This window comes from Quercus suber, unplaced genomic scaffold (assembly GCF_002906115.3).
Source record: "Quercus suber isolate HL8 unplaced genomic scaffold, Cork oak 2.0 scaffold_366, whole genome shotgun sequence".
Taxonomy (NCBI): Eukaryota; Viridiplantae; Streptophyta; class Magnoliopsida; order Fagales; family Fagaceae; genus Quercus; species Quercus suber.
In genome coordinates this window covers 109,808-180,257 of record NW_027069818.1, presented here as the reverse complement: position 1 = coordinate 180,257, position 70,450 = coordinate 109,808, and the positions used below count along the sequence as shown (strand labels likewise).

General features: G+C 37.1%; 3 protein-coding genes and 2 pseudogenes across 4 annotated transcripts; 4 read left to right on the top strand and 1 right to left on the bottom strand.

The window, feature by feature from the left end:
* The first annotated feature begins 11,120 nt into the window (after nucleotides 1–11,120).
* On the top strand, nucleotides 11,121–21,749 carry LOC112024574 (low affinity inorganic phosphate transporter 4-like; annotated as a pseudogene).
* A 21,555-nt stretch (nucleotides 21,750–43,304) lies between these two features.
* On the top strand, nucleotides 43,305–43,967 carry LOC112024575 (low affinity inorganic phosphate transporter 4-like; annotated as a pseudogene).
* A 12,867-nt stretch (nucleotides 43,968–56,834) lies between these two features.
* On the top strand, nucleotides 56,835–62,274 carry LOC111993925 (NAC domain-containing protein 60). The gene is given in 5 exon segments (XM_024025764.2): nucleotides 56,835–57,349; nucleotides 60,391–60,644; nucleotides 61,594–61,612; nucleotides 61,615–61,865; nucleotides 61,966–62,274. Coding segments are annotated over 5 exon segments (1,059 nt in total). The 5' UTR covers nucleotides 56,835–57,123.
* On the top strand, nucleotides 57,612–58,588 carry LOC136061949 (NAC domain-containing protein 60-like). The gene is made up of 3 exons (XM_065760424.1): nucleotides 57,612–57,636; nucleotides 57,764–57,915; nucleotides 58,016–58,588. Exons 1-3 carry the CDS (start codon nucleotides 57,612–57,614, stop codon nucleotides 58,514–58,516), a joined length of 678 nt encoding a protein of 225 aa, XP_065616496.1. The 3' UTR covers nucleotides 58,517–58,588.
* Nucleotides 62,275–65,878: 3,604 nt separating the features above from the next.
* Nucleotides 65,879–70,240, bottom strand: LOC136061945 (uncharacterized). Of its 2 annotated transcripts, none has more exons than XM_065760420.1 (7): nucleotides 70,093–70,240; nucleotides 69,944–69,994; nucleotides 68,984–69,185; nucleotides 68,625–68,818; nucleotides 67,456–67,540; nucleotides 66,316–66,381; nucleotides 65,879–66,223 (listed from the first exon to the last, which is right to left on the bottom strand). In XM_065760420.1, the coding sequence occupies exons 3-7, from the start codon at nucleotides 69,065–69,067 to the stop codon at nucleotides 66,131–66,133; spliced, it is 522 nt and encodes a 173-aa protein (XP_065616492.1). In that variant the 5' UTR covers nucleotides 69,068–69,185; nucleotides 69,944–69,994; nucleotides 70,093–70,240; the 3' UTR covers nucleotides 65,879–66,130. The 2 variants fall into 2 exon arrangements, with proteins under 2 accessions (XP_065616492.1, XP_065616491.1); XM_065760419.1 differs by having other exon boundaries at nucleotides 70,105–70,240.
* Nucleotides 70,241–70,450: the final 210 nt, after the last annotated feature.

Here is a 70,450-nt window from a genome sequence, read left to right as displayed (position 1 = left end):
TTTTTTTTTTTTTTTTTTCTTCGATGAATTGGCCATGGAGGTGGAAGAGCTGTAGAGTAGATAAAGAGAGAAATGTTCAAAGAGAAAGAGTGAGAGACATGGAGTGGAGAGAGAAAGAATCAGCCGTATAAAGTTTTTTTGGTTTAGAAATAAGTATAGATTGTACTAAATAAGGGATAATAAATGAGATAAATTAGAATATTAGCATTAATGAAGGTCTTTTTTTATTGTTGGATCTACTTAAATTTAATGGTTTAAAAATGTGTAACTTGAACCCATCTCTCTCTCTCTCTCTCTCTCTCTCTCTCTCTCTCTCTCTCTCTCTCTATATATATATATATATATATATTAAAGCTATGAAATTTGTCACATAAAGAAAAATGAGATTGGTAGATAAAACCATAATGCTTAATTATCTAGGAAGATCAAAACCAACCCAAATATAATAAAAGACCATATAAAAAGTAACGTATATGAGGAACAATTTGTGGATAACTTGATATTGGACTTCCTACACGTAGATGACTTTTGTCATCTGTCCAACCTGAGTGAAGAAAGACTTAATTTTTTGCCCTTTCCTCTTGGTGATTTCTTGTGTTGGACCTCCCACCCATAGGTAACTATGGTCATCCGTTCATCCCATAGGTAGGAAGACTTAGTTTTTTGTCATTCACTCTTGGTGATGATTTAGATATAACACCCGTCCACTTGATAATGACTTTGGTTGTTCATCCATCCCGTAGGTAGGAAAACTTAGTTTTTTGTCATTCCCTTTTGGGGATGACCTAGATATAAGACCTATCCACTTGATAGTGACTTTGGGTCATATGATTCCTTTTTATCTAACACATTATAAAATGAAGAAAGTGCTTTCATTGAAATGGAAGGTTCATAGGAAAACAAGCTAAGTACCAAATGAGAAATAACATCAAACCAAAAGTTAAGTGCCAAAACAAGACATTGATAAGTACTGAAGGGAACATAAATAAAGACTTGAGTCAAAGTTATAGGAATTGAACTACTGGAAGTAATTTCTCAAGTGATTGTTCTTCCAAGGATGTAGCGTCCGAGCTTTCTATCATCTTTTCGGTTTGACGGTTAAGTTGTCTTTCACTATCTGTCTGTATGATGGTCGTCAGCTTCATTCTTCTTCTTCTTCTTGGGCTGTCATTGTGTCTACAACATTAATGTACTTCATGGCCTTAAATAGCATGTTAGTAATAGTTTTTGGGTCATTTTTTATGACGGAGAAAAGGATTTCTCATTTACAGAGCCCATTTGAAAAGCTATTACAAGGACCATTTCATCTACCTCGTATATCAAGAGAGCTTCTTTGTAGAACTAGGCTACATATGACCTCAAACTTTCGTCTTCCTGTTTCTTAATTTGCATCAAGGCATGTGTTGAGTGCTTGTGCCTTTGTCCTCTAATGAAATTAGTGACGAAGTAATTACTCTACTCTTTAAAGGTTGATATGGATTCTAAGCCATACTCTAGCTAGTCCCTTTAAAGTGGTAGGGAATGCTCGACATATTATCTCGTTAGGCATGCCTTGAAAGTTCATAAGAATCTTTAAGGACTTGAGATGATCAAGTAGGTCTTTCATTCTGTCATAAATTTCTAAAGATAACATTTGAAACTTAGGGGCTAGAGGACAAGAAATGACTTGCACGGTAAAGGGAGAGTCAGTACGATGGAACAAGTCGTTAAGTGTAGCTGTTTGTCCCTTCATGGCATTCATCACAAGATCCAACCTATCCTTCATTGCCCCCATCTCTACTTCCCATTGTACGTTATCAACTTCAAGCTCACGAGGCTGCTCGTCTTCCCTTTTGGTTCACTTACTAGGAGCATTGTTATCGATTGGACAAAATTGCTATTTGCCCTTTTTGGACAAATTATATAACCTTATGCCCCCATTTTCAAACTAATTAGGAAAATGCACATATTTTAAAATTCGATTTACTATAAATCGAGTTAAGCTTTATAGTAGCGTTTTTAAGGAGCTTATAGTAACGTTTTAAGGATCGCCATGAAATCGAGTTATAGGTAAAAAAATTGCTTATAACTCGATTTTATGGAGGTCGAGTTAAAAAACACCACTATAGGTTCTTAAAATGTCACTATATGCTCCTTAAAACGCCACTATAGGGCTCCACACACACACACACACACATATATATATATATATTTTTTTTTAACTTGATCTGTAGTAAATCAAGTTTTAAAAGATGGGCATTTTCCTAATTAGTTTGGAAAGGGGGTATAAGCCTATATAATTTTCCTGAAAAGGGCAAAGGGCAATTTTGTCCCTCTCGACCTCATATTCTCCTTAATAATGGTCACCTCTTGAAGGGTAACGATTGTCACATTCATGATGATTTACTTCTTCAAGTCGTTGCTCTTGCAGTTGGTTGACTCGTTGCTTAAAGGTCTGATATTGCTATGCAAGGGTTTGGTTTTGCTGGGAAAGTCATTCAACTGCAGCTAAGAATGTTTGTAGCTGTCTCTCCATGGTATTAAGAGGATTTCCTACTTTAGGGTTGACTAATGTCATCAATCGAGTCTAGATCATATGACTATTTGTCTTAGGAGCAAGGTGATGGCTTGTTAGATGTCCATACTAGCAATCATCAAAAAACTTGAAGATTGAAAATATTTTTAGAGTGCACCAATGAGGTGCTGGCTAAAGACCTTTCAAAGGTTAAGTAAAAAAATCCTAGTGATTTCTATGAACTCAAAGAAGTTAAGAGTTTGAGAGTTGTGTTTTCATGTACCTTGAGATTGTGGTATCTTATTGTTTAAATAGGGATCTGGAGTAATCACTTTCATTGAATTATAGGGGTCTAAAGTAATCACTTTTACTAAATTGTAGGCATTAGCATAGTGGAGATCAAGGGCTAATGGTACCGAGATTATTACATTTAGTATTCCCATACTTGTTGGTTGAAAAAACGTAGGAGGGTCTTGTGCAATGTTTTTTACACTTAAGCATTAGCTTTTGAGATGCCCTTACTCTTCTGTCTTTAGAGATGACAGAAGAGTGGTGAAGTCGTACTACTTAATTAGATGGTTTCAACTGAAGTGGAGTAGATGAACGAGTTAACCAATTCAGAGAGGTTAACCTTGCCGGCTTGTGGTTTTAGCTCTCTGTAGCTGACTGACAAATAAAGTTGACTAATGAAAATATGATGTAGAATAGAAGTAACTATTTAATTTTTTTAATTTATTAATTTTGATATTTAATTTGTAATTTTTGTTATTTTAGGTTTAGGGTTATTATTTTCTTATTTTTATGTGTTTTTAATGCCTTTTAGTTCAAATTTGGTTCCTATTATGGTTAGGTATTAATTAAGATTTATTTTAGAATATATGTTTTTTGTCTATCAAGTTTTATAGAGCCCTCAAATAGGAGAAATTATAGAGTCCTCTGGTGGACAAGTGATGTGGTCCACTATTCTACTAAAAACCTTCCATTTGTTTAAAATTGCTGAGTAAATAATTAATTTCTGTTTAAAAAAATTTTCTAACTAACAATTTTAAACAGGTGAAAGTTTTTTTTAGTGGAATAGTGGACCACATCACTTTTTCACTATGTGGACTTTATAATTTCTCCTCAAATAAGCCTCCAAATATGTAAATGTTTTTTTGAACAATTATTCAATCAAGAAAATTCATACTTTCTGTCTCCCTATTTTCTGTTGAATTCCAGCTCCTTTCTCCTTGTGGATTCAAAGTTATTTCATAATTAAACATGTTATGTTTCTTGTTTTCTACAAGTAGAAGTGTTTTACTTCATGACATTGCCGCATCCCGCACCAAAATATTTCCCATCAATTAATAAATTAGATGACGAATAAGCATATAGTAGACGAGTACTTGTAGAAATATTCCTTATAGAACTATAACGGGTCCGTTTGGATACAACTTATTATTGCTGAAAGCTGCTGAAAATTGATTGTTGCTGAAAACACTGTAGCAAAATAATTTTTAAATGTATGAATAGTATTGCGGGACCCATTTTTAATATATATTTTTTTGAATAAAGTGGCTGTGGGTCCCATAAACAGTGCGTAAACAGTATCAAAACAGTACGTGAACAGTATTTTTTCTCATAAACAGTAACTGCACAGTAACTTCTGTCTCTGACCCACGTGAAAGCAAAAAAAAAAAAAGGGAAGAAACGTGCCGCAGGATTCAGCAAAAAACGCTGAATCCAAACGCTCACAACATGCATCAAAATTAGATAACACAATATCATAATATTCTAATAGTGTTGCAAAATACAGTAATGGTGCTTTTTTAGGGGAAAAAAAAAATCTAGTGGCATAAAAAATGACAAATGTAATCAAAAGAATCTCCTAGGGACAATCGCCTATTGCATTAGAAGTCAATGCTAACTAACTCCTCTATGGACAAAGTTCTCAACTTCAAGTTCCCTTCGTAACTTCTATCAAAATGAAATATTAGGTACAACTTTTATCACTTTAAATGATAAAAATGAACTAAAAGAAAAAAAAAAAAAAAAACACGAATACCAACTAGGCATTTATGGCAATTACCCACTTCAAACTTCCCTTAAAAAAAAAAAAAAAAAAAAAAAAAAAAAAAAAAAAAGAAGAAGGCTCAAGAGATAAAAATGAGATATACCGAACGAATGAACAAATATTTGCTTCTTTTTTTTCTAACATTAGATTCTTGTATTGTTGCAAAGTACTAGATAACACTAAATTAACTGACCGCAATCTTTGCAGGTAGAAGCTTATCCATTGAACTTCAAATTGCTAAACCCTATTTTTGGGAATTTGGGATGCTAAAAATATAACGAGGTCATATAATTAACCAAAATGACTTCCAATTAAGAATCATAATTTCAGAACAGCTTTTCTACCTACTATGATCATGAAAAGAGTACGTATGGTATAGTAAAGATATTCAAAAGGGGCAAATAGAATAAGAAGCTGGGTGGGTTCTATTACAGAGAAAAATCAAAGAAAAAACAAAAATAGAGAAGAACATGGCGGTGGTGGGCTTTCGGAGAAGTTGCACTCAAATTATATATATATTTTTGATAAGTTACACTACATATATGTCAAATCAATGGTTTACGTCAATTTAGTTGTAAATTTTCTGTGAGTTGAAACTAGACTGTGTTTGGCTCTATGTAAAATGTTTTTCAAGTGTAAAATATTTTCAGGTGAAAATATTTTACGTAAAGGAAAACATTTTTTGTTGTTTGTCTATGTTGTGGAAATTATGCCAGAAAATTATTTCTTGTGTTTGGTTTACATGTAAAAAACCTATTTTTAGAAAAGGTTAATGCAAGTCAGCCACCAGCCACCACCAACAAGGACAAGTACAATCCACCACCAACCATCCAAAATCCAGATCGGGAAGAGGAAAATAACTGCAACCACTGCTTCGTTGCCACCACAATCCACCAAAAGACCACCACTCACACCACCACAACAACAACAAAATCATAAATCAAAGAAAAAGAAAATCAAACACAAAAATAAGTGGGGGGGTTTGGTTCAGGTTAGAGAGAAAAAGTAAGATAAGAAGGAGAAGACCACTATGGAGTGGTGTCACTTGGGTTTTGCTGTGGAGGAGTCATGGAGGCTCCACCTTGCTAGATCGAAGAGAAGAAGAGAGGGAGGGTGAGATCAATCCAGATCGAGAGTGCCATGAGTGAGAGTGGAAGAGAGGGTGTGGTTCTTGAGTGAAACACTAGATCAGTGACATGCAGTGTCCAATCTGGCCTTGGTTGGTCAGAGGGAAAGAGAGAGAAACAAAGAAAGATGAGGAAGACAGATGAAAGAGAGGAGGAGGAGTTTACCTTCACCGGCGAACACAAGGGACGGCAAATGGAGCTTGCAGAAGGATAGTGGTTGGAGTGATGGAGGAAGCTTCTGGTGCTCTCTCTCGCTCTCTCTCTCTTCGGGTAGTTGAAGTTGTGAGAGAGATGGAAATTGATTGAAGGTAAAATGAACATGTAAAACATTTTACACTCTAGAAAGCTCTATTTTACGATCAACTGAAATATATTTTCAATTTGACCGAATTTTCATGTATACCCAAACATCCTTTAGGGTGTAAAATGTTTTCCCAATTTCATTTACACCCAAAACAAATAGAGCCTAGTTCAAAAAGCCCTAAATCTATTACTTTCTAAATAATAGGGTGGATTATTGCCCATTGAAAGCCATCTTCAAAGTGGTTGGAGGATATAGAAAGGATGACTTGACCCATATGCTAGTCACTTCTAGGTGCATTCATTAATATTTGTTGTTGGAAATTTACTTTATTTTGTTAAGAGCATTCACATTGGGTTTTGTAAATGCCATATGTTGACAATATTTAGCATTAGTGCCCTAAAACCCCCTATTACCCGATCCTGCAAAGTCTTGGAATTGCAAAAAAAATTGCAAATGTGCTACAATGCCATTCTATTTTTATGATGACACTGTAGATCAATTGTAAAAATAAGATATTCAAATTTATTCCTCATCCATTCTTTTAATCCTTTTATTCTTTCTTTCTCCTCTATCTTTCTCTTTCTCTTTCTCTGGTCTCAGGCCATTTCTTTCTCACTCTCTATTTCCTCAAATCTCTGGTGGTTGGGCCTCCACATTGACGAAGCAGAGATCAAAGCATCTCCACCGATCTACTGGCTGAAGGGTATTATGAGTTAGATCTGGTGGTGGAGATGTGGTGGGATGTGGGTTTAGGTCGTGGTGGGTCGAGGCATGGTTTTAGGTTTGGGTTGTGGTGGGTCTAGGTCATGGTGGATCTGTGGTGGGTGAGGCGTGGTGGGGTGTGGTGAGTCGTGGTGGTGCAGTGGTGGCATGGGGTTATGGGTTGAGGGTTTTGTTTGGTTGTTGTGTGTGTTTGTTTGTTTGGTTTGGTGATTTTTTTTTTCTCTTGGTGGTGGTGTGGTTTTTGTGGCTGGTGTCTAGTGGTTTTTGGCTGTTTGTGTGTGTGTGTGTGTGTTTTTGTTGGTGGTTCTTGTGGTTCTTGCTGGTGGGTTTGGTCGTTTTTTTAATGGGTTTGCAAGTTGGCATGGTGGTGGCGTGGTGGTTGCTGGCTGGTGTCTGGTGGTTAAATGGGATGTAAGAGGCGGTTTTTTAATGGGTTTTGCAGGTGCTGGTTGCCTGGAGGAAGAGAGAGAGAGAGAGAGGAAGAGGAAGAGAAAGAAACAGTAAAAAAAAAGAATAAAAAAGAATATTTAAATAAAGTGACAAAAGAAATAGAGTTTGAAATGTTGGGTGTGTTGTAAAATGATATAGTATAATAAATAAAGTAATTTTTAAGATGGTAAAATAGAATATTTTTTACATGCTAGATGTGAATGTTATAAAGAAGTACATCCCTAAACCCTAATCTTTTATAGCTTATATTTATTCTAGTATGTAACACGTGTATTCTAGAATCTTACTGGACAAACACTTCACAAATATCATATGGATTTACTAATTAATTGATCATATTTTATACAGTCCAGGGAGAAAAAGTAAATGCATATTAAAATGAATTGAGATTTGGTTCGTGAACAACTTGATTGTAAATTAAATACTATTGGAATCTAATTTGAGAGAGACATAGATGAATCAATGTTTCTTTGAAACCAACGAGATCCATCTCTGAACAACCGGATTATATGTTATCAGACAATTTTGTTGTCACATGCACGAAATCCAACTAGATTACATACACTAAGTCATTTCAAGTGTTTCCAGCATAAGTCTAAATTGATTCAATTTCATCAGAAAACTTATTTTATTTGTACCACAGCATGCAAAGTTGTGAAACGAGTGAATGAGTCGTGAAGATAAACCAAGTAATTACGACAGATTTTATTTGTAAAAAAAAAAAAAAAAAATGCGGTTGAATTTTGCTTCAGTTCTTTCTTTCTTAACGTTACTGGCACTGGATTACTCATTTATTGTTTAAACTTGATATTTCTTACATAAGCAGATGTCACAGAACGCTCCCATGGACGAAATCCAATTAGATTATATCCACTTAATCATTTCAAGGTTCGAACCAGCATATGTCTAAATTGATTCAATTTCATCAGAAAACTTATTTTATTTGTACCTCAGCATGCTAAATTGCGAAAAGAGTGAAACGGTAAATTTTGCAGAGCTCCCTCGGAAGTAAATTCGATGCCTCCCATTAGGTAAGCTATGCCATTAGCAGCCATGAAACATATTAAAATTAAAGTAGTCCACATATATAAACCTCAAATATGCGTTCAATAAACCAGCTAAACAACATATGATTCCCATAGTTTCAGAAATACATTATGGGCTTATTGTTTAACATAAAATCTAAAAGAAAATTGGCACTGATTTATTACATTACATATAGCCTAATATCTGTCAAAACACCAGCTCTAAGAGTTGAAAATATCACTCCGTTAACAAGAAAACGTGTTGTTGTCCATGTCCGCCACCATGCTGACCATGTGGATGATGTCCTCCGCCATGACCATGAGGGTGATGTCCTCTGCCACCACGATGAGCATGCGGGTGATGTACTCCGCCGTGACCAGGATGAGCATGTGGGTGATGTCCTCCGCCATGAGCATGATGAGCATGTGGTTGATGTCCTCCTCCTCCATGCTGATGCCCTCCTCCTACATGAGGACCATGACCATGACCGGCGCGATGCCCACCGCCACCATGACAATGTCCTCTTCTTCCGCCATGTCCACCGTGATGTCCTACGCCATAACCAAGTCCATGTCCATGTCATCCATGATGTCCCTCACCGTGGGGCGGAGTATGATGATGATTTCCGTGGTGAGACATTTTCTTAAGTATTGCTCAAATCAAAGCTCAGAATATTGGAAGTGAGTTTAGTGAGGATGTTGCTATGGGTGTTCGTGTATTTATAATTTCATAAATCGTAATGTGAAGACAAAACCTAAAAGTCAACCTTGCTGTTACTTGGAGTGGAAGTTTAGCTGATTAAACCGCGTACCTCCATAACCGCACGATTATAATTCGGTCATGATTTTTTTATCACAATGCGAACGGTCCGTGTGTGTGAAGTTGTGAAATAGAAGTAGATACTTTTCTTCCTAGTTAAGTTAAATGCATGGTCGGCTATACCGAGTTCATAGATGATTTGTTGTATAAAAATTTAAAATATTTTAAAGGGTCAGCTGCAAGTTCACCTCACTCATTATCAGTAACATGCGCAAGTCTTTCACGTATAATCAAAGTACTTGATTGGGGCTATCAGTTTTTCTTGTTGAGAGCAATAATTGATTCAAGAAGTATCTAGTATCAGTAACAATGTAACATGCGCAAGTATTATACGTCATCCTTATCCTTAACTTAACAACACATAAACATCATCATTCGGCAAAAAAAGAAAAAATCATCAAGTTGATCTGGTAAATGCAAAAGAATTTAGGTTGCCTTCTCCCCGGTGGGGCCACCTAACCCAATAAAAAGAGAGGCCATGGAAGTCACCAGCCCATTAAAGCCCAAAGGGTAGGTAACAAGGTAGATCTGGGCTTAGGAGTTGAGAAGCAATTGAAAGGAAAGGGCCTATGGAAAAAAATTGCTGCGGAAAAGGACCAACCCAAAACTCAAAGATGAAAGTCCAGGCTAATGTTTTGGGGCTTAAACGTATGGGAAAATTAGATTTTTCAGAGGATGATGAAATAGCGGCTCAGAAAAGAAGAAAGAATGTAAACTCAGCAGCCAAACAACACCGTTTCAAGTGAAAATAAAAGAAGAATTTAAAAAACGCAGATGAAAAAAAAATAAACGTACCAAGCTTTAGAGAAGAGTAAAAGTCCTCAACAATATCAACAAAATAAACCAATGCTATTCCTATGAAATTTGGAAGTTGTCATCAATATTAGAGCACTTGTAGCAGTGGAGCTAAATAATTATATAACTATTTTAGCTTCACCAAAATACCAAAAATAGCCATGCAGCAGTGGAACTAAACCTTTTTTTTTTTTTTTTTAGCTTCATTGCTACAGTGCACATCTATTTATAGATGTGCACTATAGCTTGGAGCTAAAAAAAAATAGTTTTTTATTCCAGCCCGAGTGGGTGTGGGCTTGGTTGATTTTTTTTTTTTCTTTTTTATAGGCTGTAGTGGTGGTGGTGGTGGTTGTTGTTGTTGTTGTTGTGGTTGTGTGTGTGGTTGTGATTGATATTTATTATAAAGGATATATTATTTTATTGTAGTGGATATATTATTTTATTGTGATGTTTATATTATTTTATTATGTTGAAAGCTAAAATAGATCCACTGCTATAGCATGTGTGTAGGTAAAATAGATAAAATAACTTTTTGTGGTGCCAAATAGCTAAATTTTTAGCACAACTGCTGTGAATGCTCTTAAACTGAACATACAAAAACATATTTCATCAATTGTGGTGACCATACTTTTGGGTATGAGGTTTTGTGATAAACATAGTCAAGCCATGCTTTGAAATTTGCTAACTCATTATCTGCATCTTCTACAATAAAAGAAAAATGAAGTCCACATGAAGCATGCTTAAAACAATTGTAAATATGAGCCTCAAACCCCACGTATAGTATACTACCCAAACCCTGATATTTATCAAAAGAGAAATGATATGTCCACAACATTTTTATAATATTTTTACAACAAATTCTAAATGGCAAGTTATTACTGATTGTTATTGTTGGGTTAAAAAAGTAATCTCAGTACTAAATTCAAATTTGAACTAATAACAACTAATCACCCATGATTTGTTGTGAAAATGTTGTGGATGTAGCATTTATCTTATCAAAATTCATCATCTACCACTATAAATTGAACTAGGAAGGTCACTCCTAAAAATAAATGGGTTTTTACAACATAACATAATGAAAATGATAAATGCAAGAGACAATAGGATAACACATAAGAATGTGTCCTAATCATTTTTTAATAAAGAATATCTTTTATTGTATCCATGTGAATAGAATATCCGGTAAATGCTGTTAATTTATTGTCCATTCCTCCAAAATTAACCTTGGATTATACGTTGGCCTATTCATTATCTTTTCCCTTCATAGATCAACTATATAAAAGGAGCAAAAGTACACACAAACCTCATCAAATAAAGCAGCCTACAAAAATGGCCTTAGAAGTGCTTGAAGCCCTTGACTCTGTTCGCACTCAATTGAACCACATCACAGCCATTATCATTGCAAGAATGGGGTTTTTCACTGATGCATACACCATTTTCTGCATCTCAACAATCTCAAAACTCTTGGGCCGTCTATACTACACTATAACTGGTGTTGCCCTAATTGGTACTCTTATAGGCCACCTATTCTTCGGTTGGATTGGTGACAAACTTAGCCGTAAAAAGGCTTATAGCGTCAACTCTCACCATCATTTTTGCCATATGCTCCGGCTTGTCCTTAGATGCAAGCAAAGAAACTGTTGTCAAAACACTTTGTTTCTTCAGGTTCTGGCTAGGGCTTGGTATCGGTGGAGACTATCCCATCTCGGCCGTAATCGTGTCCGAGTACTCCAACAAAAACACCCTTGGGGCACTCATCATAGCCGTGTATGCAATGCAAGGTCTACGAATTATATTCGCAGGGCTAGTTCCTAAGATGCTTTCATGAATCTTTCTTCACTTCTACCCCGCTGCTTTATTCAAAGATGATCCTGTAATTTCCACACAACCAGAGGCAAATTATCTTTGGAGGATTGTGATTATGCTTGGAGTGTTGGCATTTTTTATGCTGTGGGCTAGCATAGTCCTGATTGTTTTATCTATTTAATAAAACATGGATTAGTTGTAGTATATTTTAATGAGTATTTGTTAGACGTAATAGTTTTTTTTTTTTTTTACAAGATAGAATTTCTACTTTGACCTAATCTAAGTGTATATGTGTGGGAAGCTCTCTCCTGAAGACTTGAATCTTAGCTTTTGCCCCCCACACTCCACAAGTATTTATACTTATGGAGTGACCACCGCACCAAGGGTGCGCGGTGGTTACGTAATAGTAGATAGTGATAACCACATAATGTTAATAATAGGTCATTTAGTATACCTTATAATTAATAGTATGATTTTTTTTTTTTTTTTGTGTGTATTTATTTAGTTTTAGGCAGCATTTAATTGGATGAGCTTGGATTTGAGACTCACATGTTGGAAAGGTCCCTACCATCTACTTGGTAAAGTTTTGGTTTGGCCAATTAAAACCAAGACAATATGTTGCTCTCCCAATCATATATATGATTAGTGTCTAGTTGGCAAGCAGGTATATTGTGTACCAGGCATATATGCTGGGTACATAATATAATTTTTGCTAGTTGGCGGGTTTAGTCGAATATGGGAGAGGGTTGCAAGGAAGAGGTGTACCTAATTTTCCTCTCTCACACACACACTCCATTGTCAATGTTGCTGGAACTTGTGGACTTCGTGTCTCTTATTCTAATTCCTCATCAAGTGTATTTTAATAATCTACTCTTTCATTAAGGTGTCAAATGTACGCTAATGATTCGAAAGTGTTAAAGATCCTTTGCTCATTTGATTTTATGAATCTTGAATGAAGTTATTCTATCATGGAGTTTGTTAGAGTGAAAACTCACATTCAATTAGGTAGTTCATCCAATTATGTCGACGGAAGATATTTTCAAAGAAGTGGCAATGGAATGTGTAGGGACTGGGTTTGAGCACCACTACTGTTGGTCGAATGGAATCAAGCCCAGCTAGCCCAATACAATGAATTTGTAGAGAATGAGTTGAAGAACTAGGCCTTAGTGAGGAGTGCAACAGCAAGAAGGGGTGATGAACACGATCATACATAGGTGAAATGAGGTCGTCTAAGAAAACCTGTCCTCGGCACAGTCCGAGGAGTTCTTTCCTATTTGTTGCTACCAGCCCCCCTTCTAATCTGTTTTACCCTCTTATATATTCCTTCTCCCACAGTCTCCTTCTTCCACCTGTTCATCATCTATGCCTCATCCTGATTGCTTGTCTTATTAGCCACTTTACCAACCCTATTGTGAGTTGTTGCAACTAAGGTCGTACTGTTTAGAGGTCACTTATCCATTAATGCAGCCAGTGGGTTAGGTGTGAGCATTTAATGTGGAGGTGACAGTTTCACTTTAAGCTGTTCTCCCTCCATGCTTTTGTGGCCGACACCTTGCACTTGCTCCTTCTCTGGGGATGCGCTGGGAGGCTATCTTTGATGGCCCGCTGCTTCCTCTTCCCATGATCTTGACTGGCTGGGGACAAGATTGTCCTCGACGATATCCTTGGGCAATTTGCGCTTTCTTCCATCATCCTCGTGTGTCCTTCCTCCTTGGCATGGTCCTTGGGCTTGGTATAAAGTGGGCCGGGGTTGTTAGATTCCTTTTGGGCCCCGCAATAGCCCCTCAAAGTCTTGCTGCCCGGTACCTCGGGCGGGGAGGGGGATTTTGATGTCCCCAGGCCTCTGATATGGTTTGTCTGTACTGTCCCTATGTCAGCGTTGGAGTCTTTTCGACTGCCCAGTGCGCATTTCTGATGCTTCGATGTACGATGTGCACCCCTTTTAAATTTTGGCAGCTCTACGCCCCCCACGTTCGACGGTGTGATGGTAATCTAACAGTGGGGATTCTTTGCCATTATGGGTGGGAAACCCCGCACAGTTACTCTTGATTGGGGGTATAAATATCCGTTTGAACCGATTTGACTCTTTACTTTAGCATTCAAGAGTTCTTGCACGCGTGCCCTGAACCCGGTCAAGCCCTCGATTTAACTCACATCTTTTCGCAGCACAAAAAGCCTATCCTGGGAGCCATCCTTATTTCTGTAAGTCTTCTCCTCACTCCATTTTGTGTGCTCTTATTTCTGGTTTTCTTTCCCCTTTGTTCCTCCCTTTCTTTCGTCTTTTCTTGAGTTCTTTGGCTGCTCTTTAGAATGGGTTGATTTAGGAAGTTGGTTGAGTCTGATGAGGTGATAGAGGATTTCATCGCCAAGCATAGGATACCCAGCAATGTGGGCTTGAGGTACTGTGAGGAGGGGGATTGGCACATCATGAGGAATGTCGGTGAGGTAGTGATTCCCATAATCGCCTTCCTCGAAGGTGGTATAAGAATCCCCATGTGGCTAGTGATGAGGGGCTACCTTAGGCACTTCTGATTAGCCCCTACCCAATGCGCCGCTAATGTGTTCAGGATCCTGGGTTGTGTGGATGCCTTGAACAAGAAAATGGGATTGAGGTTAACCCTCCATGACGTAAACTGGTGCTACAACCTCCAACACCTGATGGGTAAAATCTATTACATGAAGACTAGGGATGATAGAGTCAGGCTCATCCAGTGTCTCCTTGAGTTTAACCAGCGGTTGAATGAGGACTTTCTTATCGTGTCAGGGGAGTGGCACGACAACCTCCATTGCTTGACAGTAGAAGGGGAGCCAGGTGGGGTGCTTGAAGTAGGGGAGGGTTGATCTGCTGTGTTTTATAGTTTCCTTTGTCCGGTTACTAATAAGAACAAGATTTTTCCTTTGTAGATCCTCGCGCCTTTGAACGGCACTTCCATTTGGTCAACAAGGCAAACTTGGAAACTGTCCTTAGAGCAGAGATCTTTGTGAACAAGGCCGACAATTAAGTTAGGGTTACTCACAAGATCCTCGAATATAAGCAGATCTAGAAGCCTTCCTCGGCTCCTAGATACGTGATCAGAGCCAGCAATCCTAGGCTTTGTAGGATCATCGTGGTAGAGTCGGAGTTCCTGTTCTCTAAAGAGTCTCCGGTACCAATAAGCATTCTGCTAGTGGGCCCTTCTTCTTCTCATCAAGCCATAGGGGCCAAGGAAGGGAGCTTAGGAGGGAAAGAAGAAGTCATCAATTTGAGTTCGTCCGAGGACGAATTTGAAGTTTCAGAAATGGTCCATTTGCTCGAGGAGCCCTCCGATGGCCTAGGTGGTCCCACCTTAACTGAAGCGAATACCTCGCCGACAGGGATCTCCTCCCAGGCTGAGATGGGTTTTAAGAAGGCACCCCAAACTAGTCTATTCGACTTGATCGAGGGTCAGCCGGGGAAGGATGCTCCAGGGAAGTAGCAACCCCAGCTACCTCCTTCTCTACACAAGCTTCCTCCTCCCCCACCCAAGTCTTTGCCCTCACAGGCTAGGTCGTCCTCAGTGAAGTCGACCCCGGACCCTCAACCCAAGCCCACTGATCCGAAGAAGAAGTGGCCCTCCAAAGGCAAGGACCTAGTGGACAGAGGAAGATCTCACCCTTCCCAAGAGGAAGATGAAAACCGCCGACCCTTCAAGCAGTCGAGCATCACGGCAGGGAAAAGGAGACCGCCCGGGAGTCAGAGCCCCAGGCCTGGCTACCCGTTGCCACGCTTCGTGGGGAATGCCTGGATAACACATCCCTTAGGAACTTCCGAGAGGGCGAGGGCACCTATGTGGCCGATGCCTTTGAGAGGTCTCTGCTACTCCCCACTGACATGGTCGAACTGAGGGGTCAGAGGAGGCAGGAGGTGGTCCTTAATCTCAAGAGGTACCTGGGCATGGTAAGATTTCTACTACCTATGCCTTTGTCGAATTTTGTTGCTTAGTTCCTAACTTACTGTGTGCGTGTTTCGACTAGCAGGCCATCCAGGCCACCTTTAGGCTAGAGGAGGAGGCCAATAGCCAGAGTAGGGCCCTAGACCAGGAACACAACAAGTACTTGGATGCCGTGGACACCCTTAAGCACTTCGAGGGTGACCTTAAGAAGGCGAGGGAGGAGCCAAAGGAAGCAAAGAGGGCCAGGGACAGCGAAGAGTCTGGCCTAGCTAGCCCTAAAAAGCAGGCCGAGGATTAGACAGGGTGCTTGTGGGAAGTTAAGAGTCAGTTGCAGATTGCCAACGAGGATATTGCCAACCTGAAGAAGAAACTAGTTGATGGAGAGGGAGTTAAGGGCATTGCCGAGTATGCTAGGGACGAGACTGTGAGGGCTAAAGTTGAGGCTAAATTTGCAAGGACAGAGGCTGAGAGCTCTAGGGAACAGGTGGAGGAGGAGGCCTTTGCTAAGGGGGTGGCTAAGACCAAGGCTAGTCTCAAGGCCCAAGTCCCCGGGGTGTGCAGACACTACTGCCTTTAAACTTGGAATGAGGATCTCAACCAAGATGGGATTAAGGACTCGTCTAAGCTAAGAAGGGCCTAGAGGGTGTACTACCCCCCTGCCATTCGTGAGGTCGTCCCAGCCGACTCTGATGCCGGTACCTCCTCTAAAGCGATGGATGAAGGCCAAGTTGGTGTCACCGATGACCCAATCCCAATTGACAAGTCCACTGAGGAGGCTGAGTGCTAAGGGGCTTTGGAGAGGGAAGAAACTAGTAACCCAGAAGTGCCCCAAGATATGGTAGAGCCCCTTGCTAATTCCCAAGCCCCACCTGCTAGCTCCCAAGTTCCTCCCGCTGTGAGGGTGTCCTCCGAAGTTGCCCCTCTAAGCTAGGATCTTGAGAAATCAGCTGAAGCTTCTCCATAGACCCACATGGATGAGATGCCTAACAAGTTGAAGGAATAGGCTATCTTGAAGGGCTATCCTATTTTGTTGACTGGGTCCATCATGGCCTTCTTTTCCTCTTGTTTTGCACTTTTGTTATGGCGATTCTGTAATAAGACCATTCTTTTGTGTAATATATCTAATTGTTTGCATTTATTCCTTCGAACGATGCATCCCTTCATTTATCTTACTTTAATGCTTTGCTCAATACTTGGTTAATCCTAGCAATGCGTCAGTGGTGCTTGGATAATTGAAAACGACTGGTTCATGATGTCAATTTCACCTTAGGCTTTGATCGAAGACTGAACAGTCTCTATAATGCAATTTGTTTCCTCTTTTGGATAAGTCACAAAAGGGATTCCGGTTTACATGATAGACTTTACACAAACACAAGCCTTTCATAAACCTACTCGGTCGGATAGGATGCTTCAACATTCGAAGCACTTCCGATGGTGCCCATGGGCTTGCTTTCGTTTTGTACCTTTATCCAAGTAGGCTAGGGGAAGTTAGGTGAATACTCATGGTCCTCTTCGTCGGAAGTAACTAGTTTCCCATAGGTTTGAGCTCGTGGACCATGCAAGACCTAGGTTCAGTCTAGTACTTAGCTTTGAGAAGTAACTAGTTTCCCCATAAGTTTGAGTTCGAGGTCCATGCAAGACCTTGGTTCAGTCTAGTACTTAGCCTTGAGAAGCAACTAGTTTCCTTATAGATTTGAGTTCGAGGACCATGCAAGACCTTGATTCAGTCTAGTACATAGTCTTGAGAAGCAACTAGTTTCCCCAGAGGTTTCAGTCCGAAGACCATGCAAGACCTTGGTTCAACCTAGTACTTAGTCTCGAGAAGTAGCTAGTTTCCCCAAAGGTTTGAGTCCGAGGACCATGCAAGACCTTGGTTCAGCCTAGTACTTAGTCTCGAGAAGTAGCTAGTTTCCCCATAGGTTTGAGTCCGAGGACCATGCAAGACCTTGGTTTAGCTTAGTACTTAGTCTTGAGAAGTAGCTAGTTTCCCTATAGGTTTGAGTCTGAGGACCATGCAAGACCTTGGTTCAGTCTAGCACTTAGTCTTGAGAAGTAGCTAGTTTCCCTATAGGTTTGAGTCCGAGGACCATACAAGACCTTGGTTCAACTTAGTACTTAGTCTTGAGAAGTAGATAGTTTCCCCATAGGTTTGAGTCCGAGGTCCATGCAAGACCTTGGTTCAGCCTAGTACTTAGTCTTGAGAAGTAGCTAGTTTCCCCATATGTTTAAGTTCGAGGACCATGCAATACCTTGGTTCAGCCTAGTACTTAGTCTTGAGAAGTAGCTAGTTTCCCTATAGGTTTGAGTCCGAGGACCATGCAAGACCTTGGTTCAGTTTAGTACTTAGTCTTGAGAAGTAGCTAGTTTCCCTATAGGTTTGAGTCCGTGGACCATGCAAGATCTTGGTTCAATCTAGTATTTAGTCTTGAGAAGTAGCTAGTTTCCCTATAGGTTTGAGTCTGAGGACCATGCAAGACCATGGTTCAGCCTAGTACTTAGTCTTGAGAAGTAGCTAGTTTCCCCATAGGTTTAAGTCCAAGGACCATGCAAGACCTTGGTTCAGTCTAGTACTTAGTCTTGAGAAGCAGTTAGTTTCTACATAGGTTTGAGTCTGTGGACCATGCAAGACCTTGGTTTAGTCTAGCACTTAGTCTTGAGAAGTACCTAGTTTCCCTATAGGTTTGAGTCCGAGGACCATGCAAGACTTTGGTTCAACCTAGTAATTAGTCTTGAGAAGTAGATAGTTTCCCCATAGGTTTGAGTTCGAGGATTATGCAAGACCTTGGTTCAGCCTAGTACTTAGTCTTGAGAAGTAGCTAGTTTCCCCATATGTTTGAGTTCGAGGACCATGCAAGACCTTGGTTCAGCCTAGTACTTAGTCTTGAGAAGTAGCTAGTTTCCCCATAGGTTTGAGTCTGAGGACCATGCAAGACCTTGGTTCAGTCTAGTACTTAGTCTTGAGAAGCAGCTAGTTTCCTTATATGTTTGAGTCTGTGGACCATGCAAGACCTTGGTTCAACCTAGTATTTAGTCTTGAGAAGTAGCTAGTTTCCCCATAGGTTTGAGTCTGAGGACCATGCAAGACCATGGTTCAGCCTAGTACTTAGTCTTGAGAAGTAGCTAGTTTTCCCATAGGTTTGAGTCCAAGGACCATGCAAGACCGTGGTTCAGTCTAGTACTTAGTCTTGAGAAGCAGCTAGTTTCCCCATAGGTTTGAGTCTGTGGACCATGCAAGACCTTATTTCAGTCTAGTACTTAGTCTTGAAAAGTAGCTAGTTTCCCCATAGGTTTGAGTCCGATGACCATGCAAAACCTTGGTTCAGCCTAGTACTTAGTCTTGAGAAGTAGCTAGTTTTCCCATAGGTTTGAGTCCGAGGACCATGCAAGACCTTGGTTCAGCCTTGTACTTAGTTTTTATGGCCCGGCACGAAGGGACTTGTCCTTAGTGGTGGAAAATCGACTTTTGAAGTGATAACAACTTTAGCTTGGCCTTGCCAAGGAGGAGTTCTCTCACGCACTGGGTCCTTGGTCCAATATTGGGTTGGGCTAGGGCAGCTTGGCCTTCTACCTTCACTTGTGGTGTCAGCCCTATCGTGCCAATTTTTGCCACTGCAGGTTACGAGGCGCTTCTTGACTGTTCAAGTTGCGTATCTGACGTTTCGATATGCGAGGCACGCCCTCATTAATGTCCTTGGGAATTAGCACAAGTCCAGCGGTTAGTGGCCCATTCGAAATCTGTGCGAATTAATTCCCACCAGCCTTCACCTCCTATATAAGGCGCCTTAGGGGAATTATCTTCTCACATTCTACAAATCCCTGAGTTCAAAAAGAATTTTGAATTCTCAGTCGTCCAGATATTCCTTAGGATTTCGCATAGGCTATGATCAAAGCTTAGGGCGATGGGATGGCCCCGGACGGTGGCAAGGGTAAGGCCAGGTCCCTTCCGGGAACCAAAAATGCTGCCCAGGTCCTGGACAATGCAGTTGGGGCAAAGGAAGTGGGTGCCGAGGATGTTCCTTCCTCCTGACCGAGCAAGGAAGAAAACCCACCCTCTTTAATGGAGGGTCGGAGCAGGGGTGAGTCGCATCAGATTTTTGGTGTGACCAAGTTCAAATCTAACCTCGATGGTAGGACACTCGATAGAGGTTTACAAGGTTGTGAGGCTGTCTATGCCCAGGTACTACCGCCTCCAATGCTTAATTATCATGAAGCTAGGAGAGAACTAAGATCATTAGGCACTCCTACTTCTTCTTCTTTCTCATTGTCGATACCATCAGACGGGCGCTTAGGGGCTGTTGGTAGCTTTAAAACAAGCCTGCCTCAGCCTTTCAAGCCTGCCTCAGCCTCTCTTTTGTAAATAGTTTTCGGACAAGCCGGCTACGGCCTCTCTTTTGTAATTAGCTTTAGGAAAAGCCATCTAATGTACGATGTACCTTTCCTCTATTTAATAAAGGGATTGTGTGTTTTTTTTTTTGCTTTACTTTCCAAATCTTTCATTCCTTTGCAGTAACCATTTCATGCATGAGTGCATTGTTGTTTCTTTTTTTTTTTCAATGGGACTTGGAGTTGGTGTTGTTGATGGTTATGAAAGAGTGGTTTCCTTCATTTTAATGAAATCGATGGTGGCATTCAGCCGCTAACTTTGGACAGGTTAACAACATAGCAACGCTCAGTATCGCAACCACATGCTCCGTGTCGCTGGTTGCGCGATCATCAAAAAGTGTCATCGAGGCATCGATCCCACCATTACCTTAATCGTCGCACCCACGCACAAGTTCTCCCCACAGACGACCCCAATTGTAGGGACTGGGTTTAAGCACTACTACTGTTGGTGGAATGGACTCAAGCCCAGCTAGCCCAATACAATGAATTTGTAGAGAATAAGTTCAAGAACTAGGCCTTAGTGAGGAGTGCAATAGCAAGAAGGGGTGATCAACACGATCATACATAAGTGAAATGAGGTCGTCTAAGAAAACTGGTCCTCGGCACAGTTCGAGGAGTTCTTTCCTATTTGTTGCTACCACCCCCCCTTTTAATTTGTTTTACCCTCTTATATATTTCTTCTCCCACGGTCTCCTTCTTCCACCTGTTCATCATCTATGCCTCCTCCTGACTGTCTATCTTATCAGCCACTTTACCAACCCTATTATGAGTTGTTGCAACCAAAGCTATACTGTTCAGAGGTCATTTCTCCATTAATGCGGCTAGTGGGTTAGGTGTGAGTATTTAATGTGGAGGTGACAGTTTCACTTTGAGCTGTTCTCCCTCTATGCTTCCGTGGCCGACACCTTGCACTTGCTCCTTCTCTGGGTATACGCTAGGAGGCTATCTTTGATCGTCAGTTGCTTCCTCTTCCCATGATCTTGACTGGTCGAGGACAAGATTGTCCTCGGCGATATCCTTAGGCAATTTGCGCTTTCTTCCATCGTCCTCAGGTGTCCTTCCTTCTTGGCATGGGCCTTGGGCTTGGTATAAAGTGGGCCGAGGTTGTCAGATTCCTTCTGGGCCCCATAAAATGTCTAACATGCCTGCAAGAAAGAAATGGTTTATCGGAGGGGACACTGGTGTGGCACCAGCCTAAAGGTCTATGATGTTTATATCAAAACTCCAAAGATCTAATATGGTAGTTTAGAGAGTGAAAAGCAATCTATGTCTCAAGGAGCATGTACCTCTATCTGTGGAGATTTGTTACCTTTTTATAGTCATATCTTCCAACTATTGCTTATTTGTCAATTAATGTTGTGTATTTATATTATTGAAATAACGTTTGACCTATTTAATTAGGCAACGACTATTTGTCTATTACTTGGAGTAATTGTAGACAATTATTCTTCTATAAATGCTGGCTCTGGAGGATACTTTTTGCACTTATCAATTATTGCTCTGATTGAAGTGTCCTCTAATTTAATGGGCATGTAGTTGTTGGGTAATGGTCATCTGTTACATTATTAATTGCCCTCGACACTTTTCATTCATTGTTGGACAGTTGGTGGTAGAAGATGATACTCTTGTATGAAAGACCTTCTGTATAGAACATCTTTACTTGATTTTTTATGTATTAACATACTATTGGAGAATGAGAATGCTTGAAAGAAATAGGTACATAGCCATAATCAATGGGAATGCCAAACAAGAAAAAAATTTCCCATTATTCTCTCATGCACGCTCATCCATTGGAACTGGCCCTGTGATCTTGCACTATTATCAATACTCATTTGTGTTGAGCTTGTTGGAAAAATAGCATGGAGTGAATAAGAAATTGATGTTTTCTATGTTCACTTGAAGATGTTATTAAAAGTGGTAAAAATCTTGAGTCCTACATAGGAAAGAGAATAGATTATATATAAGTATATATGCTTATGAGTTCGACATTGGGTTGGGCTTTTGGCATATGTGAATTGGGTCTACTTGTCCAAATAATAAAATTTTATTATTTTTAATTTTTTTAGTCAGTTAGTCTGTAAACATCAGTTATTACTAAAACAGAGTGCCTGTTTAGTAATGTATAATTTTCATAGTCCTTCATTCATAAGAAAACTACTTTTTAGAAAACTCTCCCAATGAGAATATTTTGTGCATTTCATTTTGTGTCAAAGAGAGAGAAAGAGACATTGAGTAGTTTGCAAGAGCATGACCTTATGTGCTTCATTTTTGTGCTGTAAATTATTTTATCTTGGGAGGCAGACGTCCATGAATCTCAAAGCACCACAGTGATTGTGTGAGAGGCAAAATATGCTTTAAAGAGATTGTGTCAAACACAAAACTTTCTCTAAATCATTCATTCTTCACGCATTTGGTCTATGAGTTTTTAATTATTTGCAGTTTTCTTCTTATATATACCATATCTATTTATTGTTTTGTCTATCACATTTATTTGTGTTATTTCTTATATTTAGATCTGTATATTGTTCTTTTTACTTAATCACAAAAGTAAATTGTAGTCTTAAAGCAGATCTTCCATTTCATAATTTATTCTTATGATTTATGTATAAGGGTATTTCTGAGAATTTCAAGTATACCAATTTCTATTATATTTTTGTGAATAATTTTTCTTTTGGTAATTTATCTTTCTTGCACTCCGGCAGACATTTTTTTTTTTTTTTTGCTGAATAAACATTTAATTGCTCAAAAAACTCAACCCAATATAGGGGAGACATAAAAAGATCGGGCCTGGACCCATCTCTAACAAAAGCCTTAGATACATGAGAAGGCATATTGGAGATGGGAACCGGCACAGACCAATTTACAAGAGTTGCCCACTGAGCTAGCAAATGAGCAGATACATTACCCTTTCTATGAACAAAAGAAAATTCAATATTTGAAAAACTATTAACAAAGAACAAAATATCTTCTAGAATAGACCTGATACTCCAATGCAGTTACATCTGACTTTTTTAGCGGCTCAATGACATTCCAGGCATCACCCTCCAAGATTATATTCTGAAATCCTTCATTCACAGCACATCTCATGGCATACCAAGCTGCTCTTGCTTCCCCAAGTAGGGAATTTCCACTCTCAAATTGCTCTGACCTTGCCAACAAAAGGTTGCTAGCTGAATCTCTTCCCACAACTGCAACAGTGATTTTCTCTTCCCGGATTGCAGCATCAAAATTTAACTTGATCCAGCTCTTTGGAGGAGGAGACCAGACCACATCTTTTAATGGTTTCTCATTTTACTCCTTCCAAGCTTCTTTGTGCTCCATGTAGACTCTAAAAATTTGCCTGGACAGATCAATTGGATCACTTTTGGAACCCTCCACTCTAGCCTTATTTCTAGCCATCCATAACTGATCACAGAGAATGGAAGCATAAAGTTGGAAGTCTTTGACCGATTCTTCATTCAACCCTAACATGGATTTTGGATTTAAAATAACCTTAATCCAATCCAAAATAGATAGAGAGGATAATTTACTCATATATATAGGCCATGGGGCTAGTAACCAAAGCTGCGCAGCCTAATCACACTGCATAAACAAATGCTCAATGGTTTCAGGGGCATTATTACACAAAAAGCAATTTAAAGAAGCAATTTTAAATCAACTGTTAAGAACAGAACAAGTTGGAAGGATGTTCCAGCACATTTTCCATAAAAGGTTTTTAAGTCTGGCATTTACTTTTAGCTTCCATAAATCCTTCCAATCTTTACTGAGCATGTGGGGGTGGCTTTAAAGATTCGGTCCTCTAATAGCATTATAAGCAGATTTCACTAAAAACTCACCTGAAGGATATTAATGTGTTTAATCCCAATATCTGATTTGTAATATTTCTTTGGATGAAATATATGTTACATGCCTTAGTTGACATGCTTAAGTTGTCTAATGTTTTGAAATGCACAAGAATCTGTTATGAGCGCTTGCTAAATAGCAAGGATGAGGCATTAGAGATGTTCATTTATTATAAGAATGAAGTTGAGAAATAACTCAATGAATACAATAAATTCTTGATTATCATAGAACTTGTGGGGGGAAGCTATTATTTCCATTATTATTTTTTCATTGAGATGCCTTAAAAGAAAACCACTAAGACACCTTCTGAGTTATAGAAAGAGTGATTGTCTTTCTATAAATTCTTTAAATGTGAGGGTGTTTGAAGAAGGTGGTGGTTCCTATTCCTAAAGGATAAAGAACCATTGATTGTGTTTTCATTGGTTATGGTCATAACAATAGTGCATAGTGCTTTTTAATTTATGAATCTATTATTTTTATCTGCATGACAATTAATTAGAATATATTTCAAGTGTTAAACTTTTTTAAAGAAAGTTTGAGTTTATGTTTAGTATCTCTCATGATTAAGAGTTGATGGAAGAGAGGTTAAACCTAAGTCTAGTAAAAAGACAAACGTCATGGTTGTTTGGTCCAAATTTTCTAATTTATATATTAGAAGATGAACTTCAAGCTTCAAAGAAGCAAAATCCTAAAGTGCCTTCTTAGAAAAGACACTATCAATAGTGCAATAAATCCATCTTTGAAATCTATGCATAGTAATTGGTGGATCTGCCACCTACGAGTTTGAGAGTTGATGGAATTATTGACTATTACAAGAAAAGACTTGTTGTAGAAGGCTATAAAGAAAAGGAAGATCCTATCAAAAAAAGAAAAAAGAAAAAAGGAAGATATGAGTTTTCTTGATACACAATAAACCAAAGGGGTTTATGGTCCTTGTACAAGGAAACAAAGTGTGTAGGCTTGTTAAATCTTTGTATGGATTGAAACAAGTTTCAATGCAATGACATGAAAATTTTGACAATGAGATGATGTCTAATGAGTTTAGATTTAATGCGACTAGTGTGTAATGTGAAATATATCACAAGGGGCTATGTCGTTGTCAGATATTCTCATGTAAGTGTTGTAGATGTGATTCAAGTAATTAAATTTTCTAATACATCTGATGGACTTTTCTTATCTCAATCACATGAGAGATGTGAAGATAGTCTAGTGAGAACACCTTATATTAAGAGCATATGTACTTTATGGGAAGTCTTTATAAATCTAAACAAACATGCATTGTTGGATACTTGTGCCTCCTAATTGTATATATTGGTAGGGCACAAAGTTATGGTAGGTCTCTACATATTCGTTGGAGACAATACCATGAGGCAGTTTCTCTCAAATGGAAGTATTTCCAAATTATAAAACGAATCCGTAATCAATTGTTTATGGGGAGAGCAAATAAATTGCGTGTTCATTGAGGGGAATGGGGTTAAAGCCTATTACCTAAAAATCTTCGGGATGGCAACCCAACCTAGTTGACTGGAGATCCCAAGATCTAGTTTCAAAGGGACAACTGAATTGTGGAGACTAATTTTATCACTATGGAGATAACATCTCCCTCCCATTCTTGTGATGAAATAGTGATGTCTGTAAGCGATGTTCAGGGCAAGTTTTGCTTTTAATGATTCTTATATCTTGAAATTCCAAGTGGGGTATAACAGAATACTCTTAATAAGAGTCACCTATATGGGTGTGAAATGGGCCGCTTTCATGAGAGTTTCAAGGCTAAATTCTCTACTTCATGAATTTACGAAGATATGTTCAAGGCCGAAATGAACACAACAATAAGAACGAAAGATGTTCGAAAAGGAGCTGTGTGAATTCTATTGTCTTGGTATATACATACAGTTGAACATTTTAAGATATCTATTCATTGGTTAACTAGTATATCCGATAGTCTTTCACAAAGGAAAGTTCAAAGCCATAAGCTACTTCTTCCGATACGATAACTTTTCTACTACTCTCTCTGTGTCTGCATCACCATTTGCATTGTGTTTATCGATTTCTATTCATGTGGGGGATTGTTGGAAAAATAGCATGGAGTGAATAAGAAATTGATGTTTTCTATGTTCACTTGAAGATGTTATTAAAAGTGGTAAAAATCTTGAGTCCCACATAGGAAAGGGAATAGATAATATATGAGTTTATATGCTCATTAGCTGGACATTGGGTTGAGCTTTTGGCATATGTGAACTGGGCCTACTTGTCCAAATAATAACATTTTATTATTGTAACTTTTTAGTCAGTTAGTTTGTGCATAGCAGCTATTACTGAAACAGAGTGCCTGTTCAATAACATATAATTTTTATAGTCCCTCATTCATACGAAAACTACTTTTTAGAAAACTCACCCAATGAGAATATTTTGTGCATTTAATTTTGTGTCAAAGAGAGAGAAAGAGACATTGAGTAGTTCACAAGAGCATGACCTTGTGTGCTTCATTTTCGTGCTGCAGATCATTTTATCCTGGGAAGTAGACATCCGTTAGTCTCAAAGCACCACAGTGATTGTATGAGGGATGAAATTTGCTTTAAGGAGATTGTGTCAAACATAAGACTTGATCTGAATAATTTATCTTTCACGCATTTGGTTTGTGAGTTTTTAATTATTTGTAGATTTCTATATACAGTATCTATTTATTTTTTTTGTCTATCACATTTATTTATGTTATTGCTTATATTTAGAACTGTATGTTGTTCATTTTGCTTAATCACAAAAGTAAATTGCTGAAATATAACCAATAGAGCCTTCTTCCAATATTGTTTGTGTGGCCTTTTTGGCTTTCTATTTTTCCATAGGGAAAGGGACCTAGAACACCTTGCCACCTTTACCGTGCACCACCCTAAGCTTTGATACCATTTGTTAGGGAAATAAACACCTTGGTAAGCCAAACACCATCTAACTTAAAAGAGTAAATCTATGAGTTTAGGCCCAACTATGTTATATTAATCACTCATTCTTGACATTCTTATTCAATGTGAGATTTTACTTACTCGTGTATTCCCAACAATTAGTCTTACAAATAATACACTACATCAAGTGATAGAAACCAAGCTATGGTCTAGGCAAATCATAACGGAAAACTTGTCATGTTTATATTACTTATGAGTCAAAAGAAATGGTTAAGAGAAAGACTAATATTTTTTTTAATGTAATTATTGAACATTTTAGGATACGCATGTGACCAAAAAAAACTAAATGTGAAAGTGAGCAATATTACTGTCATTAGTAGCGGCCACATTACTCAGAATTCCTTTGATTGACATTAATGTTCCTAATTTGACCAATCAACAAGCACATTTGCTAATTTCTATTTGGCATTATATATTCTACCTTTTTTTTTTTCATTAGGATAGGAGCTACCAGAAAATCAAAAGATTATTATCTACTTTTTCCAATTTTCACGGCATTAATTATTATAGGAAATACTTACTAAGACGTATCGTGATACATGTTAAGAATATATAGCAAAGGAAGATGTCTTTGAATATTGCCTCAAGATGTCTTTGATGCCCTTGGTAATATAGTGATCCACCTTTTGCAAACAAGGTTAACTAAGAGAGAGTTGGACTAACATTGATTTACCTTGTGCTTAAGGTAAAATTTTCATCACAAAAGACTTAGTATGATTGGTCAAATTAGGAACACTGTCTCTATGCCGTTTTAGTGCAAGGGACACGTGGATACCAATGAACCAGATGCAATATTCACCAAAATGACTTTGTGGTCGTGGATGGAACCATTGGGAGTGATGGAGTTGTGTGCATAGTTTTTCCCAGATGGGTTCAGTTTATCACAACACGCTTCGAGATCAGTTTTTACGATGCACTAGGTGGGGAGCTTGAGGGTGGGAGATGGAGGTTTATGGAGAAAATGAAAAGGAGGATAATAGGAAAGAACAATGATAAACCGATAACGTTTTTGGCAAGAAACTAATGTCGGAATCTGAGTTAGTGGTTTTTTTCCTTTTCCATTTTATGTGCTTTCTTGGCTCGCAGTAGTGGGCAGGAAAATTGAAAGGTGGTTTTGTTGGTTTATATGCGTTGTGAAGAGGGTAAAAATCTAGGCTAATAGATCGTTATGAAATGGGCCTGACGGTTCATTTCCGTGGTCCGATAGAGGACGGGCCCAATGAGTGCGTGGTCTGTTATGTATGGATCTTGTGAGAACGGATGTAACAGGGACGGATCGAGTGCTTACGTGGTAGTCAGAAACCCTAGATAGGAAATACTTGCGACACACATTTAGCCACCATAGAATCCCAAGGTAAATGGAATCCTAGCACAAAGAGGATTCTGGAAGACAAGCGTATTGATGAAGATCTTCTCTATATGGAAATGTCTTGTCCATCACGTTTGGGACTGTTCAAAGAGGACTCCTATAAGGAAAATACTTCTACACCAAGGAAAAGAGGTCAACCTTCTACTACTATAAAAGCCCCAATACCCTCACTGATCAAGGCATGCATAATTTACCCTTCTCTAGCACTCTAGAGTTGTGAGAAGTTTTAACTTGACCTTCGGAGGGTATTTGGCTGACACTATACCAGTACTTTCTGTCAGGTCTTCTCTTTTTTTTGTGCAGGTGTTATTTCTAGTGTGCGAGTATCGTGTGGCTCACTGGTGATTTTCTCGGCATCATTAGTTAGCACCGTTTGTGGGAAATCCTTACGATTTATAGGTTATATTATTGCTCTCCAGACAAAAGAGTTGCATGGTACTCACTCGCTCGATGGTAACCACCAACGACATCCAAGAAGAGGAACCACCCACGATTGCCCTCGAGAGATAGGTCCAAACTCTCATCGCTGCTGTGGAACGTCTCACCAAACAAAACCACGATCTAGAAGAATAGCTATGCCAGAAAAACGTAGCACCAAATAATCAGAGGGAGGAGTAAGAAGGTACTAGTGCCGAGCGAAGAGCTCGAGAGGGGCCTAAAGGTAGCAATGCCCCAAGCAAACCAGAACGGCAAAATATGAGCCTCCCATCCCTCACAGATACAGCTCCACCTCCTATTGTCGTAGAGATACAAGCGATGAAGGAACAGATGGAAGTCATGATGAATGCCCTTAAGAAATGTGTGTCCAGCGATATTGATGGCCTAGTCAACCGAACCAACTTACCATTCACTGCCCCCGTCAATTCCTTCCCCCTACCATATAAGTTTCGCATGTCGCAGATTGATAGTTACAACGGAGTCAAGGACCCTCTAAATCACTTAGAGACCTTCAAGACCTTGATGCACCTTCAAGGGGTAGCAGACGAAATCATGTGTAAGGCCTTCCCTACAACGCTGAAGGGCCCTGCAAGGGTATAGTTCAGTCGACTGACGTCGAACTCCATTAGAAATTTCAAGGAACTAAGTGCTCAGTTTATTGCACACTTTATTAGGGGACATAGGTATAAGAAGTTCACGGCGTGCTTGATGAGCATCAGGGAGCGAGAGGACGAGACACTGAGATCCTACATAACCTGCTTCAATAAGCGTTCTCGATCGATGAAGCCGACGACAAGATACTTTTAGCAGCCTTCACGAATGGGTTGCAAAAGGGTAAGTTTTTGTTCTCTTTATACAAAAACGACCCAAAGACCATGTTGGAAGTACTCTACAGGGCCACCAAGTACATGAATGCTAAAGAAGCGCTACTGGCTCGAGAGGAAAAGCCTAGAAAAAGGGAGCAACATGAAGAAATACAGCAGGACCAAGGGCAGAAGATGCCAAGAATAGGAGACCGAAGGGATGAAAGGCGCTCTAAGCCCCTGGGAGGGAGATTTTACAAGCTTTACCCCATTAACTGTCTTGATAGACCAAGTCCTAATGCAAATCAAGGACGAGGGGGCCCTAACCTTTCCCGGAAATCTGAAGGGAGATCCCAACAAGCAATCTAGAGACAAATATTGCCACTTCCATGGTTAATACGGTTATGACACAGACGATTGCTACGACTTGAAGCAACAGATTAAGGCCCTTATCAGATGAGGGAAATTACAAAAGTTTGTTAGCAAAGAGAGAGCGGATCCACCTCCTCAAGAACAGCCCCTACGATGGGATAACGAGCATCTTAGACCCCTCGTTGAAGACATAAGGATGATTGTAGGGGGAATAGCAATTACTGGGTCATCCAAAAAGGCCTAGAAGACTTACCTTAGGATGGTCTAGAATGTCCAGCTGACGGGATCCATGCCAAAGATAACATGGAGAGAAAGCGCCATCATCGGGTTCTCGGAAGAAAATGTACGACGTCTTCACCACCCGCACAACGATGCGCTTGTTGTCAGCATACGTGTGGAAGACTACAACATGCACCAGGTGTTGGTTGACAATGGTAGCTCGGCAAACATCCTATACTACCCGACGTTCTAGCAAATGAGGATTGACAGAGAATGATTGATACCGATGAACGCTTCGCTGGTTGGTTTTGGAGGAACAAGGGTATTCCCATTAGGTGTGGTCACACTTTCAGTAACAGTAGACGATTATCCCCAGCAGATCACTAAGGATGTGACATTTCTTGTGGTCGACTGCTCGTCTGCTTATAATGCTATCCTCAAACGACCCACCCTTAACTCATGGAAGGCGGCAACATCAACATACCACCTAATGATCAAGTTCCCTACGGATTATGGGGTCAACGAGTTACGAGGAAATCAAGTGGCTGCACGCTAATGCCACATTGCCATACTGGAGATGGAAAACCACCAGCAGACCATGTGCATAAAAAAGTAACGGACCATAGCGGAGCCGGTGGAAGAACTAGAAAAGGTAAACTTTGATTAATCAATACTTGAATGGACAACTAGAATGGGGACATTGGCCAGCTAGCCAATACGTCAAGCCCTCACAACATTCCTTAGGATGAATCAAGACGTGTTCACGTGGAGCCACGAGGACATGTCCGGGATTGATCCCTTAGTCATAGTTCACAAGTTGAATGTGAACCCCGCATCCTCACCCATTCGACAGAAAAAGAGGGTGTTCGCTCAAGAGTGAGACAAAGCGATAGCAGAAGAAGTTAAGAAACTACTGGAAGCAGGTTTCATTCGAGAAGTATACTACCCTGACTGGTTAGCAAAGGTAGTTATGGTCAAGAAGGCTAATGGGACGTGGCAAATGTGTGTCGATTTTACGGACCTCAACAGGGTGTGCTCGAAGGACAGCTACCCATTCCCTCAGATAGATACCTTGGTAGGCTTAACGGCAAGACACCAGCTCCTGAGCTTCATGCATGCCTTTTCAGGCTACAATTAATTCAAGATGGAGGAGGATGATCAAGAGAAAACCTTATTTGTCAATAGTCAAGGACTTTTTTGCTACTAGGTGATGCCGTTTGGTCCTAAGAATGCGAGGGCGACGTACCAAAGACTGATGAACAAAATGTTCACACACTAGATTAGGAGGAACGTACAAGTTTATGTTGATGACATGTTAGTAAAAAGCCTGTGCGAAGATGACCACCTAGATGACCTCCAGGAGACCTTCAATACCTTTCGGTCATATAACATGAAGTTGAATCCAAACAAGTTCGCGTTTGGAGTAATGGCGGGAAAATTATTGGGCTTCATGGTATCCCAAAAAGGTATAGAGGTTAACCCGGAGAAAATATGGGCCGTAATGGAGTTAGAAGCACCAAGGACAGTCAAAGAGATGCAAAGCTTGAATGGCAAAATTGCAGCCCTGAACAGGTTCGTCTTGAAAGCGATGGACAAATGCCTACCCTTCTTCCGCACTCTGAGAAAATCCTTCAAGTGGACAGACAAGTGCCAAAAGGCCTTTGAAGATTTGAAGAAATACCTTTCATCTCCACCATTGCTCAGCCTGTCCGAACCAGGGGAAGAACTCTACCTTTACTTAGCAATTTCGTAAGCAGTAGTCAGCGTAGCCTTAGTAAGAGAAGAAGATGAATCTCAAAGATCCGTCTACTTTATAAGCCGGGCATTCCAAGGAACAGAAGAGAGGTATACCCAAATGGAGAAGTTGGCCTTCATGTTAGTAACTACAGCACGAAAGCTCAAGCCGTACTTCCAGGTACATACCATAATAGTCTTGACAGATCGGCCCCTAAGAAGAGCCATGAGCAAACCTAAGGCTGCCAGACGGATGGCTTTATGGGCACCAGAGCTGAGTGAATTTGATATACAGTACCACCCGTGAACTGCGATAAAAGGGCAAGCTATAGCTGACTTTATTGCCGAATTTGCTCAATCGGATGGTAAGGGGGTAGAAATCGTTGCACAATGAAGCATCCACATAGACGGATCTTCCAATAGACGAGCAGGAGGGGCCAGTGTGGTAATCCAAATGTTGGAGGGGGATAAGATAAAGTGCATGATCTGATTGGACTTCCCCACGACCAACAACGAGGCCGAGTATGAAGCCCTAGTGGTGGGGCTAGACCTCACAAAGGCAGCAAGTGCTAAAAACGTGGTCGTACATTGCGATTCCCAAGTCTTACAAGTTAGATTAATGGCGACTACGAGTGCAAAAATAAAAGGATGAAGAGGTATCTAGAAGAGGTGAAGAATCGAGTCAACAGCCTCAAAGTTAGATTCGTTTAAATCCCAAGGGAGGAAAACGAATGTGCTGACCATCTAGCAAAAGCGACCTCAGCAGAATTGATGCTTGTCCTCGAATAGGTATTGTCATTTATTCAAGTCTCCTCACTTATTGATGACAGAACAAATGTGCAGGAAGTAGACTCTGAAAGCAATTGGACTACGCCATTGATATCCTATCTGAGAATTGGCGTGTTACTAGATGGGAAAGATGTCGCTAGGAGGTTGAAAGTCCAAGCATCACAATTTGTGCTGTTAAGAGATGTCTTATACAAAATAGGATTCTCTTGACCGTACCTAAGGTGTTTAAGCCACGTGGAAGCACCTAAAAGTTAGATTCGTTTAAATCCCAAGGGAGGAAAACGAATGTGCCGACCATTTAGCAAAAGCGACCTCAGCAGAATTGATGCTTGTCCTCGAATAGGTATTGTCATTTATTCAAGTCTCCTCACTTATTGATGACAGAACAAATGTGCAAGAAGTAGACTCTGAAAGCAATTGGACTACGCCATTGATATCCTGCCTGAGAATTGGCATGTTACTAGATGGGAAAGATGTCGCTAGGAGGTTGAAAGTCCAAGCATCACAATTTGTGCTGTTAAGAGATGTCTTATACAAAATAGGATTCTCTCGACCGTACCTAAGGTGTTTAAGCCACGTGGAAGCAGATTACGTAATGAGAAAAGCCACGAGGGTATCTACGGAAACCACTTGGGGGCACGATCATTAGTGCACAAGTTGATCCGAGTAGGATACTATTGGCCTATAATGCTGAAGGACACACAAGCTTATGTCAAGGCCTACAATAAGTGTCAAAGGTTTAGTAATTTCATTAGGCAACCATCCGAAGTGCTGACCCCCATGATAGCCCCTTAGCCATTTGCTCAATGAGGACTAGACATCATGGGCCCCTTCCCGACAGCAGTTAGGGAGCTAAAATTTTTTGTAGTTGGCATCGATTACTTCACTAAGTGGGTGGAAGCAGAAGCCCTAGCCACTATCATGGAGAAAAATATTCGAAGTTTTGTATGGAGAAATATCATCTGTAGGTATGGGATACCAGAGTGTTTGTCTCCAATAATGGAAAGCAATTTGACAACATCGCATTTATGGACTTCTATTCGGAGCTAGGTATCAAGAATCACTACTTGTCACCCGCACACCCACAGGCTAATGGGCAAGTTGAAGTCACGAACTGATCCTTGCTCAAGATCATCAAGACTCGCCTCGAGGGGGTAAAGGGCATCTGGCCGGACGAACTACCAAGCATCTTGTGGGCATACCAAATTACGGCAAGAACACCCACTGGAGAAATGCCGTTTCGACTAGCATACAAAAGTGATGTTATCATCTCAGTAGGAATAGGACTTACAAGCTATCGGGTGGAGAATTACGACGAGGATAAAAATGAAGAGGCCATACGACTTCAGCTCAACCTAGTGGACGAAGTTTGCGCGACAATGGAGCAAAGGTTGGCGCAGTACTAGAATCTCATGGCGAAACACTACAACTCCAATGTCAAGCATAGAGACTTTCAGGTTGGAGATCTTATATTACAGAAGGTAATGGGCGCTACTAGAGATCCTTCACAAGTAAAGCTTGGCCCCAACTAGGAAGGACCTTACAGGATCGCATCATGGCAAAGGAAGGGCACCTACCACCTCGAGACGCTGGACGGGTGAAAACTACAACACCCATGGAACACGGAGCAACTACGGAAACACTACCAGTAGAGATAATATGAAGAACAACGACGCTGACCAATTTCCTAGTTTATTTAGTTTTACTTAGACAATTTTTTGCTACAATATGTATATCTTTAAGCCCAAGGGGGCAAGTACTTTTCTACAAACGCATGATTTTTTTTAAATTAATAAGATGAATATTCAAATGCAACTATGTTTTTCTACCTGAAAATTCTTACAAAGTCCAAAAAGTGGATGGGTATAAACTGAAGTTCACAAACTGGACGGATCATCATAAGAGGATGAAAATTATTACAAAGTCTAAAAAGTCGACAGGTATAGACTGAAGTCCACAAACTGGATGGATCATCTCAAGAGGATGAAAATTCTTACAAAGGCCAAAAAGTGGATGGATATAAATTGAAGTCCACAAACTGGACGGATCATCCTAAGAGGATAAAAATTCTTAGTCCAAAAAAGTGGACGGTAAAATCCACAAAGTGGACAAATCATCCAAAGAGGATGAAAATTCTTATCAAGTCCACAACAGGGCCAAACTAAGTCCACAAAATGGACAGATCATTCCAAAGAGGTGAAAATAAGAGTCCAATAGCAGACATATATAAACTAATGTTTAATAAGGAGGACGGCTATCTCAGGATTACAGGACAGACTTAATTAAAGCGATGCATTCCACAAACAAAATATCAAACAAGTCGTCATAGTAAACGGACTAAGCCAAAACAGGAAGAAAGTTAAACAGAGATATTAAAAAGCCCTCATAGGGAGATGTCTGCATTATACAAAAAATATGATGGAGGGATCATAAATTGTTCTCCAAATATTCTTACATACCAAAAAAAAAAAAAAAAAAAAAAAACTACTCCTTTGGAGGGTCGTCATTCTGTGCTAGGTGAGGTGCACAATTGGACCAAGATTTTGTTGGGCTTATCCACCTTCCTTCGGAGGTGGAACTGCTTATTAGACTAAATGCCATGGGCACAATTAGGAGTGGCAAAATAAGCTCAAACTCATTTGCCCACTCAAACCCATTCACTTAATTAAACTCAAACTCACCCAATTATTAATTGAGTCAAATGGACATCAACCCAATTAGACTAAATGATATTTGGGTTTTAACTAAAACCTATTGAACCCCATTTAACCTAAAAACAACATACCCCAAGTTCAACCCAGCACTTCCACAAAAAAAAAAAAAAAAAAAAAAAAAAAAAAAAAACCTAGCCCCCAGGTTTCGAGGGTTTTCATTTCTAAACCAAGAAAATCTCCATTTTTATATTTCCTGCATTTTCTCGACAATCAAACACAAAAGGATTTAGACTTGTTTCTAGATCTGGATGGACAAGGTGATTGGGTATGCCAGAAACATCAAGAGAACCGTGTCCAGATCGCATACTAGATGACATTGGTGGCGTGTTCTCCATGGGTGCAGTGGGAGGCTCTACTTTCCACTTCCTAAAAGGCATCCATAACTCTCCCTCTGGTGCTTGATTAGTCAATGCCACGCAAGCCGTGCATCTCAACACTCCTCGCATCGATGGAAGCTTCGCTATGTTAGGTGGACTCTTCTCTGCCTTCGACTGTACATGGTCTACCTTCGCCAAAAGGAAGACCCTTGGAACTCGATTGTGGCTGGTGCAACCACCGATGGCTTCCTCTCCATGCATCAAGGTCTCGGCGCCTCCACTCGCTCCGCCGTGTTTGCTACAGTTGCCTACTGATGATCAAGTCCAATCCACTATAGCTCTGCTTGATTCTGGAAAAACGAATCCCACGAGTACTCAATCCTCTCCCTCTTTCTTTGTGAAATTTGAGACTGTACTCTATGTTTGGTTACTAAGAAAATGCAGGAAAGTGAACTAGGAAAGGGATAGAGTGAAAAAGAAAATTTGGATTCTTTTGTTGAATTTTTTTTAATTATAAATTGAATTGCCTGATAGAAACTGAACTTTAGTGGTATTTTGATAATTTTAATAATTGGGTAATTGGGTGGATTGGGGTTTATCCATAATAATTGAGTTGGGTTGGATGTAGGTTAGAAGAAATTAGTTAAATGGATTTTAATAGGTAAATGAGTTTTATATACCCAACCCAATTATGTCCACCCCAAATCCACCCAAACCCACCCATTTATCACTCCTAGGCACAATGTATGACAGGTCTTCTAGGCTTTTTAGTTTATTAATGAAATTCCTTTTTACTAAAAAAAAAGAAAAAGAAGAAAGAAAATAAAATCGGAATAATTGTCGCACTCATATTAAAGCTGAGCCCAAAAAGCTAAGCCCATTCTAAGGGTGGGCTAGCCCTAGGGAGATCTCCTTTAATTAAATTCCAGGCTTCTCCAATCTTCCACATGCATCAAATATCCTCCCCAAGGTCTCCAAACACCCTGAAAATGTCCTGAATTTTCTAGATCCTTCAACTTCCTCCAAAATCAAAGTTTTTCAAGTGTAATTTTTAAGCCTTTTTTTTTTTTTTTTTTTTTTTTTTTCACTTGTTTTCCCTTTGTTTTCATGCTCCATTAATTGTTTGAATAAAATGTTGTGTCACTTGTGTGCTTGTATGTCTATGGTGTGAATATACTTTGTGATTCATTTCCAAGTTAGAGTAGGATTGGATTTTCCATATTATGAACAGTGTTTTAATTTATAGGCATTTATATGGGTCACAGTACTCCTTTATTTTGGACTTGTGCACTAGTCTCATGTAAGGTGGAATAGAGTTTTAAACCTGATTCATGATGGGAGGGAGTCCACCATGGAAATTAAGTCTTGGTCCCCTTTTCACTCATAACATTAGACAAAATCCTATATATCTTACTGTCTAAATATAAGGGCAGATTATTGCCATATCGAAAGCCATCTATAAACCAATTGGAGTATATAGAGAGAATGGCCTGATCCATGCCAGGTGCGTGCGTGAATGTTTGTTGTTGGTAATTTATTCTGCAGATTTGCTAAAGAAGTACGTGCCTAAATCCTAACCTTTTATAGATTATATCTCTTCTAGTGTCTAACAGTAAATTCTAAAATCTTACAGGGACAAACACTTTTCAAATTTTTAATGAATTTACTAATTATTTGATCACATTTTACACAATTGAGGGAGAAAAAAAGTACTTATTAATGTCTGTTAAAATGGATTGAGATTTGGTTCTTGAACAACTTGATTATAAATTAAATATATTGGAATCTAATTTGAGAGAGAGAGAGAGAGAGAGAGAGATAAATCAACGTTTCATTGAAACCAATGAAACCCAGCTCTGAACAACCGGATGTTATAAACATTAAAATATGCGTTCAATATACCAGCCAAACAACATATGATTCCCATAATTTCAGAAATACATATTATGGGCTTATTGTTAACTTAAAATCTATAAGATAACGGACACTGATTTATTACATTACATCACATCTAGCCGCCTAATATCTGTCACCACACCAGCTATAGCCTATAGGTGTTCCAAAAATATCACATCGTTAACATAAAAACTTCTTGTTGTCCATGTCCGCCACCAAGCTGACCATGTGGATGATGTCCTCCGCCACGACCACGTGGGTGGTGCCCTCTGCCACCACGATGAGCATGCGGGTGATGTACTCCGCCGTGACCAGGATGAGCATATGGGTGATGTCCTCGGCCACCACGATGAGCATGTGGGTGATGTCCTCCGCCATGAGCATGATGAGCATGTGTTTGATGTCCTCCACCACCATGACAATGCCCTCCTCCTCCTCCATGAGGACCATGACCATGACGGCCATGATGCCCACCGCCACCATGACAATGCCCTCCTCTTCCGCCATGTCCCCCGTGATGTCCTACGCCATAACCAAGTCCATGTCCATGTCCTCCATGATGTCCCTCACCGTGGGGTGGAGTATGATGATGATTTCCGTGGTGAGACATTTTCTTAAGTATTGCTCAAATCAAAGCTCAGAATATTGGAAATGAGTTTAGTGAGGATGTTGCCAAGGGTGTACGTGTATTTATAATTTCATAAATCGTAATGTGAAGACAAAACCTAAAAGTCAACCTTGCTGTTACTTGGAGTGGAAGTTTAGCTGATTAAACCGCGTACCTCCATAACCGCACGATTATAATTCGGTCATGATTTTTTTATCACAATGCGAACTGTCCGTGTGTGTGAAGTTGTGAAACAGAAGTAGATACTTTTCTTCCTAGTTAAGTTAAATGCATGGTCGGCTATACCGAGTTCATAGATGATTTGTCGTATAAAAATTTAAAATATTTTAAAGGGTCAGCTGCAAGTTCACCTCACTCATTATCAGTAACATGGGCAAGTCTTACACGTATAATAATTGATTCAAGAAGTATCTAGTATCAGTAACAATGTAACATGCGCAAGTATTATACGTCATCCTTATCCTTAACTTAACGACACATCAACATCATCATTCGGCAAAAAAAAAAAAAGAAAAAAAGAAAAAAATCATCAAGTTGACCAGGTAAATGCAAAAGAATTTAGGTTTCCTTCTCCCCGGTGGGCCACGTAACCCAATAAAAAAGAGAGGCCATGGAAGTCACCAGCCCATTAAAGCCCAAAAGGTTTGTAACAAAATAGATCTGGGCTTAGGAGTTGAGAAGCAATTGAAAGGAAAGGGCCTATGGAAAAAAATTGCTGCGGAAAAGGACCAAACCCAAAACTCAAAGATGAAAGTCCAGGCTAATGTTTTGGGGCTTAAACGTATGGGAAAATTAGATTTTTCAGAGGGTGATGAAATAGCGGCTCAGAAAAGAAGAAAAAATGAAAACTCACCAACCAAACAACACCGTTTCAAGTGAAAATAATAGAAGAATTACAAAAACGCAGATGAAAAATAATAAACGTACCAAGCTTTAGAGAAGAGAAAAAGTCCTCAACAATAACAACAAAATAAACCAATGCTATTCCTATGAAATTTAGAAGTTGTCATCAACATTAAACAGAACATACAAAAACATATTTCATCAATATTGTGGTGACCATGTATACTTTTGGGTCTGAGGTTTTATGATAAACATAGTCAAGCCATGCTTTGAAATTTGCTAACTCATTATCTGCATCTTCTACAATAAAGAAAAACGAAGTCCACATGAAGCATGCTTAAAACAATTGTAAATTTTTGCCTCAAACTCCACATATAGTATACTACCCAAACCCTGATATTTATCAAATGATAAATGATATGTCCACAACATTTTTACAACAAAGTCTAAATGACAGGTTTTTACTAGTTGTTATTGTTAAATTAAAAAAGTAATTTCAGTGCTAAATTCAAATTTGAATAAATAACAACTAACCACTCATGATTTCTTGTGAAAATGTTGTAAAAATGTTGTAGACGTAGCACTTCTCTTATCAAAATTCATAGTCTACCACTATAAATTGAAGCAGGAAGGTCACTCCTAAAAATAAATGGTTTTTAACATCATAACATAATGAAAATGATAAATGCAAGGGACAATAGGATAACACATAAGAATGTGTCGTAATCATTTTTTAATAAAGAATATCTTTTATTGTATCCATGTGAATAGAATATCAGGTAAATGTTGTTAATTTATTGTCCATTCCTCCAAAATTAATCTTGTATCATACGTTGGCCTATTCATTATCTTTTCCCTTCGTAGATCAACTATATAAAAGGAGCAAAAGTACACACAAACTTCATCAAATAAACCAGCCTACAAAAATGGCCTTTGAAGTGCTTGAAGCCCTTAACTCTGTTCACACTTAATTGAACCATATCACAACCATTATCATTGCTTGAAAGGGGTTTTTCACTGACACATACAACATTTTTTGCATCTCAACAATCTCAAAACTCTTGGGCCACCTTTGCTACACTGNTGTGTGTTTTTTTTTTTTTTCTTTTTTTTTTTTTTTTTTTTTTTTTTTTTTCACTTGTTTTCCCTTTGTTTTCATGCTCCATTAATTGTTTGAATAAAATGTTGTGTCACTTGTGTGCTTGTATGTCTATGGTGTGAATATACTTTGTGATTCATTTCCAAGTTAGAGTAGGATTGGATTTTCCATATTATGAACAGTGTTTTAATTTATAGGCATTTATATGGGTCACAGTACTCCTTTATTTTGGACTTGTGCACTAGTCTCATGTAAGGTGGAATAGAGTTTTAAACCTGATTCATGATGGGAGGGAGTCCACCATGGAAATTAAGTCTTGGTCCCCTTTTCACTCATAACATTAGACAAAATCCTATATATCTTACTGTCTAAATATAAGGGCAGATTATTGCCATATCGAAAGCCATCTATAAACCAATTGGAGTATATAGAGAGAATGGCCTGATCCATGCCAGGTGCGTGCGTGAATGTTTGTTGTTGGTAATTTATTCTGCAGATTTGCTAAAGAAGTACGTGCCTAAATCCTAACCTTTTATAGATTATATCTCTTCTAGTGTCTAACAGTAAATTCTAAAATCTTACAGGGACAAACACTTTTCAAATTTTTAATGAATTTACTAATTATTTGATCACATTTTACACAATTGAGGGAGAAAAAAAGTACTTATTAATGTCTGTTAAAATGGATTGAGATTTGGTTCTTGAACAACTTGATTATAAATTAAATATATTGGAATCTAATTTGAGAGAGAGAGAGAGAGAGAGAGAGATAAATCAACGTTTCATTGAAACCAATGAAACCCAGCTCTGAACAACCGGATGTTATAAACATTAAAATATGCGTTCAATATACCAGCCAAACAACATATGATTCCCATAATTTCAGAAATACATATTATGGGCTTATTGTTAACTTAAAATCTATAAGATAACGGACACTGATTTATTACATTACATCACATCTAGCCGCCTAATATCTGTCACCACACCAGCTATAGCCTATAGGTGTTCCAAAAATATCACATCGTTAACATAAAAACTTCTTGTTGTCCATGTCCGCCACCAAGCTGACCATGTGGATGATGTCCTCCGCCACGACCACGTGGGTGGTGCCCTCTGCCACCACGATGAGCATGCGGGTGATGTACTCCGCCGTGACCAGGATGAGCATATGGGTGATGTCCTCGGCCACCACGATGAGCATGTGGGTGATGTCCTCCGCCATGAGCATGATGAGCATGTGTTTGATGTCCTCCACCACCATGACAATGCCCTCCTCCTCCTCCATGAGGACCATGACCATGACGGCCATGATGCCCACCGCCACCATGACAATGCCCTCCTCTTCCGCCATGTCCCCCGTGATGTCCTACGCCATAACCAAGTCCATGTCCATGTCCTCCATGATGTCCCTCACCGTGGGGTGGAGTATGATGATGATTTCCGTGGTGAGACATTTTCTTAAGTATTGCTCAAATCAAAGCTCAGAATATTGGAAATGAGTTTAGTGAGGATGTTGCCAAGGGTGTACGTGTATTTATAATTTCATAAATCGTAATGTGAAGACAAAACCTAAAAGTCAACCTTGCTGTTACTTGGAGTGGAAGTTTAGCTGATTAAACCGCGTACGTGTATTTATAATTTCATAAATCGTAATGTGAAGACAAAACCTAAAAGTCAACCTTGCTGTTACTTGGAGTGGAAGTTTAGCTGATTAAACCGCGTACCTCCATAACCGCACGATTATAATTCGGTCATGATTTTTTTATCACAATGCGAACTGTCCGTGTGTGTGAAGTTGTGAAACAGAAGTAGATACTTTTCTTCCTAGTTAAGTTAAATGCATGGTCGGCTATACCGAGTTCATAGATGATTTGTCGTATAAAAATTTAAAATATTTTAAAGGGTCAGCTGCAAGTTCACCTCACTCATTATCAGTAACATGGGCAAGTCTTACACGTATAATCAAAGTACTTGATTGGGGTTATCAGTTTTTCTTGTTGAGAGCAATAATTGATTCAAGAAGTATCTAGTATCAGTAACAATGTAACATGCGCAAGTATTATACGTCATCCTTATCCTTAACTTAACGACACATCAACATCATCATTCGGCAAAAAGAAAAGAAAAGAAAAAAATCATCAAGTTGACCAGGTAAATGCAAAATAATTTAGGTTGCCTTCTCCCCGGTGGGCCACGTAACCCAATAAAAAAGAGAGGCCATGAAAGTCACCAGCCCATTAAAGCCCAAAAGGTTTGTAACAACATAGATCTGGGCTTAGGAGTTGAGAAGCAATTGAAGGGAAAGGGCCTATGGAAAAAAATTGCTGCGGAAAAGGACCAAACCCAAAACTCAAAGATGAAAGTCCAGGCTAATGTTTTGGGGCTTAAACGTATGGGAAAATTAGATTTTTCAGAGGATGATGAAATAGCGGCTCAGAGAAGAAGAAAAAATGAAAACTCAGCAACCAAACAACACCGTTTCAAGTGAAAATAATAGAAGAATTACAAAAACGCAGATGAAAAATAATAAACGTAGCAGCTTTAGAGAAGAGAAAAAGTCCTCAACAATAACAACAAAATAAACCAATGCTATTCCTATGAAATTTAGAAGTTGTCATCAACATTAAACAGAACATACAAAAACATATTTCATCAATATTGTGGTGACCATGTATACTTTTGGGTCTGAGGTTTTATGATAAATATAGTCAAGCCATGCTTTGAAATTTGCTAACTCATTATCTGCATCTTCTACAATAAAGAAAAACGAAGTCCACATGAGGCATGCTTAAAACGATTGTAAATATTTGCCTCAAACTCCACATATAGTATACTACCCAAACCCTAATATTTATCAAATGATAAATGATATGTCCACAATATTTTTACAACAAAGTCTAAGTGGCAGGTTCTTACTAGTTGTTATTGTTGAGTTAAAAAAGTAAATTCAGTACTAAATTCAAATTTAAATAAATAACAACTAACCAGTCATGATTTGTTGTGAAAATGTTGTAAAAATATTGTAAACGTAGCACTTTTCTTATCAAAATTCATAGTCTACCACTATAAATTGAAGCAGGAAGGTCACTCCTAAAAATAAATGGTTTTTAACATCATAATATAATGAAAATAATAAATGCAAGGGACAATAGGATAACACATAAGAATGTGTCGTAATCATTTTTATAATCATTTTTTATTAAAGAATATCTTTTATTGTATCCATGTGAATAGAATAACAGGTAAATGCTGATAATTTATTATCCATTGCTCCAAAATTAATCTTGTATTATACGTTGGCCTATTCATTATCTTTTCCCTTCATAGATCAACTATATAAAAGGAGCAAAAGTACACACAAACTTCATCAAATAAACCAGCCTACAAAAATGGCCTTTGAAGTGCTTGAAGCCCTTGACTCTGTTCACACTTAATTGAACCACATCACAACCATTATCATTGCTTGAAAGGGGTTTTTCACTGACACATACAACATTTTTTGCATCTCAACAATCTCAAAACTCTTGGGCCGCCTTTGCTACACTATAACTGGTGTTGCCCTAATTGGTACTCTCACAGGCCACCTATTCTTCTGTTGGATTGGTGACAAACTTGGCCGTAAAAAAGCTTAGAGCGTCAGTCTAACTCTCACCATCATTTGCGCCAAATGCTCCGACTTGTCCTTAGATGCAAGCAAAGAAATTGTTGTCAAAACACTTTGTTTCTTTAGGTTCTGGCTAGGGCTTGGTATTGGTGGAGACTATCCCATCTCAGTCGTAATCATGTCTAAGTACTCCAACAAAAACACTCACGGAGCATTCATCGTAGCCGTGTATGCAATGCAAGGTGTACGAATTATATTCGCAAGGCTAGTTCCTATGATGCTTTCAGGGATCTTTCTTCACTTCTACCCCACTGCTCCATTCAAAGATGATCCTGTAGTTTCCACACAACCAAAGATAGATTATCTTTGGAGGATTTTGATTATGCTTGGAGTGTTGGCATATTTTATGTTGTGGGCTAGCATAGTCCTGATTATTTTATCTATTTAATAAAACTTATCCGTTTTAATAAAACATGGATTAGTTGGAGCGTATTTTAATGAGTATTTGTTAGACGTAATAGTAGATAGTGATAACCACATAATGTTAATAATGGGTCATTTATAGTATACTTTATAATTAATATTATGATTTTTTTTTTTACTGTGTATTTATTTAGTTTTAGGCAGCATTTAATTGGACGAGCTTGGATTTGAGACTCACACATTGGAAAGGTCCCTACCATCTACTTGGTAAAGTTTTGGTTTGGCCAATTAAAACCAAGACAATATGTTGCTCTCCCAATCATATATATATATATGATTAATGTCAACTTGGTGGGTTTAGTCGAATATGGGAGAGGGGTTGCAAGGAAGAGGTGTACCTAATTTTCCACGTCACACACACACTCCATTGTCAATGTTGTTGGCACTTGTGGACTTCGTGTCTCTTATTCTAATTCCTCATTAGGTGTATTTTAATAATCTACTCTTTTATTAAGGTGTCAAATGTATGCTAGTGATTCGAGAATGTTAAAGATCCTTTGCTCATTTTATTTTGTGAATCTTGGATGAAGTTATTCTGTCATGGAGTTTGTTAGAGTGAAAACTCACCTTCAGTTGGCTAGTTTGTCCAAAGATGTCAATGGAAGATATTTTTTAAAGAAGTGGCAATTGAATGTCCGATGTGCTTGCAAGAAAAAAAAATCATTTATCGGAGGGGACATTGGTGTGGCACCGGCCTAATGGTCTACGATGTTTATCAAAACTCCATAGAACTAATATGGTAGTTTAGAGAGTCAAAAGCAATCTATGTCTCATGGAGCACATTCCTCTATCTGTGGAGATGTGTTGCCTTTTTATAATCATATCTTTCAACTATTGGTTGTCTATCAATTAATGTTGTGCATTTATATTGGAATAACTTTTGACCTATTTGATGTGGCAATGCCTATTTATCTATTGCCTGGAGTAATTGTAGATGGTTATTCTACTATAAATGCTGCATTAAATGTTGGTTTTGGACAATACATTTTGCACTTATCAATTTTTGCTCTGATTGAAGTGTCCTCTGACTTAATGGGCATGTACTTGTTCGGTAATTGTCATCTGTTACATTATTAAATGCCCTCGTCAGTTATGTTGTTCTTTCATTGTTGGACAGCTGGTGGTAGAAGATGAGACTCTTGTATGAAAGACCTTCTATATAGAACAACTTTATGGTTGATTGGCTGTCCACTTGAATAGAATACTTTAATTTCTTGATATTTTTTTTTTATGTACTAATAAAGCTCTTCCAACAGTCTTAACATACTGTTGCAGAATGAAAATGCTCAAAAGAAATAGGTAAATAGCCATAATCAAAGGGAATGCCAAACAAAAAAAAAAATTACCCATTATTCTCTCACACACGCTCATCCATTAGAACTGGCCTTGTGATTTTGCACTATTAGCAATACTCATTTTTGTTGGGCCTTCTTTCAAGATAGTTTGTGTAACCTTTTGGCTCTTTCTTTCTATAGGAAAAGGGACCCTGGACACCGGACATCACTTAACTTAAAAGACTTAAACCTATGAGTTTAGACCCAACTATGTTATATTAAACACTCATTCTTGACATTCTTATTAAATGTGGGACTTCACTCACACATGTACTCCTAACAACTAGTCTGACAAATAATACAATACATCAAGTGATAGCAACCAAGCTATGGTTTAGGAAAATCATAATGGCAAACATGTCATGTTTATATTACTTATGTGTCAAAAGAAATGGTTAAGAGAAGGACCAATACTTTTTTTAATGTAATTATTGAACATTTTAGGATACACATGTGACAAAAAAAAAAAAAATGTAAAAATTTTTTTTTTTTTTTTAAACATTATAAATCTTAAAGTATAAAAAATAAGTAACTTTTGCAAAGTTATATGATGCGTACTTTGTATAAGGAGAGAAGGGCTAATGTGTGTTGAAATGGATGAGATTCAATTGTTGAATATGTAAGAATTGGACATCTATTAATTGGATTTTTGTTTTCTTAAAGCTAGTTGAATGCGTAACTTAATTAGTTAAAATGCATGAGTGTTCATTACTATGTTGTGGTTATATTCAATAATGGATCGTGATGCCATATCAAAAGCCATCTTTTTAAAGTAGTTGGAGCATGTAGAGAGGATAGCCTGACCCATGTGCCAGGTGCATGCGTTAATGTTTGTTGAGAGAGAGAGAGAGAGAGAGATAAATCAACGTTTCATTGAAATCAATGAAATCCAGCTCTGAACAACCGGATTATTATGTAAACATTAAAATTTGCGTTCAATATTCCAGCTAAACAACATATGATTCCCATAATTTCAGAAATACATATTATGGGCTTATTGTTTAACTTAAAATCCAAAAGATAACGGGCACCAGCTTCAGAAACACTGATTTATTACATTACACATAGCCTAATCTGTCACCACGTACACCAGCTATAGCCTATCGGTGTTCAAAAAACTATCACATAGTTAACAAAAAAACATGTTGTTGTCCATGTCCCCCGCCATGCTGACCATGTGGATGATGTCCTCCGCCATGACCATGTGGGTGATGTCCTCTGCCACCACGATGAGCATGCGGGTGATGTACTCCGCCGTGACCAGGATGAGCATATGGGTGATGTCCTCTGCCACCACGATGAGCATGTGGGTGATGTCCTCCGCCATGAGCATGATGAGCATGTGGTTGATGTCCTCCACCACCATGACAACGCCCTCCTCCTCCTCCTCCTCCTCCATGATGATGACCCCCTCCATGAGGACCATGACCAAGACCGGCGTAATGCCCACCGCCACCGTGACAATGCCCTCCTCTTCCGCCATGACCAAGTCCATGTCCATGTCCTCCATGATGTCCCACAGCGTGGGGTGGAGTATGATGATGATTTCCGTGGTGAGACATTTTCTAAAGTATTGCTCAAATCAAAGCTCAGGAAGTGAGTTTATAGCGAGGACGTTGGTAAGGGGTGTATGTGTATTTATAACTTTATAAATCGTGATGTGAACTGAAGACAAAGCCTAAAAGTCAACCTTGCTAAGCTATTACTTGGAGTGGAAGTTTAAACTTTAAACCGCGTACCTCCACAACCACACGATTTTAATTCGGTCATACTTGGAGTGGAAGTTTTATAGTGTTTTATTTTATCACAATGCGAACTGTCCGTGTGTGTGAAGTTGTGAAATAGAAGTAGATACTTTTCTTCCTAGTTAAGTCAAATGTGTGGTCGGCTGTACCGAGTTTATAGATAATTTGTCGTACAAACATTTAAAATTTTTTAAATGATCAGCTGCATGGTTGGGGTTCACCTTACCCATTCATGCGTATAATCAAAGTGCATGATTAAGGTTGTTTTATTTTTTTGATAAGAATGAATGAGAGCAAAAATTGATTCAACAACTAGCTAGTACTAGCAACATGCGCAGGTCTTTTACGTAATCCATATCCTTAATTTAACAACAACTCAACATCATAAGGAAGTTCTAGATACAAAATGAAATCTTTTTGTGGATTCCATGTTTAGTATTTTCGTCCCATTCTAAACTTGACACTTTTTTCCACCTATATTTCATACAATATAGGTATTTGAAAGATTTTTTTTTTATTAAAAATAAAAATAAAACTCTAGTATTATTTCCATGCAAAGTACGGTTTAGTTAAAAATTTATATGTAAATAAATAAAAATATATAAATAATTAATGAGTCATACAATAACACCATATTAATTTATAAATATATTAAATCACTTTGTACAAACACCATTTATGACTCCATATTAAAAACCAAGCAATATGACATATCCAATATAAAAAATTAAAATAAAAAATATCTCATCTTTTTTCTTCGTAGAACCCATTACAGATTTTTTGCAAAATTAAATATTTATGAGTATCTGTTGATACCATATTTTTTTTTTGACCCTGATTCATGCGTCAAAACAATTGCAACATTTAAAACCTCTCTGATAGCAATTAAGACCAAAAATTCTAATTAGGAATGGTAAAAAAGATGACTTTTTGATCTAACCGTCTGATCGTGTTGAATTTGGACCATCTCATTGGTCATAGTTTTCCCTTCGAAACGATGGTTCACTGGTCAAAATCGGAATTAAAACAGATGAGATATCAATAAAAACTCAAGATCCTAATTAAAGGTTAAACATACTATTTTTGGATCAATTTTGTATAAAAAACTGGACAAATCGGGCAAGAATTGGAGTGATCCGTTTAAACTAGTTTGAAGAATGAAGCTTCGACTACCTCTCACAAAAAGGGCTTGATGATATCTGCCACGGATTGGAAGGAATGAATTTTCTAAGGAAAAAGGTCACAAAATTTCTGACATTGTGTCACCTTTGTTCCGGAAGTAGTATCTTGATGATCGTAACTCCAAATCTCGCAAGATCAGAATCTATAGAAACTGTACATCTAGAGCTTTGAAGAGATATAAAGTTTGAAGAAATCGGATCTCAGAAAGGCCTCCAAACAGCTACATGAACATCAGACTAGAACCTAGGAAAAGGACGAAATAGCCAAATTAGGGGTATAAGTGGGAGGCTATGTGATGGTGTTCCTACTCATACCCCCCCCAAATACTAGAAATAATATATATATTATATAAAACTTAGAATAATTCTGAATAACTTTCTCTCTCCTTTCTTTAGGAAACCCTTTACAAAAATTCAGCCCCCTCTCATCTTTATTGTAATCTTTGTGGGTAAGATTTAGGGATGGGGTAGCTTCCTAATAGCTACACCCATCCACCCCCCCCCCCCCACTCCCCCGGCGCCCCTTCTATTTCTTCCTATGCAAACATCATTCATCTTATATATGAAATTCCTTTTCTTTATTTGTTGTCTCTTTACTTTATTGCTTTAAGTTACTAGCATTTTATTTATGTGGTAGTGTATATCTATCTCTTTACTTCTTAATGCTTATATTATTTGTGGATGGTTGTGATATTGCTGTTAAATTCCTAGATGGGTATTGAACCTAAACCTAGACCTAATATAAGAAGTACCCTTATTTCCCTTACTTTTCCTAGAATATTAGCTGTGTTGATCAGGAACTCAAGCACTATTGTCATAGTTTTGTGTTTTTGACCCACATTTCCTATTACCACACACACATATATATATATATATGTATGTATGTATGTATGTGTGTATGTATATGGAAAAAACTAGGTGCAATACCTTAGGTATTATTCCTTAAGTTCTTCTCTTAAAATTCAGGATTGGGGTACTTAACTAAAAAATACACTTCTATCTCATGAGAAAAATCTACATGACAGAATCGGGAACCTAAGGAACAACACTTAAGTATTATACCTAAGTCTGCCCTATATATATATATATATATGAGATGGGTTCAAGTTACGCTTAGTGTAACTCTAAAGATTACACATTTTTTAAACCAATGGATTTAAGTATAACGGTAAAAAAAAAAAAAAAATGATCTCATTTATTATCGCTTATTAATACATTTCATACTTATTTCTAAACCCAAAAACTTTTTTATGGCCGACTCTTTCTCTCTCATTACACGTCTCTTTCTCTCTCTCTCTCTCTCTCTCTCTCTCTCACACATTTCTCTCTTATCTCTTCCACGACTCTTCCACCTCCACGGCCAGGGTTGCCACNTCTTCCACCTCCACGGCCAGGTTGCCAAAAAAAAAAAAAAAAAAAAGGCTATAGCCTACCGTACTTTGTTGAATAACACAACTATTGCTACTCTATATGCTTGAAACTTTTAATGTCATATATTGTTCTTCATCTTTTAATATTTTTCATGGAAGTTGCAAAGATATGATCTAATTCTCTAAGAGGTTGAATAGATGGAAATGTGTGAAATTCTTGTCTATGGGATTGCTTGGGTTTCTCGAAGCAGAGAAGTTGTTGGAGAAGCTAAAGCCTTTACCACCTATTATTTCAAAAGTGTGATTCTTTTATATTTGATTGACATTATGCAAAGTAAAGAGATTTGTCATTCCCTATTAAAGCTTAGGTATACATTCTTATGTGTGTAAGTTCTTGTTATGTTGAAGTATTCTGTCTTGTGTTTGATCATGGAGGTTCTCCTATTCTTGTCCAATAAGAATTTGTAATTCAATATGCTTCATGTTCCAATAGCACAATCAAAACTCTCTAGCGTTACTCTTGGTTTTTGATATACTATGCCAATTCAAAAATTATTTTTATTGCACATTACAAGTGCAAATGCTAAGATTGTTGTCAAGTAAGGCTTTGTGTGAGATTGTACCAAATGTGGCCCTTCTAAATAATACGTACATTTTTTTGGGTTGGTCTATACCGTTGAATTCGAGCGCAAATTGCAATTACTGGAGAATTGGAGTATAGGAGTTCTTAACTATTTATTTAGGAGTTTGATATAAATTTCTGAATAGGCAATTGAAGTTTGAGGTGACAAAGCCTCAACTAGTATTGTATAGCCTTAAATATTGTTTTTCATCTTAGTTTTACTATTACTAGTACTTTTAATTTTTGAGTGTCTATATATCAATCAAACTCTGGTTAGAAAATTTTAGCTCAAAGAGCATACTGTGACAAAGTAGTACATCAAAATTAAAATTTTTAACTACTATTTTACGTGGTTACTTTCAAGAATTTTAGTCAAACTCAAAGAGTTCCAGATACTTTAGTGAAATTTCAACAACGAATTACTCAATTGAACTTGATTTTTATCTTTTAACCTATAGAAACAAATTGACTTACATGTCAACCTTATTGCTTAAAAACTCTAAATAGTAGTTTATAAAGGGGAAAAAAAAGTCAAATTTGTACCAATTCATGTGTACCACTTGCCTTCTAATGATAGTCTTTCAATGGTAGCATTTTTTTTTATAGATAAATGCTCACATATAATATAAGAAATTATTTTTCTGTATTGTATGTTCCCAGTTCAACATGAATATATAATAAGAGAATTCCCACAATAAACAAGGAAACCACTACAACAAAATGTATTTTTAGTGACAAAACTTAGTGAGGAAATATTTGTTTGTCGCTAAAATTACAAATTTAGTGATGAAATATAGATTTTGTTGCTAATAATGAAAAAAATTATAACATTTAGCAATGAAAAGTAATTTTCATCACTATTGTTGATATGAAACAGAAGCACCAACGGGGAAAAACTAAGCGTGAACTTAATTAATCTATAGTGAAGAAATATTTCATCGCTAAAAGTTGAGATTTTTAGTGACGAAATATTTCGTTGCTATAGATGTTGCTTTGAACAATATTAGTGACGAAACTCATTTCGTCGCCAAAGGTAACCAATAGTGACGAAACTAAATTGTCACCAAAAGTCCAATGCATATAAACCGGCAGCTTTAGTGACGAAATAAATTTTGTCACTAAAGAGTACAGCTTAAATGGGTTAAATTTCAGCAAATTTTTTTTCCTTGCCTCCATAAAATTTCATTTCTCCCACTCACTTAAAAGTTTTTCAGCCCTCCCTCTCTCATTATCACTCGCTCCCTAACACAAACACAAACTCAATTACAAACTCAAACACACACATCCCTCTATCTCTCTCTCTCTACCAAATCTCTCCTCCCTCTTGGTCTCTTGGTTAACTTCTACTAGATTTTCAGTTATCAAACTCTTATCCATGGTTTGACTTCTCCTAACACGAATTTAAGGTAAAATCTCCATGACCCACCTTCTAATAACTTTGGGTTTTTATCCTATATTGTTAGGATTGCTCTTTATGTTGTGAGTTTTGTTTTAGAAGTAGTTTGTTGTGTTTGTTGGTACATTTAAAATCTTATTGGAGGTTTTTAATTTAATGGAGTGAAATGGATTTTGTTGTTTAGCAACTATGTGAGTTGGGTTTCTTATGAAATCATTTGAATTTTTTATTTATATGGGAGATTGGGTTAATTTTAGAAATAGGGCTTCCTTGCATTTTGAAATGCCTTTGGCATATGTGATTGTGATTGTGGTGTTAAATATAAATTTGTGCAAGTAAGATGAGCACGTGTCTTTTGCTTACCAAGTGTTTGACAAATTGCCTATATGAGTTACGAAATGAATTTTGTTGTTTGGCAACCATGTGATTTGGATTTCTTGAGAAATCATTGGGGTTTTGATTTATATGGGAGATTGGGTTAATTTTAGAAAAAATGATTTCCTTACATTTTGAAATGTATTTGACATATGTGGTAGTGATTGTGGTGTTAAATACAAATTTGTGCAAGTAATATGAGCATGAGTTTTTTGCTTACCAAGTGTTTGACAAATTGCCTATATGAGTTATGAAATGGATTTTGTTTTTTGACAACCATGTGAGTTGGGTTTGTTGAGAAATCATTTGGGATTTTGATTTATATGGGAGAGTGGATTAATTTTAGAAAAATGGTTTCTTTGCATTTTGAAATGTCTTTGGCATATGTTGTGATTGTGGTGTTAAATATAAATTTGTGCAAGTAATATGAGCATGTGTCTTTTGCAAGTGTTTGACAAATTGCCTATATGAGTTATGAAATAGATTTTGTTGTTTGGCAACCATATGAGTTGGGTTTCTTAAGAAATCATTTGGGTTTTTGATTTATATGGGAGATTGGGTTAATTTTAGAAAAAAGGGTTTCCTTGCATTTTAAAATTCTTTGGCATATGTGGTTGTGATTATGGTGCTAACTATAAATTTGTGCAAGTAATATGAGCATGTGTCTTTTGCTTACCAAGTGTTTGATAAATTGTCTATATGAGTTATGAGATTGAATTTCCTGATTTGGGTTGTGATGATTGTTATATGAGGTTATGGGTTGTAATCCTAGTTGTTTATATGTACTAACACATGTAGATTTAAGGTTTAATCAAGTCTCAAAACTTTTGGCATAGGGTTAAAATTACAGTATTTTTCTTTGTGACTTTATACAGATTTGAGTCAGATGCACTACATGATTTTTAATAAATTATAGAAAAATCATTTTGAACTGAATTTTTTATGGTACATACTAGACATACAAGGGCTTCTTATTTAATTTCAAGCTTTTTGGATAAAACTAAGTGGACCAAATGAATTTTTAAAAAGAGCTGACCTGTTGCAAATTTAATAAGAAAGTATGATTAGAATGTTGAGACTATAAGGAATTTACTATAAGCTTTTGTTGTGTGGTCTATCTTGTAAGTTCATATGTGTTTTCTTTGACAAGTGTTTTACTTTGGCTAATTTTATCATGGTTTGGTAATGACATGCTTTGTATTAAGTTGGTAAATGCATATTGTTTGTGGTAGGGAAATAAAAGGTTTTGGTTGTGTTAAAACCTATAAGTTTCTTGTATGCTTGCTTGGTTCCCGTTTGGGTAGGTGTATTCGTTTTAGGATGGTAAAGTTAGGCTTTAGGGCCTTAGGTTTTGATTGAATTATATTTGTTGATTACTTTTTTTTTTTCAATACTTGAAGCATTTGGAGGTTTGGTTGTGTGGAGAGGCGAGTATATGATATTTTGATGGTTTGGGTGCTATGAACTTGTTTTAAAACAAATGAGCAATGAAGTGTTAACCATGAAAGTTTAAGTGCTTTGAGATTTTGCTTTTTGCACATAAAGTGTTTGATATATTATCTCAATGAGTTATGAAGTTGGATTTCATTGTTTGTTGTTGATTATTTTATTTGAAGTTGGACCATGTGATATATATATATATATATATGCATGTATGTATGTATGCATGTATATGTTAGGGTTTGTGCCCTAAAATCCAATTTATTGGCATGTCATGAATAATTAAGTTGTTTAATTGCATGAGACCATTTATGAACTAATGGGACATTATCTTAGTCCATGAGATGCATAGTATGTGATTTATGTGAAAAGTCACAGAAAGATATAAATCACAAGTTCTTTGTAAACTCAGAATTTTAGTTCGTAGTCGATGATGAAATTGGGCATTTCATCTGCGAAGACATAACATATCAACTAAGATGATTTGTTTTGATCATGGAAGTGGAGACTTCTAGTTGGTATGTTGATATTTTTAAAGTTAAGACATATTGAACTGGACCGCTGTGAGATTTATTATTCTTCTAATGACTGTCAAATGAATAATAAAGCTCACGACTTCTATTTACATCAACTCTAAATCCTGAGAGAATAATGGACCTGATCATGAGATGTAGGTTGCTTGATATATCAGGAGTGAGATCTATAAGTTATGGTCAAAACCTCAGTATGTTGGGCAGCCGCATTTAGTGTTGATGGGACATGATATTCTCAAGATGAATTCATAATCTCTTAACGGAGATATAAAATATTCTCTTGAGATAAGTTTAATGGGTTTGGTTATTCAGAGTGTTGGGCCCAACCACTTTAGTAAAGAGTTACTAAAGTATATATTTATGGAATTGGATTTCATAAATATATGATGATAACATAAAGGATTAAACCGGGTACTCAAGGATTAAGATGTAGTCCTTCAAAGTGGCAGTCAATATTAATGACTTTGTATTACTACGAATATTTTAATGAAGGGGTTGAATGTATAATAAAGTCTTTGGAAATAATTTATAGATAAGCCTAGAGTGCAATTATTTCTTATAGTGGTATTGAATATAATTAATGGTAACTTTGGACTTGTCAAGAGTTGACGGAAAAGCCCAAGGCCCATTGGAGCTAGTGTCTTATTGGTCCCTTTGGTCTCATCTCAAGCCACAAACTAAAGCCCAATTGGGTAGGCCCAAAAGGCTAACCCAATTAGAAATCAGTCATTATTTAATAAGTGTTATTAAATAAAAAAACTGTGTGAATGGTTTGAACGTACATAAGATACAAAGAAAAAGAAATCAGTTTTTCTCCACAAGGAGAAGGAGAAGGATTTTTCTTTGGGAATCTATGTACAAAAGACTGATTGAGAGACCACACATCTTGGGCACCACGTGGAATTGAGATGAAGATTGAAGGTATTCTCAAGTTTGGTTTTGAAATCCACTTCATCAAGGTACACTTTCTATTCTTTGATTCTAGAATTCATGGTTACATGTTTATCTTTCATGATTGAAGTAGATTCGTGTTTTTGTTGCTTCCGCTGCGTGTGTTTTTGTATGAGATACAAAAACCCAACAGTATATGTATATAAAGTTTGTGAAATCTGAAATTTTGTTTAAATTATTTTGCTCTAGAGGTGAGTATGTGATATTTTGATGATTTGGGTGCTATGAACTTGTTTTAAAACAAATGGGTTATGAAGTTTTAACCATGAAAGTTTATGTGATTTATTACCTCAATGAGTTATGAATTTGAGTTTAATTGTTTGTTGTTGATTATTCAATTTTAAGTTCGACTATGTGATATATATATATATATATGTGTGTGTGTGTGTGTGTGTGTGTGTGTAAAGTTTGTGAAATCTGAAACTTTGCTTAAATTATTTTGCTCTAGTGGTCACCCAATCACTATTTTTTGTTGGGTAATGGATTTTGGAGGTCTTGGTGGTGTGGAGAGGTGAGTATATGATATTTTGATGGTTTCGGTGCTATGAATTTTTTTTTTTTAAACAAATGCGTAATGAAGTGTTAACCATAAAAGTTTAAGTGCTTTTAGATTTTGCTTTTTGCACATAAAGTGTTTGATATATTACCTCAATGAGTTATGAAATTGGGTTTAATTGTTTGTTGTTGATTATTTAATTTGAAGTTGGACTATGTGATATATATATATATATATCTATATATGTATATATGTATGTATGTATGTATATGTATATAAAGTTTGTGAAATCTGAAATTTTAATTAAATTATTTTGCTAGAGGTGAGTATGTGATACTTTGATGGTTTGGGTGCTATGAACTTGTTTTAAACAAATGGGTAATGAAGTGTTAACCATGAAAGTTTAAGTGCCTTGTAGTGTCTCTCTTTCTCTTGGCCTTTCAGTTTCTTGCAATGGGATATTTGGCTATCAACTTGCTCTACAAAACTTTTGCCTTCTCCCAACATGATTCCAAGGTAATTTTCCTTGATTATTTGTCTCTATAATTATTATTATCTTTTTTATATTTTATTTGGCTGACCATGTGGTTATAACCATGCAACCCACATTACAGAGTAATTGGTTGAGCCAATAACTTTAAACTTTCTTCATATTTAATGAATCAAATTTGCAAATTTGACTTATTTGAATAATACATGTTGATAATTTATAATGTAATATAATAACCAAGAAAGTTAAAAAAATAATACTATGAAAGAGGCTCTGCTTGACGATTTCAAAAAAAAAAATTGCAAATTAGTATTATTATTATTGTGAATCTGTGATGTTGAAAATAAGTATCGATATTTAAAATATTAGGTAAAAGTAGCAGTTTAACAAAAACATAATCATAATCCTGGAATTTTGTTGTTGTTGTTGTTGTTATTGCTTCCAAACATTGCTAATCAATAGACATTATCAGTGGAACAACAAATAAAATTTTATTCTATTATTTAGAGTTAATAATTATTAAAAAAAAAAAAAAAAAAAAAAAAAACACCGGATGAAAAAGAATCCATCTAAGTTGCAAGGTTTATAAAAGTACACGAAAATAATTTTATAAACTCCAAAGGCTGTAGAAATTTTTCCTTCAAACCAATTTAGAAATAAACATTTTTTTCTCCTCTTTATCATTTCAATAAATTTCTCTTATCTTAGGCCTCTTAAAAAAATAAATAAAAATAATCTGACAACATTAAAAAGTAGTAAATCCTACGTTTCCTCAAGTCAAAAAGCAAGACCACTAGCCATATGACGGCCACGTGGACCGACCGTGTGATAATCACGATATGCACTAAGTATCCAACGTGCCTATCCTTCTGCAAAGTAGCTCTAATCCACCGCGCGCAAGCTACACGCGCCCAGAAAAACTTCGACAACACAGCATGTCCACTCGACAATTCAACAGATCGAGTACTCGAAGAAGCAAAGCAACCGAAAGAAAGAAAGAAAGAAAGAAAGAGAAACGAATAAAAAGCCAAGAAGGATACACGAAGTGGGGTTTCGAATTTCCCATTCTTTTCAGTTTCCGCTGATTCCGTTAAATTCTACTTCCCTCTCATTTCATAATCCCCATTTGCCAAACACACACACAAAGACACACAGACGTAGAGAAAGATAAAGATCACAGAGATCGATATGGAAGGAACTTCGAGTTCTCGAGAGGCACAGATGATCGGTGGGGTATCGAGGGGAGTACAGGTCTCGATAGCTGCGACGACGATGTTTCCTGGGTTCAGGTTTTCTCCGACGGACGAGGAATTGATTTCGTATTACCTGAAGAGGAAGTTGGAGGGTTATGAGCAGAGCGTGGAAGTGATTTCAGAGGTTGAGATGTGCAGACACGAGCCTTGGGACTTACCAGGTTAGTAGTTACGCCCTCACAAACCATGAAACCAATATGTTTCATATTACTCTGTCTCTGTCTCTGTCTCAGTGTGTTCTTTTGGCTAATTTAGTTTTTGATAGGAGACGTTAGATTTTGTGTTCTTGTTACACATGTACAACCACGTTTTGTGTTTGTTGAATTTAACCAAAAAAAAAAAATCAAATAACATATAACAGACCCTTTTTGAGGAGAAAGTTGGGTTTAAAATCGCTTGCTAGTCCTATTTTCGTGGAGAGTAATGCTAGGATATTGCAGAATTTACCGTATCTCGTGCAAAAATTTCTATCTAGTATAAGAACCTAATTTTTATTTTATTTTAGGTACTCACTTTTCTAAACACCTCATGTCATATATATATATATATATATATTGGTAAAACACGTCATATAGTTGGTATTGACCAGACTGGATTGTTGGAGGGGGACAGGGCAGCTGGTAGTTTTTCTGATTCTTATTCCATTGAACAAATTGATTCAACATCTGAGTCTGAACCGAAACTGTCAACTGAGGTTACTCTGACAGAAACTTCTAGCCAGCAGAAGGTAGGTCGCATTGTTGGTTAATTGTATTTTTGAACTCCACATGGTAGCCAACAACTTGTCTAACTATAAAACGCTGCTCTGTCTTATTGTTACATTGTAGGAAACTGACTTTGAAGAAGACTGGTTTGCTGATATACTGAACGATGACATTATTAAGCTTGATGAATCTTCCCTGTCACTGGTTACTGGTAAGTTTGAGGCTGAGAGAAAAGATCAAGAACCAGTGCAAGCAATTTTTTCCAGGGTGGATCGTTTACAAGGCACAGCAAATCGGAGAATCCAATTAAGATTACGAGAAACAATGACCTCTGCTGCAGAGGTATCGGAATCATTGGAAACTGGCAATGACAACTACGTGAAAGATAATTGTCCATTGGAAACTGGCAATGACAACTACGTCGTAGTGAGAGATAATTGTCCAAACCAAGACAAGCAACCAAAATGTCTGTTAGATATGCGTTCTCCTAAAACAACCAATCATTGGCGAGTTTCGATAGTTTTTGTTATTTTGGCTTTGCTAGCTTTGTTTGTGTCTTTGTTGGGAGGATCCAAGCAAGTCAAAAGGATAACATATGCCGCTTTATATGAGCACTTTTGGTAGCGGATGTAAAATTCAGACTGGGTCTTTTTCATAACTAATGTTGATTGTAAATGAAGGTTTAAATAGTCAAAAGAGTTGATCCTCAAAAAAAAAAAAAAAAAAAAAAAAGNTATATATATTGGTAAAACACGTCATATTATCTATTTTACCTGTCTTTAACTTGACTGATGTGTGTGGTTTTGGAGCTGGAAGGTGTAAAATAGAACCATTTTTCTATTTTGCATTGAATAATGCAAATGCTCAAAGTCTTACCAACAACCATTATTCTTTGGACTCATTTATTATCTTGTTAAGGTTTCACCATGTACACCCGTAGTTATTTGAAATCAGTTATCATTCATTTATATGGTGAAATGAAATTTTAAATAATATGTTACCATGTTTACCCTTAGATTCATGAAAACTAAATCTGAACCATGAAATGAACCATCTCCATTTGAGGCAAATGAAGACTTTCTTGATCCTTGTTTCAATGGTTTTTCCTTGAAAAAAAAAATTAAAAAGAGTTTCAGAACACACAATTTGTTTTATTCTGAAAACATGTTTTCAAGAACTTTTCTTTTAAAACAGCTTCTGACAACATGTCCAGTAGAGCGTCTTTAAATGTTTGGTTTAGTTGAAATTGGATCTCTACTTTGTTCTACACTATGGTGGTGCCATTTTTGTTGTTACACAGTTATCGAACAAGTTCTGTTTGAGCAGGGAGTTATTTGGTGGTCTCATTTGACCACAATTGTATGGCTAATAAGGCTCAAAATTTGTCAGATGTGATACGACTAAAATTCATTCGCCAAGATATAATTTTTCAGAAAACAATAGATATCTTATTTGAATTTATTTAAGTTTAGGTTGATTTAGATAAAAATATCGCAAATTTTGCATTTTTCTATATTTTGAGAGTTTAAGGAGTCATTCGATATGGATAGACACTGAAAGACTCTGACCTGAAGAGGATGGGAAATTAAAAATCTTTAAGGCAGTCATTACTCTAGCTGGTGTGGAATGTAGTGACATAAGTGCTTAATGTGGTATGTTGAGCTAAAATAGTACCAAGATCATTTAAATTTGAATGATTCTAAACTTTTTGAAGTTTATAGCAGAGTGACAAAGTCATCACTGCACTTTTTTTGGCATGAGCTATCCAATGGGATCACTACCATCATCTGGCTTTTATTGCCAGTTTATGAATGTTCTTTAGATTTTGTTTCAGTTCATTCAATTTTGTTTCAGATCCCTAGTGAGTGATATGTTGTTTTAAGTTAATGAATTTTGGAAGTTTCTTTTAATAAATTGATTTTGATATATTTTTAAAAAATATGATTTCATTTCATTCTTTTGACTTTATAAATGTTCATAGTTAGTATAAGCAAAATATTTTCAATCATTTATAAAACTGGAGCTTTTGTTGTCCCTTCTGTCTTTGCTAGAATATATTTGGGGCTCAAAATTGCCCTTGTACCACGAAGATTTAAACCTTTATTTGTACATGGAGTCGTGGGGTTTCATACTGGCAATTAGTCCAGCATACTTTTAGTAACTGAAATATTTGTTGATGTTCTCTTCTGATATTTAATTCTTTTCTGGGTTGAACTATTACCAGAGGTTTTACCCTCTTGTTTCGAGTTTGCTTGATAGAATCTAGAAGCTACATAACTTCAAAGAAAAAATTGTTCATTAAAGTCTGGAGTGCTGAAACATGCATAAATACTTTTAGGTTTTTAAATATGCAGGGCCATATTGATTGTCCATTGTATATATATGCAGTGCTGAAACATGTTACAAATTCATGCATGCACGGTGGTGCAATTCTCTTGAGAAAGTTTTTTTTTTACTTGGGATTGGTTACTAATTATTGCTGGTGTATTTGTAACCAGCCAAATCAATCATTCAATCAGATAATGAGTGGTTCTTCTTTTCTCCTCGTGGAAGAAAGTATCCAAATGGCTCACAAAGTAGGAGGGCAACTGAAATGGGTTACTGGAAAGCTACTGGAAAAGAACGAAATGTAAAGTCAGGTACCAACGTGATAGGTACGAAGAGGACTCTAGTGTTCCACACAGGTCGTGCTCCAAAAGGGGAAAGGACGGCATGGATTATGCATGAATATTGCATGACCGGGATTTCTCAGGTGACTTGTTATCAATGAGAGTTTAATTCTTCTGCTAAGTATTTGAATTACATAGGGAAAAAAAAAAAAACTTTGTTTGCTAGGTATACACAATTTATGCACCTGCAACCTTACCCTTGGGTTGGCAACTTAGGCCCATTTAACAGGGACGTCCAGTACCTCCCTGCCCTATCCTGCCCTGCCCAATGGAGAGAGTGAGCGATTTCCTGCATAAAATGAGGACGGATGTGGATGTTCATGTTACTCAATGTGGGTTGAGGTGGAGAGGGGATTAGTCTCTCCCTTCCTTGCCCCACCCCATGTATCCTTTATGTTTATACTAAATATGTTTTCATAATTTTTTTTTTTTGGGGGGGGGGGGGGGTGGGGGAACTTTTATATAAATAATTTTATGAATTTCTTTTAATTTTTCTTCCATGTATGTACATTTTTACTAATTTTATGTATTTATATTGTTCAATATAAAAATAAATTAATAAAAAATTATAAAAGATGGAGTGTGTGTGAAGTAAGGAGAGTGATTTACCATGTCTCTTGTTTAACCCCCAAAATCCACCATCTTTCGTTCCTTTCATTTCTTAACAATCAAACACCAAAAAGAAATAGTTCCCCCTTACATTACATGTCTTTCCCTTCGTATTGCACTTCTTTTCTATTTACCCTTGTTGAGATAAGGCTTATATCATAATATGTCCTAATTTATTTTGCGAACATTCGGATTGAGAATGTTCTGTTACATATCTATTTCTTATTCTTATCCTTTCTGAAAAAAGTTTAGGGATTATTTTCCTTGCTGCTGATGTGATTTTGATGGGAAATGGTTTTATTGAAATGTGCATTTTCAGTGTACTAGCATTTATTAATTGTAAGATGTTTGATCTTGTTTAACTTTGTTGTATTCATCCTGGAGAAAGTTCATTAGTTGGATTCTTCCCTTGTGTTTGTGCAGGATTCTTTGGTTATTTGTCGCTCCGGAAGAACAGTGAGTTCCATCTAAATGATTCTTCAAACCGAGCTTCTCCAAGTCAGAGGATAACTTTTCCTACTGGTAATGGTGCAGTCTCTGAAGTTGGTATTGACCAGACTGGATTGTTGGAGGGGGACAGGGCAGCTGGTAGTTTTTCTGATTCTTATTCCATTGAACAAATTGATTCAACATCTGAGTCTGAACCGAAACTGTCAACTGAGGTTACTCTGACAGAAACTTCTAGCCAGCAGAAGGTAGGTCGCATTGTTGGTTAATTGTATTTTTGAACTCCACATGGTAGCCAACAACTTGTCTAACTATAAAACGCTGCTCTGTCTTATTGTTACATTGTAGGAAACTGACTTTGAAGAAGACTGGTTTGCTGATATACTGAACGATGACATTATTAAGCTTGATGAATCTTCCCTGTCACTGGTTACTGGTAAGTTTGAGGCTGAGAGAAAAGATCAAGAACCAGTGCAAGCAATTTTTTCCAGGGTGGATCGTTTACAAGGCACAGCAAATCGGAGAATCCAATTAAGATTACGAGAAACAATGACCTCTGCTGCAGAGGTATCGGAATCATTGGAAACTGGCAATGACAACTACGTGAAAGATAATTGTCCATTGGAAACTGGCAATGACAAAGTCAAAAGAGCATGATGTTTTAAAATTTTGGACTTTGCCTATTGGTTTTGCCAATCATTTTGTATTGATGCCACTTGTTGAGAGAGAGTTGTGGTTGGGCATAATGATTTCTTATGTGATTTTCTGGTGATGTGCCCCCGAACTTAAGTTGCAATTCAAGGTTGATATTGAACCACCTTAAGAACACTTTTTTTCTTTTTCTTCTTACAACAAAGGTTTTCAAATCCAAATCGGACTGTACGGTCCGACCCGGTTAATCGTGAATCTCTACCTATTGCAGTTCTTTTAACTCAAAAAACCTCTCGATGTTATTTTTTTTTTTTTCAGATCTGGAATCAAATAATTTCTAAAGAAAAAAAAAATAGAGAAGAAGGAGAAGAGGAACAAAAAGACAACGAAGTAGGGGCGGCACCATGAAGCAGTAGCTTCTTCTTCTTTTTCTTCTTCTTCTTCTGTCCGTTTGTCTCCACTATTCTTCAATAACTAGTCTCCTCTTCGAGTCTCTATTTTTGCTGAACACTGTTATGTAACTTTTGTTATATGTGGTTTCTCTTTCTTTGTTTTGAATTTCTTTTTGAAGTTTCCTAAGTCTCCACATGACTACTGACTAGCACTTGCATTGAAAATGTTGAAAACTTTGAATTTTTGAATAAAAAATGAGTTGAATGTTTCAGTTATGACTTCTTTTTCAGTTTTGAGTAACTTTGAGCCCAACGTGATGTGACGTGACATGATATTCGTGTATTGCCAATTTGCCACAAGCCCACAAGTTCTTATATTATAATAATTATATTATTATTATTATTATTATTGTCAAGGTTTTACTAAATAACATATAAATAAATAAATACTATATCTATATTTGCTTAAGATTTGATATTTTTTTAATTTATTTTATAAAAATTATGATATGAAAAATATATTTGAAATTTGGATTTTTATTTTAATTTGACTATTTTAGTTAATTTTTCAATTTTTATTAATTTAATATTTTTATATATATTTAAAATAATTATAAAATTAATTATGACGTCATCACGATTCGACCTTAAAAACCTTGAACCTCTCCTTTTTACGGTTCAATGAACAGTCCGAATTTCAAAACCTTGCTTACAACTACAATTCTCTTATAACCAACAAATAAGCACATATCATCTCATTTTTGTCTTTTCCTTTGTGGAAAATGGAAATTCAACTAAGAAAACTAAAGTGGTACAAAGTGTAGGGTACACGACACCCCAAATATATGCCAGTAATTAGCTTACTTGCAATACAAGGAGGATTAAAATACAATACAAAAGGTTCCGTAGAACTATTTCCTTTTTTTTGCCAAAAGATCTACACAGAAGTTTCGTTCGTGGTGCAAATTGTGAAGATGAGCCTCCTTTAAGGATTGGATCAATGATTTGCACTCATAAATCAATGCACAATAAGGGTGAGAAATGTAACTAAGCTTTCCTGTACTATGGGAACAGCGCCCTTCCAAAGGATTTGGGAATGGAAATTTGCTGGACTTAAACATTAGTCACGTTTTGAGTTTAATTTCTGTCGGCTTTCTAACTTTAAGTGTGAATACCTCCCTGTCTCATTCTCATGTACAACAGTACAAGTAACGATCAACTAACTCACTTTATAGTTTCAAGTCTTAAAAATTTGGCCTTCTTGATTTAAGCATCCTCGTAACTCAATTCCTATAACTCAAACTCAATTCTCATAATTCATTTCTCTAACTCTATTTTTTCACTCACTCTTTTAACTTGATTGGTTTCATATTTGGTTGTACATCTCCTCTATTTACAAGAGTGCCATTGAAACACTTAACTCAAAACTAAAAAATAGACGAATTATGTTTTAAGTTTTCGTGACTCATACTCAAAATTGAGTTATGGAAACTCAACTCAAAAATCAATCCAAACAACTCTATTTTTAGTGGACCCCACATTTTTTTGAGTTTTGAGGGATGAAAATTGAGTTATAAAACTTAGTTTTCATCAATCCAAACACCTAGTGTAGATTACAACTGTCCCACTAATTCTCCGGGCCAAGTTGTAAGTTCTAACACAACATTTTAACCAGGCCTGAACATTGCAAGGCATACCTTTAATGGATTTGTAAGATTTTGGGCCTGAGTACTACACCATTTGTGAGCTGACTAAATGTCAACCAGCCTCAACAAAAATATAGTTAAACCCACCTAAAACCCTCTTACATTAGGTTCAACAATTTGTCCAAAAAAATGTACAACTGAACAATGTTGTAATGCACTTATTAAGACACTATTCATGTTCACCAACACATCAAATAAAAAACATTTTTTTTGTTTCTTTTCTCACGTATGACTCTCTCTCTCTCTCTCTCTCTCTCTCTCTCTCGCATTCATCATGAGCAACGATCTTGATTTCGTGGTTTGTGCGAGTAACGGTGCCAAGAAATTGTGGGAAGAAAAAGAGTAACAAGTGAAAGAGGAAGGAGAGAAAAAATATATTTAAATAAGGTAGAAAAATAAACATTACGTCTAATGTAAATTTGCAAAACTAACAAAATGAGATCTTTAGACCAAATTTAATTAAAACTAGTTTGCGGCAAATATGAAATACTCTAATTTGGGAATTGCTTATTTTCTAGTAAGCTATTTGCATATCATTTATCAAAAGATATAGTTTTTGGTAACTTTTATACTAACCGTGTAACAAAAAGTTAAAAGCTAGATAATTTTGAAAAAGCTAATAGCCAAACTATTATTAAAAAAAAAAAAAAAAAAAAAACACAAAACTTCTTAAAATAATTCCTAAACGCTTCGCGTACATTACAATTTTCGCCCTCAATCCCTCTATTATGAGGCCGTTTGGATTCGGCGTCCAGCGGCTGCATTTTGATGAAAGCGCGTTTCTTTTTTCTTTTTCTTTTTTTCTTTTTGGGTTTTCAAGCATTTAGGTGTAGTGCGGCCACTGTTCATTAAACAGTAGCCGCATTATTTGACTTTTCAGTCAGGAAACAGTGCACTGAGCACTGCTTACAGGTCCCACAATTCTCAATTTTTATCAACTTTTTCATTAAAAATAGGTCCCACGGTACTATTTACACATTTTAAAATTATTTTGTTACAGTATTTTCAGTTTTCAGTTTCAGCAACAATAAACTCAATCCAAACGGACCCTATGTGGTGTGTCCAATTTTAATCCCTCAATTGAAAAGGTTATAATTACTTCTTTTTAAAAAGTAAATTGTCATAATAAAGAAGAATAGTTGCATGATGTAACTGCCCTAAAATTTAATTAATCCAAGATTATTTTATATCTATGCATAAAAGAGTTGCATCTAGCTGACTTAACAAAAAACTTCCAGAATAAATATTATTCTCAGCAGTCATACCCAAATTGCATGATGTAACTGTCAGCTAATTAAAACTGAAATATTTAGGAAAAAATACATAGATGGTATGAGGAGAATTTGAGCGTATAGATGGTTTTCTCTACGAGAATTTCTAAAGCAAAATAAACAAAGTTATATATATATATATATATAAGAGTAAGAAAAATATTAATTAAAAAAGATTACTTCATGCGAAAAGATCACAAAACAGTTATATAGTACAAGAAAAAGAAAAAACAGGGTGATATAATTCAAATTGGGATCAGTAAGTCCAATTTCTACCCAGTATTATAAATTTTTTAAGTGTAGCCATGTCTTTCTCATTGCTAGGAAGAGAAGACAGAATTCATACGTTCTTTTGATTGGTAAGTTACAAACACCAGTGGATTTTGAACCCATGATCTCGTACTGCACCTCTAGAATTTGCAAGGGGAGGAGGTGCCAATTAAGTTAAAGCTCATTGGCTACCCCGTAACTAATTTATATTGTCAAAAGTAGACTACCTAGTTCTGGTCTTGACAAACTTGGCCCTAGACGCCCTTTTTTCCATCTTTTCCCTCTTCTTGCGGGTCTTTTCATCCTCCGTGTCTCCCTATTTCAGACACAAGGATAGAATAAATCATACCGAGTACATGTTATCTGATACTTTCAAATATAAAACAAAATCTAGGGAAGAAATGGTACCTCTGAACCTTGTGACAAGAATCCTCTAATGAAACCAAAAGATTTATATCCTCCAAATGCTGGTATCTGGAAAACAACAAGAAAAATTAACTGTGTTCTTGCAAAACCTACCTTGTTTAACTATCAAGATATTCAAAAAGTATTCCAGTATACCACTAAATAATTTTCTCCCTCTATAAAAGTAAACATTAGCGAAACTTCAATCTATAAATGCTTAAATATGTATTTCAATTCTTCTGAACATAATAAATACAGTTCTGTCCTTTTGGTTGGAAGATCCTCAATGCAGTTTTTTCTTTTTTTTGAGAAGATCCTCAATGCAGTTAGTTCTGTATATTTGATCAAAATATCATATCAAACATAAAAAGCAGGTTGAACAATTCATAATGAAAGCCTCCACCTAGAGGTTTGTGCTGTATATATGATCACATAAAGTAGACAGGCCTGAAATGATCAATAAATGGGGACAAACAAACTCCCAAGCCAGTTTGTCTCGAGCAAACACTACATCGACTTAATCAATATAAGTCGATCAGATATGATTGAGCTTGTATCTTCTATAAACAGCATGAACACAGATTGATCATCAGAGATGTACATACAAATGAATATCAAGTGGTCCAGCATAAGGTAGTAGTGAATATGCTAATGATATACATGGTGTCCCAGGTCGTGCCATCAGGCTGTACTCTGGCTCTGTAAATTGAGGTTATTTCAACATCAAACAACAGCAACATTTAGTGGGCCTCAGCAATACAGTAACCTCACAAAACAGTTGCTGGTATATGACAGTTACCCAATCATCAACATCTGCTCAGACATGTTTATATTAAGTTTTACCTCAAGGACACACAGATCATGTCAAATGGGAGAGATAGACCAATTGCATAAATGTATTTTTTTTTTTTTTTTCTAGTCAATAAAGACAAAACGGCAACTGCCCTTTTTTTTAATCGTTTTTTTATTTTTAGCTTTTATATCAGAAAATTCTGAGTCAAATCAGGAATGTTTGTGTAAGGTGGCCCTTCCCCATTCCAAAAGCATAACACAAGCATGTGTATGTGAACTCACGTTCACTCACCCAGAAGAAAAATTTCTAAATACATGTTTACCAAAATAAAATGAGTAAAGAGATCTTACCACCAAGTATATATACCAAAATTTTGCAGAGATGATGGACATGACTTGTACGAAGCTTGTAATGTAAATTATATCATGTAAATAGCTGCAAGACATTACCAAATACGAGTCAAATAATTATTTCCTAATTGAAATTTAGAACAGGGGCAGCAGGGATACCGGGCATAATTACAATTTATAATGTTGATAGAGCAAAAATACAAACTACAGTACCATACATTCAAATATCATCTCTGACTACCTAATCTGTGAAAAAAAAGTGCCTTAAAACTCATTCCAAAAGGAATCCCCTAATATCAAATTGCTAGCATATCTGTCAAGCCAAATTCTAAGATTAAGAATAAAACAAGAAAGGGGCATAAGGACCAAAGAAGCATTACACAATATGGATATGCCAACATGAATTTTTTTTGCAAAGCTAGGATCCGCGATTGCAGGAATATATGTTCATAAATATATACATTATCCTATATAAATGTCAGGTTGTATCCTCCCTATCCTAAACCTAAAAAATCATCTCCTAACATTCAAGGTGCATCTAATTGTGTCAATCAGTAACCAAGAAGTACCTTATAAATTTCAAACTTGAAAGTGTAGATGCTTATGTATCATTTAAGAATAGAAAAGTGTCTAAAAAGTATCATATGATCATATCTGATTAGATAGAGACTGCAGCTTAGAAGTATGCTAGATAACTGCAGCTTAGAAGTATGCTAGATAACTGAGGGCTATAATTAAATCAATCTCCTTTAAGTGCACCCTCTTGCAAAAGCCATGTCAGCTAACAGCTAGCATCAAATCTAAGTTCAGCATTGCACAGAACTTTGGATACACATCTAATCATTAAATGAATAACATTTGGGGCCACATCATAGAGTTGCTTCAGCAACCAAACAACCTTCTATTATAAGGTCTGAGGAGTATGTCACTATCAGATCCTCAATTTTAATTTTGAAATATCATGATATATATCTTATGGAACAAACTTCTTGAAGATTCAAAATCTGGGCCCAGGACACATCCTGCATTACCTATTTTAGCAAGCAGAACCAATTGCAGTCATGCAAGTTTACAAGAACTAAGTTCCTCTTGGATAAAAATATATATGAAGCCATAGCATGCATTTTACACATGCACACACACACAAAGGAGGGCACAAGGAGACACACCCACAAACGCCACCAGTACTCATATCAAACCCGCCATCAAGAAGCTCCCCATTATCATCATAACTAGGTTGAGCCATATTGGCAATTTGTTGATAGGGAATTGCATAAGCCACAGATGTGAGAACCAGACCAATCCAATGCTTCCAGGTGAAAGTTGAATGGAAGATCAGCATCCTTACCAAGATAAAGATAACCTAGATAAGCACAAATTAGACCATCAATGTAATGCATTAAGATAGCAAAATAAACATCATGATGCAAATATTCAAGGTTAACCAATTAACTATCCCAAGGAACAATGCTAGCTGAGTGATTGATCGTAGTAGTAAATAAGGAAATGATAGCACGAGAAGGCATACATTGCAGGCGATGATGAGGCGCTGGAGATTCTTCATGTGTCGAGCATTCTCTTCCCTACGCTTCTTTGCACCTTGATTCGCCATATCTCTGAATGTTTGCCTCTGAGTTCAAAGATGCACAATTCTAACCTGTGTGCAACCCTAGCAGAGACCCAACTTATTTAGTAGCAGAGCCTTGTGCAAGATTATTATGATCGGGATCCTACACAAAATCAGCAGAGGGACTTAATGGATTGATAGAAGATCCTAAGATCCTAGTTTTCATTGAAAAACAAAAGAACATTGGTATTAGAATTGTCTATAAATTTTTTTTTTTGAAATTATTTATACAAAATTTAGGTACAATAATTTATGTACAGTACATTAGGTTCGTAATTAAATTCAAACGCCTGGTTACATTGACCAATAAAACACAAACAACATTATCATGTCCAACAACAATTAAATTCAATGCAGCTATGTGTTTGAATTTAACAGGGCAGCCTAACGTGTATAAACATTTTTATACTCCACATGAATACATCTAGAGGTGTGTTCGGATTCGGTGATAGAGTTTTCTAGAAAAATCTCTCTCCATTTTCTATATTGCCTCATCTCATCATCCAGATACCCCCATATAATCTTTTCCTCTCCCACATTTTCTCAATAACCAAACAGACCCAAAATTCAATATTCATAACCAAACAAAAATTATTTATAAAAAAAAAAAAAAAAAAACCCACAAACCCCAAACAAAAAAACCGGAAAATAAACAAAATAATCATACCAAGGAGCTGGATAATAATATAATTTCTCTCATTTACATGTTCTCAGCTCTTTTTCCATATTCAAAATGAAAATAATGAACTTGACATTAAAATATATGTATCTTCAAAGTCATCGAAACCCAAACTAAATGAGTAAATTTTACTGAACAAGCCAACACATAACACATAATAATCTAACAAAGAAAGAACTTACCTTTGCTAGCCGAAGAGAGAGAGAGAGAGAGCTGAGAGTGAACCGAAAAACCTGACAAAGAGAGATAGTGAGCAAAACAAACATGAGATTAACAGAGAGAGAGAGAGAGAGAGAGAGAGAGAGCGAAGAAAGACAAAAAGGGCAAAGACCCAAGAGCTTGCCGGAAGAAGATCGGCGAGAGCCGCCGGCGGCAGCAAGGCGAGAAGAGAGAGTGAGAGAGGGGGCTCAGCGTGGGGAAGACCGGAGATTTGAGATTAGAGCATCGGATTGGCGTTGCCAAATATTTTTAATCAAAATCTAATTTTGTCTTGTCGTCAAAATTATTCATGCCAAATGGGTCGGGTCAAAGTCAAACGGGTTTGGATTTGATCGGATTGCTTTTGGTTTATTTGAGACCGGGTCAAAAATGGGTCATTTTTTTAAATGGATTGTTCATTTACTTTTTTTTACGTGCCACACGCACAAAAAAAAAAAAAAAAAAAAAAAAAAAAAAAAAAAAAAAAAAAA

Excerpts from the sequence above, each read along its gene's own strand:
- LOC136061949 (XM_065760424.1), top strand. The coding sequence starts at position 57,612 with ATGCTAGGATATTGCAGAATTTACC. Across the intron at positions 57,637-57,763 it reads AGGATATTGCAGAATTTACC|TTGGTATTGACCAGACTGGA; the intron begins GTATCTCGTGCA and ends CACGTCATATAG. Across the intron at positions 57,916-58,015 it reads AAACTTCTAGCCAGCAGAAG|GAAACTGACTTTGAAGAAGA; the intron begins GTAGGTCGCATT and ends GTTACATTGTAG.
- LOC136061945 (XM_065760420.1), bottom strand. The coding sequence starts at position 69,067 with ATGGCGAATCAAGGTGCAAAGAAGCGTAGGGAAGAGAATGCTCGACAC. Across the intron at positions 68,819-68,983 it reads GCCTCATCATCGCCTGCAAT|GTTATCTTTATCTTGGTAAG; the intron begins GTATGCCTTCTC and ends GTGCTTATCTAG. Across the intron at positions 67,541-68,624 it reads AGTACTGGTGGCGTTTGTGG|CTATTTACATGATATAATTT; the intron begins GTGTGTCTCCTT and ends AATGTCTTGCAG.